Here is a 71,257-nt window from a genome sequence, read left to right as displayed (position 1 = left end):
CTTCAAAATGTCCTTGCATATGCTGAAGTCAGAGAAGAATAGCCAGAGTAATTCAAGAGAGATTTATGAAAGAAGAAGAGTGGGGTTTCTGCTGGTCTTGGGGGCTGCAGCCCCTTTGCAACCCTGTTTCAAAGAAGCCTTTTACCAAGTGTAAAGGCTTCAGCTGTTTTCCAGTGACTTGGTGGAAAAACTGCCTGGACAGATTTATCAAACCTGCCACAAGGCTTTAACTACCATCTCAAGCACGTTGTGGTTAGAAAAGTCACTTCTTTCTTCCTGCCCTGCCCCAGGGAGCTCAGTGGGGCTCCTTGTGCCCTTTCTCCCTACCCTTCTGAAGGGCTAACATGGCACAGGTCCTCCCAAAGCTTTTTCTCAAGTCTGCTGTTCCTGCAATGAAATTCCAAGTCTCCTCCATGCTGAAGTCTCTGAGTTGCTTTTCCCAGCTCACATCAAGGCTTGTTGGTTCAGCAAAAAGTGTTTCTCTGTCATGTCCTCCTTGTTAACTGAAAACAAACTAAAAAATGGCATTCCTTTTTTTAGATCAAAGTCGTATTGGTGAATAATGCTGGCATTCCTTAAAACCTAAGCCTTGTCACTGCTAGTAATGTGTACACTTCATAGCTCAGAAGTGAAAGCTTTTAACCATAATTCCTAAAAATCTGTATCTGCTATAGTATTACACAGCTCCTCATGTACACTAAGGTCAGAGTAGCAGCTCTGTAGTTACCCAGGCTTTTTCTTTGCTCCTCAACTGCTCCCAGGACTATAACAGCTACCTCTCAGATCCCTTCTGTAGTCCTTCACCTTCTGTCATTTAGATTGGTGTGGTATTCCTGAAGTTAAAGTGCCAAGCTTTATCAATTTGTGGTTCATGCATGTGTGATGATTGCCAGAGCACATCAAGGCACAAGCACTGCCTGAAGAGCTGAATATCCTCTGGCAGATCATAAAGGAAAACACTGGAGCTGTTTCTGTTGTCACCATCACTACTCCCAACAGCAGAAACCAAAAGTAAGTTTAAGAGCAATTGTGCTCAGGGAGCTACATAAATGCAGGCTTGAGGTTTTTACAGATAAGAAATAAATATGTAAAGATGGAGAACACAAGGTGCTGTAAACTGCCTGCAATAACAACATCTTCCATTAACAATAACAGAACTGCTTTAAAAGCTAAGCTAGTATTCACCATTCATGTCATTTGTTTCCTTTTTATGTCTCACTCAACTTGAACAGTGACAGCTCCATTCGTATTTCAATCAGTTCTGTTGTCAGGCAGCAAACCTATGTTGCAGCTCTTGTGTTGGAAATACTTCGAGGGAACAATTTGAAACAAACTATTTAAACAAAAATTGAAAGAAAATCTTGAAAACCCCTTATCTTGAGGAACTTACCGACTAAATAGCTAAACTTTGCCTCAAAAACTGACACAATGTAACTTCCCTTGGATATTTAACAGATCTATAATGCTTGGATGCCTTTTTGCCTTTGCATAAAATACAAGCATATGACTAAATTAACTTTTAATTTTTATGCCTATTTCACCCTATACACAACTGCCAATTATAAAAGTAAAAAACTATGAGAGGTAGTTTGTCTGGAGAACAGCTAGATTTGATTTTCTTCTCAAAACTGGAAGACTTAATGTACAGAAAGTAACACAAGCTGTTAACCCCCAAATTATTTTTGCTGTGCTGCAGCTCCACAATAAAAACAAGAGCCAGGAAATAAGCCACTCTGTTTTCCAAAATTTAGTGTAATCACAAGTTAATTCAATAATTTGCATTTTCTGCCTCTCCAAGTATTAACATCCCCAAAACCACCTTTTAAGAGAGCAAGCATTGTCATCAAATTGCAAGTAATCTTATTAATGATCAAACACATAACATAGAGATTAAATATCTCTGGACCTTTGAATGAATGACTTCTTGGAATAGCTCAAGACTCAGAATTTTAAGTGTAATAATCCAGAATTTCTGCTCTTAAAAAGACAAAAAGGAAAGAAGAAGGCTAACACACAGTTCTGTTCCTTGTCCTTTGCAAGAGCAGAGCTGGTAGATTGTTTTGGAAAGGGGGGAGGTGTTCTGGTCCCCCCAAAAAACACTCAGACAATTTCTTCAAGTGTGATAGAAGAACTGTATGAGAGCTTTTGCCTCAGCAAAAGATCTCATTTTATTTCCTTTAAATACAGATAGAAGATGTAAAGACAAGGAAGTAGTCAGAGCTCCTATACTCTTTGCTTGGGAAATGCAGCTGCAGGGGAGCTGATTCAGGATGCCTCAACAAGCAACATTATCAAAAAACTGACTGCCAGGGAAAGGCCCTCAGAACAGTTTCCTCTTGGTGACCTTTGAGACTGAGATTGTGGAAATGGTAATACAAGAACCTCCTATGCTGGTATTGTGTTCCTTGGGAATTCATCATGGTATTAATTGCATAGAGCAGAAATGAGTCCAAAACATATGATTCAGATTCAAAATTAAAGTGTCTCACAGTTTGAAGAAGTTTAAATTAATGATTCTGAACTTCCCTGTCACTGTAAAATTACAGAAATAATTGCTGCCTAATGTTGCCAAGGAAGTTAAAAAATGTAAGCGTGTCAGATCAAAATATATGTAGTTTAAATTTAATGCATGTCTTCTTTTTGCCATGCTATATAATCAGACTGTACAAATGGCAACAGAGCACATTTATCTCTGAATCTGTCCTCTCCTTCAGCCAAGTTTTCAGTATAAGCAAAAAACTATGAAAGGCTGTTTGTCTGAAGAACAGCTACATTTTATTTTCTTCTCAAACCTGGAAGACTGGAATCTTTCTCTCCCCAGAGTTGCAGCTTTGTAGAGAAGATATCTGGAGCAGCATGTTTCGTATGGCTCAAGAATTAGGTTTCTGATCCAAGCTCCTGTGATTATCAAATCCAGTCTCCATACTGTAGGGTAGTCAGTTTGTACTGTGGTCTGAACTTTTTTCTCTAAAAATTCAAGAACACCTGCCTGAGTGAATATTTCTGCTTTCAAATATGACATGTGTACTGCAATATTACAGTATTGTGCAGTATTCAAGATGAGGGAAAGTAACCCAAATTGTACAATAGAAAAAATTACAATTTTAAAAATGACAACAAATCTCCATTAAGATTAGTTGTGCTAATCCCTTTAACCTTCATTTAAATTTCAATTCTAAAAATGGCAACAAAAGTGTTGCAGTTATAAAACCATCTTCCTCCTTGCCAAAAAAAACAGGAGGTTTTTTCCAAGGTTGGCTGTGACCTACCCTAAAAAGAGATTTTCACCATCAATCCCAGAGTGGACATTTGACTCCTACGAAAAGCTTGGAAAGTATAATCAGAGCAGCTTTGCTGGGCATAGGGGCAGGATGCCACACATCAGATGTTTACTCAGTTAATCTGCAGTGTGAAACTAGAAAGAGGAGGAGGAAGAGAGAGGAGCCATGACACAGCATTGTCAGCTCTTGTTTCTGCAATCCCTTCCCTCTCTCATTCCCTCAGAAACTGAGATATCTAAGCCAACAACTTGCATGTGTGCAATCCTGTTTCAAATTAATTACTGGCTCAACCCAAAGTGATATAAGTCAGTCTTAAAACCTGCAGAAAGCTCTTCCTGTCTTAATTGACACATGATTACAGCATTATTTAAACAGCAAAAATATTTCAAGACCTCAACCCTGCTATCTCCAAAGGCAAAAAGCACAGGTGGGAGGGTTCAGAGAAGTTGGATGTACTGAGCCAGTGGACCTGGTACAGCAGATGTTTATTTATAGCACAGTAGTAGTGCACATGCATTCCCTGAAATACAAATCCAGCTTGCATGAAGCAGGCATGTTTCCAAAGGTCTTTGGGAGAATGACAGACATGCTACAGCTGGAATTTAGCTGCTATTCAGCTATTTGTCCTTTTCCATAAAATATTTCCTAGTTTCATATTCATTTTTTTCTTAATAACTACTTCCTACTTATTTGATCTTATTTGGAAAGGGAGGGGGCCTGGGGAAAAAAGGTTTTCCTGGTGGCTGAAGGTTTGTGCAGAGTACACAACCATTTTCCCTGGATGATGAAAATAACTGTACAGTGTAAACTGGTACAGAGGTACTAGCACAGAAGCTGCTTTCCTTAATTAAGAATGTAGCAAGGTAGATCAAATTTAAATTGGGGTAGGTGGCCTCAGACAGGCTGGCTTTGGGGTTGCCAGTGTCAGCTGCTGCCTCCAGGCTGGGATCAGCCTGCATATTGCCAGTGGCAGGAGGTCACAGCCCCTGCTGCAACCATTGCTGCTTTTCTGTCTGTAGCTCTTCTCTGTCTGTATCTCTCGTCTGCATATTGAGACATTTTTAGACCCAATAGCACTGGCTCTGTGAGATACTGAACCAGGACAAACAGTGTGAATGCCTTGCAAAACTGCAGCAGACTGTGGGTGGGTGCTAGCCAAGGAGTGAGGATGGCAAGGGTACAGATTCCCAATGATTAGCTGTGTCATTTGGACACACAGGGAACTGGCTGCTGGTCCCACAGACCAAAGTTTCTGTCCTAATTTGCCACCTGCCTTTTGTCTTCATCTGGGCTATTTATGCACTTGAGGCGGCAGGCGCTGTCACCCTGCACCCCCAGCTCTCCCACACTGTCCCACAAACAAAGCTCTCAGAAAGATGGGTGATCTTGCCAAAAGCCTTGAAGCAGAGAACTGTGTGGGCCAGCCCTGGAGATTTATACACATCAGCAGGTGCCTAAAGAGAGCATGGAACTGGCTGAAATCAGTGCTGGAAGGGTAGCAGGCACTTCCCTGCCACTGGGTCCTGCCAGCTCCAGACAAGGGGTCATCAGTAACTCACCTGAAATCCATTTAGCATTTCCTTCCCTTGCCTTTTAGGGGGCAGACACTGATTTCACAAGACATCATCTCAGTAAATAATTTTCTGATTAATTCGTTGGCACCCTTTAGATGCAAAATAATGAATGTAAAAGATCAATGGGTGAATTATTGATCCTGTCAAAACTCTTTATAGCTAATTATAGCACTGAATGCTAAGGGAAGTGGCTATTGGCTACCTACCAGTCAAAATAAGGTCACTAGTATGTTTACAAAAAACTCCCAAACAACTTTAAATCTGGCACTGTTATAGTATTCCACCTCATTTATTCCAAAGACAATTCACACCACCTGGATTGCTTGGGGCAAGACAATACTTAAGTACAAGGAGGTCCTGCACATGGGTAGGGAGGATCCAAGCACAGGTCCAAGCTGAGTGGAGAATGGATTGAGAGCAGCCCTGAGAAGAATGATTTGGGAGTGCTGGTTGATGAGAAGCTCAACATGACCTGACAATGTGTTCTGGCAGCCCAGAAAGCCAACCAAAAGCAGAGTGGCCAGCAGGTGAAGAGAGGTTATTCTGCCTCTCTACTCTGCCCTCATGAGATCCCACCTGGAATGCTGCATCTGAGGTCCTCAATGAAAAAAAGGATGTGGGCCTGCTGGAGGAAGTCCAGAGGAGGCCACAAAAATGATCAGAGGGCTGAGGCACTTCTTCTGTGAAGACAGACTGGGAGATTTGATGTTCATCAGCCTGGAGAGGACTCCAGGGAAATCTTACAGAAGCCTTCCACTACCAATGGGGGCTTACAAGAAAGCCAGAGAGGGGCTATGGACAAGGGCATGTAGTGACAGGAGAAGGGGGAAGGGATCCAAAATAAAAGAGAGTAGGGTTAGATTAGCAAGAAAATCTTCCTTATGAGGTGGTGGGGCACTGAAACAGGCTGTCCAGAAAAGTTGTGGATGCTCCATCCCTGGAAGTGCTCAAGGCCAGGCTGGATGAAGCTCTGAGCAAACTGGTCCTGTGTAAAGTGTCCCTGCCAATGGAAGGGGTGTTGGAACCAGATGATCTTGAAGATCTCTTCCAACCCAAACCATTCTATGATTCTATGAATTAAAAATTGTTGTCCCTATTCTCTCTTGCCACAGAAAGAATTGCCAGCATTTGTGTGCATCTCCAGCTAGGCAGGATCTCACTGCAAAGCACTGTGTGTGTTAGATACAGAACACACTCCAACCATGAAAAACAAAAAAGCTTTGAAATAATTTCAGAGTGTCTCCTTTACTTTTCCAGGGTCATTTCTCTTACATTCAGTAAGATTTTCTGAGAAATAATGGAGCAACATGTGTGTTCTGCAGCAAAAAAAAAAAAAAAATCACAGTGGAAACTGTGTTTCACTTATAACTGAACCTATCTCAACCCTATAATTTTTATTAACTATCTGGATTTTTTTTAAAGCAATTAGTTTATATAAGTCAAAGTTGAAACCCTACTACTTATCTCTCTTGCATGAAGTGCATTTAAATTTGTTAATCTCCTAACAAACCTCAGGAGGCCTCAGGAGACCTCTCCTGGACAGGAACAGTTTTCTCTTTCATATTTTTAAATGGAACAGTTGTACTCATTTCAGATACAAATTATGCTGACACCTCCCAAGGTGTCATAAGACGTTTTACATAAGATGTTTCCCTTTTCTACTCTCAATAGAGTGGATTCTTCTTGCGTGGGAGAGCTAAATTCAGCCTCCAGATCTAACTAGAGGTCTCCCAGGACATGAACCAGGGCTATTCCTAGTAGCTGACCAAGCTCACTCTATCTCTCAGTATCACAAACCAAAAGGCTCCACTGGGAAAATTTCTTTGGAACCACTATGCTCCCACTAGTCCTTTTTACTTCTGTGAACTGTCATTTTCTAATAACAAACATTAATCCAAAAATCCCAACCAGCTGCTCTGTCATGCCATTTATCAACACCCAGTATGATGAGATTTACTACAGAACTCACCTTGTGGTTGTTGGACACACACTCAGTTTAGGAGGCTGCTGTACTGCTGGGTGCTATTCAAAGGGTATTCTGCTGTCTGCACCTGCAGGTAGGATGAGAGAAAAATTAAGAAAATATGATGGTGCTTTGGGGAAAAGGAGGAATTTGAGTAGAAAACTGAGAATCTGACACAGACAATGTAAAAAGAAAAGCTGAGAATGCAGGATTTGGATGCCTTGTGGCCATCCACACTACCTGAGCTAACCTTTATAAAATGATGCATACTTTCATGCTGGGATTCATTTTCCCTAACTTTACAGTAGATGTCTAAAGGCATCTCCACTGCCAAAAGAAAGAAGATGGCACTCCTCAGGCACAAATCGCCTTTGACTACATGGATATCCAAAGCATTTCTGTTGTGTAGTTGTTTGTTTCTCTGCATTGATTATTGCAGGGTGGGCTGAGAGATAGTTCAGATGAAGACGTTGCAGAAATCTGCAGTTTCACAAGAGGAACCTCATTCTGCTTGTGGCTGAATCACACACCATGTACCCATGAAAGAGTCTTTCAAATATAGGACAATCCAGAAAGCTCTATTTCAAAGATACTTCATGAGTGAATATGATTTTGGCTTCCTTACACGTTCTCTCCACTGAATTGGTCAGCAATCCAAAAGAGGACAAAAAAGTACTTCTGAAGAATCAGAGCCTTGATATGAAAAGCGAGCATTCTGGCAGGACACAGAGTGCCTAATATTAATGAACTGCTTTATTTTTTTCCCTTTTTATTTAAAGAGATTTCCTTGTAACTTGCTCAGATGGCATGCTCAATGCCTCAGGCAAGACTGTGCAGCTGCCTCTACAGCTTGCAAAGGACTTGGCTACATTACAAGTGTCATATTTTCTCACAGATAAATTGTTCTTGAATAACATTGCCTAAGTAATAGGGTTTCCATCAGTATCAGCTTTGCATACCTCCTTCCTTCTTTTCACCCTACTTTTATCATACAGTCATGTTAACTGTGACCACTGCAAAGAAGCTCTTTTTATGCTTTAGTTCCCCCTGAGTCCCTCTTACCATCTCCAAGGGAATGGATGGTATATGGGATCATGTTCCACATGCCACCCTGGTGCCTTTTTTTTAGCACCTGCTTTAAAAATCCAGGGCCACAGTGCAATGGACAAAGTTTAGTTAGAGCCCAGAGCAGTTGTTATACAGCAGGTTAGTGACTGAAAGGAACTGTCCTCACCCAGCTTTACCACTTCCAGGAGCCATTCTTGCAGCTCCCAGGTCTTGTGAGGACTCACTGAAAGCAAGGGGGTGGATTTTGTGCATGTGTGAGTTAGAGGAGTGTGGGTTTGCAGATTCTAGGAAAGGAACTGATTTCAATGTACCAACAGAAATGCACCTGTTTTTGTTTATCTCAATAAAATCTCTTACTTCACATTAAATATTTAATTTATATCCTCTCTTTTGCAGTGTTAAGAGACAATATATAGCCATTTTTGTCCTGAAGGAAGTCTATTCTCCTAATTAAACGCTTTTCCTCTGTCCAAACAATTCCCCTGATGACACAAATTGCACAGGTCATGAATGGCAGGAGATCAGACTGTGTAACCTCTGAAGACCATGGGAGTGGCACAGATCCACAGGGTGGGTGGGTGCATGGTCTGTAAGTGCAGTAACAGGTTGTTACTACATCTACAGACCATGCACCCAGCTTCCTGTGCCTAAAACTGGCTAAACAAAAGATTTCAAACTGGCATTGTGTACAAAGACTGAAAATCCACCACATCCTTGTCCACAGGTTGGCAGCCCCTCTCTGGCTCTGCAGCTGTTCCTCACCCCATGTGCACCCAGGCTGAGCTAACCTGCTCAGAGCTGTGCCAGCAAAAGCTGCAGCTTCTATGAAACCAGAAACATGACAGTCTTCCCCACTGGCTCCCAAAACCAAGCACTGAAAATCCTAAGGAACCCTGACACTATGTTTGATCTCTTTTTAAAGTTAAATTTTGAATAAATGGAACTGTCTGCTGCTGAATGGGAGCAGAAAGGTTTGTTGTCTTACTCACCCCTACAAAAAAAAATTAACCAAAGCTTTGCCAGAAGAGCCAACAGGGAGAACAACACAAGCATAGGCTAATATTTACAATATTTGCAGCACCATGCCATCCAGCTGAAGACAGCAAGACAACAGCGTGGATAAAATGCCAACATTTTCTGCAGATTTTTCTGTGTTACTGCCCCTAACATTGCTCCCACTAATGGGGGATAAAGTGAGGGCAACAAGCAGGGGAAATTTTAGCCAATGTTTAGTAACATGGCTGCCGCCCAAGTCACCATGCAGAATGTAATTCCACTCCTCTGAAGACTCAGCAGTGCTCATTGCAGCAGATAAACAAGTCGCTCTGTTACCCTGAGGCGTGACAAGAACTGCTGTGGAGCTGCCTGGATGGAGAAGAAGGGATCCAGTGCAAGATCCAAGCCCACATTCCTACCTGGGAAAGCTGAAGAAAAAAAACTATCTCAGCTTTCTACTAGATGCTGTCTTATCACAGGCAGAGCACGTATCCCATATCTGACTCCAGGGCACCAAGGCAGGACTTGAAACTGAGTTCACTGTCACCAGTGATGTCTTTCTCTCTTCTTGCCTATGTTGAGGGTGCAAGTGGGGTGCTTTAGGGTCAGTTCTCTGCAGTGCCATGGAAATTTTAGACAAATCATTTTAGGTATGTCTGTATTAAGAGGGTTGAGAAGCACCAAGCCTTTTCACTTTCTCTGGGGCCCCTCAAGGCCAGGAAGGAAAATCAATAGAGAAGAAATGCAAATACTGCCCTGCTAAAGTCCACAAGCAGATATCCTTTGGACATACACAACAACTCTGCACAGTTCTGCATCAATACTTTTGTATTTTTTCAAGCCCCAGGCTGTTATATGTCATATCCCTGCAGTACCATTCAAATTTTACTATTTGGAAAAAAAACCCAAACCACACAAACAAACAAACAAACAAAAAAACCCACACCCAGGATAGTTAGAAGAAATAAACCTTTTGAAGTGCTTTAGGTGTTTTGGTGGGAAAGAATATCAAACCCCCAGAGAAATACCTTTTATGGCATGATAACCAGTGTACTTTGCCCAAGCATGTGACCTATGTCTCCCCTTAATGCTTTTAGAAAATAAATTAACTTGTCCTCCTTAGAATTTAAGTTTTTTATTTTTTTTCACAAAGTAGAGAAACAAAACTCCCAAATGGTATCAGCAGCGTCCTAGCACAGGAGAAATGTAATTTGTCAGACTACAGCCTTGTGAAATACTTCACAGCTGAAATTATATGGACTTGATAGAAACTGTGGCCAGTTAAGGCCTCATGTTAGAATTTTATTCAAGAATAATTAATTGGCAGGATGTCCTTAGCCCCAAAAAAGCATATTTAACATTTCCTGAACCATCATAAATTTCACCATCTGCCATCTTGCCCTAGCATTCTCCCTGCCTCTTGAGAAGGCACAAAACCATGAGTGAAGATTTGAGTGTCTCTCTGACTACCAGAGTTCAAAGCATCTGTCAGCTACACCATGTACCAGAACACAGCACACATGGACTACTTGAAATCACACACTCAGTAGTCAATGCTTCTCTCAGACTATTTATAATTCCATCTCTTGAGGAAAGAAAACACCATTTAAATTAATGCAGGGTCAGATTCCAGCACAGAAATTCTTTGTCATGCCCCTAGTTTGGTCCGAAGTTAAGGCCCTACTTGATTAAAAGTGAAAAACAAATAATAAAGAGAAAGCTGCATGTTACTTGTTAAAAGCTCATGAGCTGAAGAAGCAGCTAAATTCACAGCAAATCTCAACCTGTGTGAATCATTCGTTCAGAATCAGAAGAATTTTAATGTCCATTAAATGCTCTCCTCAAACAGTTACTTGCTGAAAAATCAAGCCTGAATATTCAGTTAAGATACAGTTAATTCGTGTTTGTGGGCTTCTGTGTAGACTTTGATCAGCAAGTTGGCCTCAGTGAGTGCTTTGTGGAGAAGATACTAAAGCTCAGACCCAAATGCTATCTCTCCTTACCAAGACCATCACATCAGCCTGTGGGTGCTGAAGTCTGATTCTGCCCAGGGTGTGCAACCCCCAGAAACACCGCACGCACATGCACAGCACGTCCATCACCTGTGGGATGAAGGGGACCTGCTGCCTCAGGACTGCTCACAGTCAGACATGTCTGGGGTGCTATAGGTGTGAAATGGGAAGTGATACTCAATGACTTGTCCAGGATTTCTGTGTGTAAAACAGCCCAGGTGTAGTTACTCTTACAGGAGCTCTGGGCACACCAATGGAAATCTGGTCTTCCTGAGCTTTGGGAATGCCTCAAAATTATACTCTCTCTCCTGAGGATAATGAATTGCACTTTTGTACTTCCCACTTGCTCACTGATGATTATTATGCAAACAATTTATGACACAAGCAACAGGACAAAATCCAAAACCCAAAAGTATTGTCACTTAAACCTGTGACAAACCACAGCCACAGTTCTGAACAGCCTCAGGTCACCCCAGCCCAGAGGGAAGGCTGTGCAGGGATGACTTGCAGCAACACAAACCACATATCAGAACACATCTCCCCCACGCTTTTTGTTCTTCCTTGTTGAGACCACAAGGAGTACTTCCCTTTTCTTCTTTGCAAGCAGCTGAGAGGTCTTGTATCCACATATTGCTTTTCCATTGTTAGGCTACTAATTGAAACTTGAAAACCTTCATTAGCCACGTCCCATGGACCTGCGTGTGGATTCATGCCATAGTACAGCAAGGACATTGACTAATGAAACCTGACAAGTGTTCACGAGAAATCCTACAGGAATTCTGAGCCCAGCAGCTCGCTTTGTCAAAGATGATCGTCCCATGGCAGAGTCAACAAAAAAGATGTGCCTCAGCTTCTGCAGGGCTGTCAGGCCTCAAACAGACAGACCTTTAAGACCTCCACACTGCAAGAATATTTCTTTGCCACCTCTCTGCAGAATTCCTTTTGCACCTCTCTTGCTTTTACTTCTTTATGTATTTGTTTGCTCTTAAAATTGCCATTTTCTCACTGGACTGTGTATTGCTGCTTCTTTTTTGTGCTCTTTACTCATGTGCAAGCAAACCAAATGTAATGGCCAACTTTCAGTTTATTGGTCTGGTTTTGCTACCAGACTCTCTGCCAAATGATTACTGAATTTCTAAAGGAACAGGCAATAAAATGTACAAGGAAAATGCAGGTGAATTCCACAATCACTTTCCCTCAACTGTGATGTTATTATGAGTGAGATAAAGGTGTCAGACACAAAAGAGGTGTGGGCTCAACATGCCTTTGAATTAAACCTGCGGTCTTGTGTAACAGGGCTGCTAATCCCTTTTGCAATTTAGGCTCCCTGAGTTCCCCCTCTCACCACACTTTAACCCATTGCTGGGGCACAGAAACCCAGGCACGTCAGGGATGGAGCACATCCCAACACACTGAATTCACAGAATTCACAGAATTCACAGGATGACCAGGCTGGAAGAGACCTTCAAGATCATTGAGTCTAACCCAGCCCTAACACCTCTACTAAACCATGGCATCGAGTGCCATACCTAGTCTTTTTCTAAACACATCCAGGGATGGTGACTCCACCACCTCCCCAGGCAGGCCATTCATTTCAGAACTTTATCACTCTTTCCATAAAAAACTTTTTCCTAATATCCAGCCCTTGGTGCAGCTTGAGACTGTGTCCTCTGGTTCTGTCAGTTGCTGCCTGGAGGAAGAGACCAACCCCCACCTGGCTACAGCCACCTTTCAGGGAACTGTAGAGAGCTGTAAGGTCACCCTGAGTCTCCTTTTCTCCAGGCTGAACACCCCCAGCTCCCTCAGTCATTCCTCACAGGGCTTGTGTTCCAGGCCCCTCACCAGCCTCCTTGCCTCCTCTGGACACACTGAAGTGTCTCAATGTCCTTCCCAAACTGAGGGCTCAGAACTGCACACAGCACTCTGAAGTACACAGTGCAGTGAAGTGAATCACTCTTCTTCTCCAGGAGTGGCACTTGGCCTCACATACAGAAGGCAAGAGGCTGTCACAGCAAGATGCAATGTTTGGGTAATTGCTGTTTTTCTCTGGTGCATCAGGTGAAGGGAAACATTTGTTTCTTCTTTGAGCAATCCCCAGCAATCAAAGGTGCTGACTGACAGCGCTCCAGGGACGGCGGCGGAGTCGCTGCTCGCCAGTGACTCCTACTAATGAGCAAGCACTGCCTGCGAGATTGCTGGGAAGCAGCTTCTCCAGAACACTTTCAGACAGTCTGCTTTCTTGTCAAACACCAAATAACTGTAGAGCTTCTTTTTAAGAAAGGAAAGGAGGTTTTCCACTGAAAGTTGCTGAGTGGCTTTAGAATTCACATATTGGCTCAGTAACTAGCTAGTGGTGTATCCTTTTCCTTTGAAAACCCAGCCCCTTCCATCTTCCCTTTTGCTCATATAAAGCAGACAAAGTCAGGCAAGGCAGCCAGGACTCATGTTGTGATTCGTAATCGTAGGACTGAGAATCTATTTTCATTGACTGGACAACAGACAGAAATGGTGACTCTGCAGCTGACTCCCAGGACAGCATGTAAGATATGCATGGCATGCTGTAAGCTTTGTAGTCTACTTTGCAGAGGAAAATTCCCTAGATAAGGACAACGGCAGGGAAGCAAAGGAGGACAGACTGACGAATTTTACAGCAGCACGAGTCCTCAGAGAACACTAAGATCTCTTTTATGGATAGAAATTATTTTCATAAGCTGAAAGCAGAAAAAGAGCAAACGTTTAAACATCTGAACTTGAATAATTTGTTTTAAGTAAACCCTCACAAAGCACAAATGCAAACAACCTTACTTCACCTCAGCCTTTCTGGATCAAGACATGTCTCAAAGTAGATCTCCTAACACCTACAGAAATAGTGACAGACAAAGAAATGGGAGAAGCTTTAACTCTTACCTAGCTTAGGTTCCTTGGCAAAGATTTTTCTTATCCTCAAAGGCCAGAACAGAGATGCCTTTCTTTAAAAAGAAATATTTTACTAAACTGTTTACAGTGATTTACAGGTAACTTATGATGCATTGATCTCATATCTAAACTGAATAATCCTTAGTAATCAGAGAGATTCATAAGTTGAAGAAAAGAAAAGGATAGTTTTCCTTTTCTAGTTTTTTACTTCTACCACATACCAAAATGTCATACACTGTTTGGATATCTCAGTTTACATGATGACATAATCAACAAGTTAAACTTTATATCAGGACCTCATTAAATATTTAAAAAAAAATAAATGGGGCTCAATGATCTTTATTCAGAAAACATGAATTCTCTAATTCGTCACTTTATTAATTCACAAATTCTCCAGGTCACAAACTCTCCAACTTGCATGTTGATCTCTCTGTGCCTCAGTGATGTCGCACCACATGTTGGGGTGTGACATCAGCTGTATGTTGGACCAAAGTCAGAGTAGAATGGACAGTCACCCTTGCTCCTTGCCAAACACCTCTGAGAAAAAACAAGCCCAGGGGAGGGGTGGAGCTGTTAGTCCTCTTGCCTTGCTCAGGGGAAGATTTGGGCCCTCACTTAAGCTCAAATCAGGTAACAATTGGTGATTCATTTTTCCAACACAGGGAGATATGTGATAAACGTAGACATAAAAATATATTACCAGCAAAACTAATAAAATGCAGCACAATAGTACAACGATCATAGGATGTAATATGAGATGCAATTCGCCATTTGCAGATGGTGCATATCTCATAAAAGCACCATACCAATGATGTTCAGAAGTTTGTTCTATTTCTGTTGCAATTCTGACAATGCAGCCAGTATCATGTTTGATAGCATTGGTCACCTGTTTTGGACAAATAATAGCCATTTCATATTTGGTGATTAAAGTTTTCAGCTCATCAGTTTGAGAGCACACTGTGTCCTGTGCTGGCCCTAAGGGACTAATGGGGCCCATGTTGTAGGCCAGTCTGACACCAGCACTGGTGGGAAGTTTGCATTATGGTCTCTGTTAAGCTGTCTGTGGGTCTTTAATGACATGAAGTGCTTCAGGCTTAAATTTTTACCTCTCATTACTCAACTCCAATTTGACTGCCAGTAAATTAAATTAATTTAGCCTGAGTTGTCTGTTTCGCCCATGTTTGTAATTCGTGATCTCTTCCTGTCCTTTTCTCAGCCCATGAGCATTTCATTATATTTTCTCTAGCTGAGCAGGGCAGTGATAGAGTGCCTTTGGTGGGCACCTGGTGTCCAGCCAGGGTCAGCCCACACAGTTGCATAGCAAGGAATTCATTTAATTCTGACACAGGATTGAACCAACCCTGGATGTGGTGTGTGTAGGGTAAGCTTTACCCAAATTGTTACTATTTCGACCCAAATCACAGGGAATTTGACATGAGTTTAACAGAGTATACTTTCTAAGTAGCTGCTGTGGTTGGAGAGCACGTGAGTTTTTTTGGGATGCTGTGGTCAAGTCAATAGGTGCTCAGATTTGAATATTGGCACCTGGTGTGGCCACTGAGGACATGGAAACGCCTCTGAGAACACAGGGGGTTAAAAGCAGAGAACTCCCAGGAAAACTTCCTCTTGGGTTCTGGTGAGTGAAGAGTTCAGACCTCTCCCCTGCCCAGCTGCTGCAGCTGGGCAGGGAAGGGGAAGAGGGGAAGCCATGAGGAGAGAGAGAGAGAGACAGACAGACAGACAGACAGACAGACCGTGTCTGTGCTTGTGCCACCTTGAAATTTGATAGCACAGCCGGCTGAGAAGGAGAAGCGGAGGTGCTGCAGCGAGAAGGTGCCCGGCAGGGCAGCGTGGGAGTTCCGGACAGGCAGAGCCTGAGATTTTTAACCCTTTTCTTGGATGATGAAACCTTACAAATGCTGATCCTCCTGGAGCTGAATGAGAAGAGAGATAGGGATGAATAGCAGGAAATGGGCAAGTGTGATGCAAGTTTGTGCAAGTGAAAGATGTTTGAGAGAAGTTGAGAAGAATTCTAGGTGTCAGGATATGATGGAGTGGCTTTTGGCTGGACTTTTCCTGTATAGCCATGGACAGAACCATTTTTCCTGTGACACAGAGACTGCATTTAGGGGGAGGCAATGGCTCGGAGCCAAGAGAGTTCAGTGTTGTTATGTGAAAGAATGCGTGAACAGAGACGACGGTTGAGGAGGGTGGTGGTGCCCTTGACCTTCAGTGAAGGAGATCTCTGTTCTTGAGACCCCTTGGCCTCAGGGGGTGAAATTTGAGAGGGACAGGTGTCCCAAAAGTGAGAGACTGTGCTCTTTTTGGAATTGGGCAAAGCATCCTTAAAAGGAAAACCCTAGAAGCAGCTCTGGTCCATGTGCAGTGGTGAGAGCACTGGGCATGGAAGGAAGATGTCAGGATGGCAAATGATCTCCAGGCGGTGCCACGAGTGACATGGAAACACACAAGGTTTCAACGGTGTTTCCTGGGGAAGCCTATGGCACAAGGGGGACTCCTCTCTTCTTGATGAACTGAAAATTGATTATCTGAAGGGTGATGGACTGAGAGTTGGTGATCTGAGGGATGGTAGCTGAATTGAGAATCCAAGGTTTTGTCTTACTGTGATGTATTGGGAATTTGGTGGGGGAAGGAAGAATGTTTGGAAGGTTTTCATCCTGAATTCTGTGTGTTTCTTTTATATATTGTAAGTTAAAAAAGTTTTTTTTTTTCATTTTATTCCTAAGCTAGAGCCTGCTTTGCTCTATTCCTGGTCACATCTCACAGTAGACACCAGGGAGAATGTATTTTCATGGGGGCACTGGCATTGAACCAGCATCAAACCACGACAGTAGCCCAAAGAATCTTTCCTTCTCTAAGATCTGCTTGAATATGAACAATACAGTCCTTTATTCTATTACAAATTCTACAGGTGACCACTCTCTATACTACTCCATGAAAAATAAAGTCCTTAGAATACCAACGATATTTCCTGCAGAGGAGGTAGCTTGGTGTCTCCTGAGTGAGCTGAAAAACTATTCTAGCAGGTAATGTCTGGGCAGGGAAATCTGGATTTGAGTTTACCCTCAGGCTGTAAATTTCACTTCCTTCTCCTTTTTACTTAAGCTTTCTTTAGTCATCAAATACCAAACTAAAGTGAAAAATCTTCTCTCATCTGTGTATAAAACTAAACAAATGGTTTTATCCATAAGTGATGACAGAATATTATTGTGCAGAACTTCATTCTTCAGGTTAGACTTAAATTCACATTTCATGGAGTAGCAAGAAAAAGGAAAAACATTTCAGTAAGACATAAAATCAGGAGTGCCATCACTGTCTGCTATAAAATAGATAGGACAATGTTATGTAAATGAAGTGCTAATCTGGTAAAACTAATAAACCGTCTCTTTGTTTTATTTTGCTGGTATCAATACCTCCATCCTTAAACACTTAAATTTTTGTCACTGAGACCACTGTACCATATATTCTGAACACAGTGTAAAAGCAGCTTTACATTTTCTAGACTGTGGATTTCCTATTTGCTGAACAGTCTACAAATTTGAAGACACATACAACCCACAAACATAGAATTCTTTATTTCTTGGGACATAAGTTAGACTAAATATTGCCTTCAGTATTTACACTGACCTGTGGAGAGGTAAAAACTCTGTTAAAGAAAGCTGCTCAGGGTTTCCTTTGGAGAAGACACACATGCAGAAGTCCGGGAGAACTGCAAGTTGCTGAAGTCTCATTTAAATAAACAGCCAGTCCTGTTTGGTTACCTTACAGTCTGCTGTCATGAGGAGACTCAACCACACATCCTTTTACCAAATTATTCAGGGGCAGAATTCACTTTTTGTGCCTGATCCAGGATGCTCTCCCAGCTTTCTGGTCTGCCAACTAACCTTGAGGTTGGTGTCTCCCCAATTCAGCCCACTGGGGAATGAAATTGGGATCTCCAGGCTCAGCATCTCTCTCTGCAATGTAGCCAGATTTCCAGTGAAACCCCTTTCATGACAACATGATTGGAGACTCAGCAGCATAATTCTGCATTAATGGACACTTCAGCTCCAGCAAGGGCATCACACTTCTGTTTTCCTGCCACCTCCTAAAGCAGGCTCACACTGGATAACCCTGCTCCCCCAGCAGTGCAGGGTGCCTTTATCTGCTAATCTCAAGAACCACTCACAGCCATGACTGACAGTAGCAGCAGAAAGTCATCACCTTTAGAAAATTGCTGTTTGAGTTTCATGGATCTTCTTTTTTCAGATTCTTTGAATGAAAGTCTAGCAATTCTTGGAATTTAGGTGAAAATATGGGAATGGTTCCTTCTCATTGCATGGGCATAACAGACACTCTACAGCTGTAAAAGGAATAGCCTTGAGGTCTCACACGTGCTCATTAGCAATTACTTAGCCTATTAGAAAGCAGGTGAGTGTCACTTTTTAAAGCTAGGAAATGAAAGGTATCAATGCCATGGAACTGCTGTTGGAATAATTTCTGCAGAAACATAAATTTAGATTAATTTTCAATACTTATAAAACCCTGTCCAAACTGTATTGTGTCACACGGTCTCACCATAACCGTTGCAAAGACTTTCTGGTTCTGAACAAAATTGATGTGTTTGTATCAACTTTCACCATGTGAAATTTTCCAGTAGTTGCAAAACAATACAAAAAGGTTTCCTTTCTTCAGTTTTGAACAGGCCACGACTGATAAAACCGGAAACAAGAGCCAATACTGAGAGCACGTAGGTTTAAATGAACTGTCTCATTATCACTGGATTTTTCAGCACTCTGAATGTTGTAATTCTGTAAGCTGTGGCTGCTTAACACCTCTTAAGGTGTTAAGAGGTAAGAGCTTGCAAGGTAGAGCTTGCAAGCAGAAACAACTTGCATATATTTTCCACAGGTAATTTTGTTGGCCATTTGGTTTGTGTGTTTTTTATTTTTTTGTTAATTTATGGAAGGGTTTAGTATCTGCTTTTTATGATATTCAAAAAATATTCAGATGACCATTTATCTTTATGGGGGAGACCTGTATTTCACAGAAAGGACATGGAAAGACCTCATGAGGGTCTTTAGCAGAGAAATGGCTTCTACCCCAATAAACTCAACGTATTCATGCTGCAACAGTACTTGCAGCCCTGACCCACATGGGGAGAGTGAAGGGAACACTCAGGCTAAGCAAGAGCTTGGACTGCATCAGCCACTGCTAGAAGCTCCAAACCCTTTGCTGTGACTGCTGCTAAAGCTTTTATATACAAATGGATGGACTCATACACACATTCATTATTTGTTTAATCCCCTATTATCTTTGTTTCTCTATTTCATAATGAAAAAACATTTTTAGCATCTGCTGATTAAAAAAAATGACTGTCATTTTGTGGCCATATGTATCATATAGAAAAGATGCATGAAGAATAAATTTACTTTAGTAGTCAAATAAATTTTTAAAACTATATTTATATACAATAGCTGGAACTTGTCTTGAAAAGAAAACTGAAAGAATGCAGAAGAGCATGGGGCTGATATGGGGGTGGTAACTGAAGATAACAACAGAAGCAAGAAGAAATGGCTTTGAATTAATACCATGCCTGTAAAAAAGAATGGCCAAGCTGCATCTAAAAATAATATTCATGAACACGTCATATCATTGCAGGATATAGTCACACTAGTATTCTGGACTTCAACAACACTACCAGCAAAAAAAACCCCACAACACAATTAAAAAAAAAAAGAAAATGCGTAAAATACTTGTTTTCTCTTTTCACCAGAACAGTAGCTTTCTGCTAAATGCAAACATAGGATTTACTTTGCACTATAAAATATCTATCTTTGTTGCAGCAACCACCATAAAACTTAATGAACTTGTTCACTTTGGCAAGACAGGTTTTGGATTGTTTTCTATTATCCCTTGCTTTCTCACAGAGTTAGCACACTAGGCTGGTTCACAACATTAATCACAGTTTTTAATTTGGATCCCTATTAGTTTCTTTAATATTCAAAGCAGCCCTGCTAGAGACAAAGGCAATAGCTCCAAGGCAACGGAAGCTGTTCACTACTCTGGTTAATAATATTTCCCAGCCTCCCTTCCAGGCTGATGCTGAATTACAGAGGTGCTTGCTGGACCCAGGGGCTTCTCCATTGCTCTTCTTTCTCCCTCAGGGCACACAGGGACATGGGGACAAGGAGGGAGCTGGAGCCCAGGCCGGAGTTGGTGGCTGCAGGAGCAGCCCAGGTGTGCCAGGGGGACCCCAGCACAGGAGATCTCTGGCCTCAGGCCAGGACACACCACTGCAGCCCAGTCCTCTTCCTGGATGTTAGCCAAAATGACCATACAAACCAGGGACTCCTCAGTGGACCAGGGATCCTTGACTGCACTCTGCTATGTGCTTCCTCAGTGGCTCAGCACTTCTTACAGCTCTACTTGAGTGATGTCAGTCACTCTCCAAGTTAATTAGTCTGCTTTCAATTGCCAGGATAATTAACACCTCATTTAAAGCAGAAAATAGTTCTCTTAATTTCAGTACTCTATGACTAAATTTGAGTTTGCCTCCAGCCCAACAGCTCCCAAAAGCCTTGACCTGATAGTGCCAATTGGGATCATTAGCCAGCTCTGTCTATTCCAAGCATTGCAGGATTTTTCAGGACTCTCAACACGTATTTTCCTCAAAGAATACTCAGGGCATTGCAGAAGATTCCCTATACAACCATACAGAGAAAAACTCTGCTGACTGCATCAGTAGCAGTACAAGTGACCACTACACGAGAAACCATCTTCATTCAGTTATTTTTTATTTTCATGGGGAGCACAGAAAGGTTCTGGTTCAGCCAGCAATCAACTCTTCAACAAAACTATCCTCAAAACTGAACCTGTACATGGAGAGGGGTGAACCTGAGCCACTTGCATAGACAAAAGCCTTCTGTTTTGGGGAGATCTTTGTGCTCCAGGTGTAAGGGAGTAGGGAAAGTAATGGAGGTGGGAAAATTTGCTGATATGTGGAGAGATCTGCAGGAAACAGAAGACCTTCAAAAGCATAGTGTCTTCAAGAAATCAAGGTAACAGAACCAGTCTTTTGGAGAGATTCTTGTTAAGTTTAAAGCTGAACAGAATCAGATTTTCCTGTGGAAAGGCTAAACGAGCATTTAGTTCTCTTGTATTTCATTTGATGAAAGCAAACACCCCAGGAGGCAAAAGCTATTTAACCTGCAACTAGCAATCACTAATATTTCTGATTATATAAGGGACCCATTTTCACATAGTTAAAACAAGTATTTCTCCTTTCTGCTTTGGTGTTTAATTCAATAGATTTTCAGGAAAGACATTTTCAATACAACTAAATTTTCATCATGACAGTGAATGTGATGTACAGTGTCATTCAAATATGTGCGTATTTTTGTGTTCTTTCACTTAGACTGGGATGAGCTTACCCAGAAGCTCAGAAACTGAATAAAGATTTCTCTTCATCAAAGCAAAGATTTCTGCAGATTTGGGGGAAATGCCTGTCCCTCACTGCTTGAAGGGTGCTATGTGATTGAGTTATTAAAGACGGAATCATCATGCTGTAGCCGAAAGGGGGATGTTAAAAATGAATGACAGTCCTGCCTGAAATGAGTATACAACTATACATGCAGCCTTAATATTCTTCTAGCATTGCTTGGAGTTTTTTGCATAAAATTTCTTGCAGCAGAACTTCTGGTTGCTTGACAGATTCAAACTGACAGTCTACAGGTGAAAATCTTTCTGCCACATTACAAGTTGTTTGAGTCATTCAGGACCATGGCGACAAGGACACATTGTGTGTAGGCACTCACCTTATCAGGGCCAAGCTGCAAAAATCCTCCTAAAAATGGCTTCATTGGCTTAAAAAAGTTTGTGCCATCCTTAAGAATGTGTAGAATTGGATTCTATGCAGAGGGCTTCCTTCCATGTTTGATTGCTCATTTTTTATTCAGCAAGAAAATAGCCTGTCAGTCGTCAGCAAGGATAAGCTCTCCAGCACTGTAATTCCGAGAGCAGTTGTTGATTTTACAAATAGAGGAGCTAACTTGCAGCCAGTCTCCTCCTTTTATTCTGGGCTTGATGCAACTTTGGAAGTGTTATTAAGAATTTAAATCCTAAACAGAGTGTATTCCATTTCTTTGCTGATCATTTAGGTATTTATCTTACCTGTTTAAAGTCAAAGATTATCTTCCCACCCCCCCAACAACAGAAAAGAATAGAGCAAAACTAATATAAAGCATGCAGGTAATATTGTGTAGTGTGCTTTTATGTGCATCAAGGAAAATCACCCAGGCCCAGCAAGAGACACCAGACAGAAAGATTTCCATCTCACTACAGTGCACACAAGGGTAATCTACCTCAAAATATATTGCTTTTTTCTTAGGTTCTCAGCCTTCAGATATGACTTAAAAGTAGAGAATATCACTGAAAGACTCAGTGATATGGTCTAAAGATTGCACCAATGTACTTCTTGTGTTAGGACCTTTTTGATAACACAGCCACATTCTTTATTGTGGTGAAAAATGAGGTAGTTGAATTTGCCTACCATCTTATATTTCCCAGAACTGTGATCATCGTGATATGCCTCGGAAACATGCTAAACCACCGCAAAAAACAGCTGAATTTTACAGCAAACACACGTGGCATCAAATTAAACATCCAAACAAGGCATATGGTCAAGACAAATAAGAGTTAGGAATCTGGCTTTGTTTCTACCTTAGTAGTCCAGCGAAATCCTTAGGTTATGGCATATGCTCTGCTGCGTCATGCTATGTGCTTTTCGGACTGTTAATTCCTTAAAATACAAATTACAATGGAAATTGCATTGGAAAACAAGAATTGTTTCAGTCTGCCTTGCTCTGCAGAAAGTTATCTTGCATGGCACAGAACCAGTCCCCCATTGTGTAGGATTTGTGGGTTGCTCTTTGGAGAGGCCAAACAATCTTCACTGCAGAATTAAGGGATTCCAGGTCACTCTCTTGGTGTTAGATCCTTAGTAGGTGCTCTGGATCTGGCTATGATTCACATTTCAAAGAACCCTTAAAATACTATTTTACTAATTTCATAAATATGTAAATGGTATGCAGCAGGGAAGCACAGTCCTGATTACAAGCTACTCACAGGAGGCACCACTGCAATCCAAGTGCTAAAAAACCAGATTGTTATAATTGTAATTGATTAGTACCTCGAGCTTATGGAGAATATTAGCACTTGTCACAGAATTATGGTGTCTTAGTCATCCTTGTATTGACAGAATATTTGAAACAAGTCACCTCCTTCAAATAAACCTAATATCAATGCTTGACTTATGGATATTGTGGTGTTTGTGGATCAATATTTCAAACACTTTGCATTTGAATGTATATTTTAGGTAACTGTTTATACCACATGTACTCTTTTCCTTATTTACTGCTGTGTTTCCAAAACTGAAATAATATTTATAATTTTATTCTGTATTTCCTCACAGAACATTGTGGGTTTTGGGTGAAGAAGTAAGACTATCACAGCAATTGATGGTACCTGTCAAAGAAGCAACAGCAAGACAGCAAGGAGCCATGATTCCACTCCCATCACAGCAGTGACAGTGGCTGTGGACTCTGCACAGCGCTGTCCCTCCAGCAAGGCCAGGAGAAGACCCTTCTGTGTTCCTCCCCATTCTGCTCACAGACATCCCAGCTTGGCATCTTGAACAAAGTAACTTTTGTATAAAATATTTGCTGTAGAACCAATACCAATCTGGAAGGAAATACCACTTTATTTTATCACAGACCTCTCGTCTACACTTAAAATAGTTTGCATTGTGACTGCACTAAGGTTGGGATATATAAAATTATATATTGCTGAATATGTCCAACTTGCAACTTCAAGGAGATTTGGAGACACTCAACACCTCTAGCAGAGTTTATCAGAGGTTGGCACATCAAGTCTAGAATGCCATTAAAATATGCTTTAGCTTTGGATCCACACTTAAGTGGTCAGATAGTTGTATGAGGTGATCACTGAGGTCCCTTCCAAATGAACTATTTTATTTTTGTCCAGATTTTGGTTACTCTATCCATATACTCCTAAAGGAGCCTATGGAGGAGGCATATCAGTCTGTCTAGTTGTTCTATTTTCTGGAGCATTTACTTTTTATAAAACCAGAAGTACTAAAAGAAAATTATAATTTACAAAGTTGAAATACATGGTTTGATCTGCTCCCCTTGACAACTTGCTTCCTGTTGTACTCTTTGCAAAATTTTAATGTTGCCATCAATTCCAGAAAGAGGCATAAAAAGTCATTTAGAAGTGGGGTGTACATCTGTGCCCAAAAGGACAAGTCAGGCTGTCAAGTAGGTACTAACATGAGTAAAACCATCACAGCTCAAGTCCTGGCTTATCAGCAAAACCACAGTGATTTTGTGGCACAATAATCTTTGCTTGAATAACTATTTGTCAAAAAACAAAAACAGAAAAATATTTCTTATTTGCTGAGGTGTCTCAGATTTAAAGGAATTGAAACATCCTTTTTTTAAAATTATTTGGTCTTTTTTTTTTAGGATCTCTTTTCCTCCTTAATTAGACTATCAAAATCACAAAAACTTTCACAGGTTAGAGAAACTGTACAATTAGCAGTCAGAATCACCGGAATGTAGCTTGGGGAATCAGAAAGGAATACTCCTGCTGACAAGTGTGTTTTCTGACAGCCATCTGTGAAACTTTCATCAGTGATGTTCATTGTTCTGTCTACATTACATCTGTGTCATAAAAGTATCTTTAATGCTTTAAAGATACTGGGGAAAGTCCACTACATGCAATATCCACTGACATGGAGCACACCACTTCAGTGTGATACATTATTAGAAAAGATAACTACCAGTCTGTTCAGCTGATATTCAGATGTGAAATGAAGTCATGTCATTCTAAACCAGGGTCAAATTAATTCACAGTTATAGTGAACAATTGTTCACTCTCATATTCATGATGTTTTTTATTATTTCCTCCTTTGGGCACCTTGTAAGTGAAGGACTGATATTTCAACTCTATTGCTTTCAGAGGACTAAAGCCATTATTTTGTCTTTTGTGTTTATTTATTGTATGACATTTCTTTTGAGTTTATGGTGGGTTTTTTTTAATTTATATTACTGAAATTGGAAAACTGCACTGGTATGCTAAAAATATAAAAAATTGTGGGTAATACAGTGAAAAGTCTAAATGGAATGTGACTGAACAAAATGTATTTAAGAACTAAACCAACCTCATAATCACCATGGAGGTACTTCAGCAGAGATGCCAAACTTCTCAGAGAACCAAACACTTAGTGGATTTGTGCAGTTGGCAGAAGTTAGAAGTTAAGAAAAAAATACAATCTACTCTGTAGTTCTCAAAGGTTTTGTGCAGCACAGGGAAATGGGCAGGCAGAAATCTTAGTACAGAAATACTTAGTACAGTGACTATTCCCTCCTGTGAGCAAAAAGCCAGTCTCACTATTAAAAGTTTTGCTTTTAGTTTGTCAGCAAAAATTATTTTAGCAAGAACTTTGAATTTAAAAACACAATACTCATAGCCAAGACAGCCATTTAAGCTAAAGCTCAAGGAAAAAATATGTTGTGGGGGTTTTTTTGTTTGTTTTTTCCCATACAGAATCTTTGGAAAGTTGTTATATCTGGCCAAATATATGCATATATATATATATATATATGCATATATATATGCATATATATTAAATCATGTATTTTATAGATATATATTTCTCTTTGCCAGTAGTAAAATGTATCTTGAAGAAAAGAGGTTATGGACATACCCATCCACTGCAGCCAAGGGATCTACAGGGTTGCCTGGGATCCACAACACAAGTACGTGTGCACAGTGCCTATTATCCAAGATTTCCAAAGTCCAGTAATTTCTATTGACAGCAAGAAGACTTTCCAAATTTCATTTCTCCTGTTCTCTCTCCCCTAAGCCCTGCAGGCAGGAACCCCCTCCCTTCCCTCCCTCCTTCCTCTCTCTGCCCATTAGAAATGTCACTACCCCATCTGCTGCCCTGAACTCACTTGTGCTGGCAGGGATTCGCGGGCAGAACGAAGGAGCTGCAGTCATTCAGCAAAATGTGCTGCACAGACCCTTCCAAGGCAATTGCTAGCACTCTCCACCAAGGAAAAATTGTTGTGCAGAAGAACCATGCTGCTATGGTTCTCCTTTGATGCCTGTAAGACAGATCAAGACACATCTCCTGCATCATTAAATCCAACTCCTTCTTGCTGCAGGGACCATGTAGTTTATTTGTTCTGAGTGTCTGTGCTTTGTGTCATCCAAGCTAAGTGGTGACCAAGGGAATTGCTTCCCTGGACACAAGAGATGCTGCTGATACCTGAATTACATGGAATTATCTTTGTGCATCTATCTCAAATGATGTTACAAATTCAGCCAGCAAACGTACATGTTATTGTGGTCAGCAGGCTTTCACTCACTTGAAATTATGAATACTTTATGGCTTTTATCAAATAAAACTGTAATAACACATCTCAAAATGTGCAGTCTTTTTGGAAACCACATTGTACAGGAACTGCTTCTTCTCATAATTACATATTTGGCAACAGAGGGTGAGGGGGTGAAGAAAAGCTCTTTTCCCATCTGCAGAAAATCCTGTCAGCCTCTTGAAAACAACAGTAATGAGGGAGAGAAAAAGAGGTATTTGTGAAGGCTCTAGATATTAATTTCACATAAATATGCCAAACACAAAACCTTCCTTGATTTACTTTTGTTTGCACAGGAGGAGGCTTTGCACATTTCACTGGAACTCCTGGCAAAATACAAGGATCTCAGGGCATGTAACTCTCACAGAATATTTTAAGAAAGAAAATCTTAGTTGGCGTTTTATTTCACACCATTCCAACTCTAGACAGAGGCAGAAAATGAAGAAGCAAAAAATGGATTGAAGTTTACTGGACCAATAAAGTGAAGAAAAGGGAAACATTCAGATTAATCTTCATAGAGCCCAAGTAGCTCACTTCATCCTAAGGAAACTGCTCTTTGCTGTGGAGCCCTGAATATGAGCTCAGGGAAGTTTGGAAAGGAAATCTGTGATAACTGTTGTCAACTCTGGACAGCAGCAGAAGGAAGGAAAACTTTTTAAGAACTCTGTCCCAGGAACCAGACATAAAGAGCAAAGTTTTGCCTTCAGCTCAGCCCTTCACCCTACAGTATCACAGCAATTTCAGGGTAAGCTGTTTGCATGATCTGACACTTTACAAAATCTGTATCCTCTTGTCGAGGGGAGAATGTGGTGTGGCACTCACCAGAACTGGAATAAGTGGACATTTCCAGTCACAGAAGGAGAAAACTTGAGGCCTTTGAAAAGTCTTTGCTTTATAAAGTGTGGCTCCTGCCCTCTGCCTTGCTGTCCTATCTGTTGGCATGTACAATTATAACCCTTCAGCTGAAGATCTATATTGAAAAAGTCTGCAAGGCAAGACACTGAGTGCATATGTTTATCTGTAAATGTCTCTATTCAGAGAAAGAAATTCTATTTATACCTTTACATGTACTGTAAATTTTCTGTAATATCCATAAAGCATTAAAACATGCTCATGTAAAATAGAGCACATGAATGTGCACATTTGATCTCCAGAAGTGTTAATCTCTCTTTTGTTACTTGCTGCTTAATAAACAAAATATTTCTTCTAACACCCCAAATAATTCAGGCCAAAAAAACCCTCAAGAAATCTTGTCACTGAAGATGATTTTGAGACCTGTGGTTGCTGGATGCCATGAAATGCATACACAGGGATATAATAAGGTAAGACTGTTCCTTAGGTCAATAATTTGAAACAGACACTATTTGAAATAAGCAAAACAGAAGAAGAAAGGTAAGTATCGCTTGTCTTGCTCTCAGGCTACTTTTTGATTGGTATTTCAGGCTAGGAATAAATTGATCACAACTGTAGTAAATCAGCTCAAACATAAACAGAACATGCTGCAATACTCCACCTTGGACTACTCCTGGAATGGTCTGTGGACCAAGTGAAAGCACAGATGCTTTGCCACCATCAATTATATGTAATCATGGCTTCTAATCTTCAGTCATTATGCAGTTCTACTTCTGGTTTTATTGACTCTTAATCATTTTTCTTTATTTAGCCAAACTACCTATGATTAAAACCAAGTTTTAAATAGAATATCTACAAACTTGGGTTTTTCCTTGAGTTTTCTGATACCAAGTTTGAAAAACATCTTTCTTTCTGTATAAAGTGAGATTAAAAGCTTCACTTCTAATTTTCATGCTTGGTATTTAACAGTCTGAAAGAGGTTGGTTTGTTCTGGCTTTTAATTTTTTCCAGGCATTTGGAAGCAATCTGCTAGACAGCATGAACTAGTAGCCAGCACAATGTGCAGCTTCAACAGTGTCCTTCAACAGGACACTGTTGGGGAAAAGTCTCTGAACTCACGAAGTTCACCAGCCCTGCTGTCTGGAAAAGGACAGCCCTTTTCCTAAGGACCAAATCTCATACTCCACTGTGGTGGTGCGTGGTGTAGCGTTGTTTCAATTTAGTTGGGCTCGTCCTGAAAGGCTCCCCCCTTCTCCCTGGAAATCCCCAAGTTCTAGTCGTTATTTGTCCATCACGTTTCCCCTCCCCTGCCCATCAAATGTACCCTGTTATCCCCACCCCTGCCCCTTTGTCCATCACTCGGCAGCCCTGCCTCTCCATCTAGAACCTTCTCCCCAGGGTGTCGAGTGATTGGGCAAGGGCGGGGACCCCTCCCCAGTTTTTTGCCGATTTGTCAGTTTCATGTGTTCATCAAACTATGTATCTGTTCTTTCGTACCCTCATTGGCTGTCCCCCTTCCCTTATAAGCTGTTGCCCGCCCTCAGTTCGAGGCTCAGTCCTTCTTCCTTCACCCTGCTTGTCTCCCCCGCTTGTCTCCCCGACCGACCTTCCTTCAATAAAACTGCCAACCCTTCCCGAAGGCTGAGTCCCTCTTTCCTTGCCTGTGCCTCCCTGCGTTTGCCGCCCTCCTTCGCTCTCGTCTCGTGGATCTCTTCAGGACCCATAGGCGCGATAGGAGCTCCGGGCTCCTCAAGCGCCCCTCCATTGCTGATCGGGGCTGAACGTGAGCCGGGCAATCTCACCATCTCAGCACCGCAGCAAGTTTGGCGCCCAACGCGTGGCGTGAAGACCTCTGCATCTGAGGCAGTCTGCGGATCCTGGAACACCGTTCGGAGGACTGTATCTCGGAGCAGGAGTCCCGCGACGCGCGGGTTGGATTGTTTTAATCCTCTGGGCGACTCACCGCTCTCCGTGTAGCACGCCCTCGTTTCGGGAGGTGCGGTGCTCCGGAGAGAAGAAGGCGACACCCTCCCAGCGCACCCTGAAGAGGCCGCCTTCGGCACAGGCAGCTCCCGCTAGCAGCAGCCTTGTTTCGTTCCCCCTGACTGGTGAGTCTCTCGGCTGTGTTGTACAGCCCACCACCTGACCCCACGGAAAACCTGGCGTAGGCATCCCGGTCCTCTCCTCGGCCAGTGGGAGGGGGAGGTCAGGGTCAGTGGGGACCCCGTTTAGTTTTATTTCAGATTCTTTTCGCTTTCCCTGTTGCTAGTGGTAGAGCGAGTGGCTGACCCCTGCGTGTTCTATCAGCAATTATGGGTGCTAAACTGTCGGCCACTCAGAAAGGGGTTTTCTACCAAGTTGTGGGTACCCTGGGGGGTGGGAATTATAAGTTTAATAAAAGGGAAGTTAAAAGTTTAGTCCGCTGGCTGACCCATACCTACCCCGATTTAAATGCCGAGTCAGTCTTGGATCCCAGATTCCTAAGGCGGGTCCAATCCCGCCTTCAGAGAGAGATCCAAGCTGGCAGCAAATCCTTTCAGAGCCATTTTTCTTTAATATCCCTTTTGATTTCTGCCCTCACTGTTAAACCCTCCTCCCGGACCCAGCCAGCGGACCCCCAGTTATACCCCAGTTCTCCCCGTCCCCATGCACCTGCCCTTCGTTCCTCGCGCCCTCCTTCCCGAACCGAGTCCCTGCGGGGAGCAGCCCGTGACAGCCCCGCGCCAGGGAGTCACCCGTCCCTGAGTTCCTCGCGGGCGACCCGGTCCCCGAGCCTCCGGAGGTCTGGCCAACCTCCGGAGGAGACTGTCCCTGTTCCCTCTTCCCGCACCCCCTCGACCCCAGTTGTTAAACCCAAAGTTCGGTTCAACTCTCCGCAGTCCCCTCGCCAAGATGGCGTCAAATCATCTCAAAATGGAGGGGACCGCGTGTTCAATCCTAAAAAACCCCCTTCCCCTTCCCAGAGTTCCCCCACTCCTTCCCGAGCCCCTCCCCAAATCCCTCCCCTTCCTCCCTCGCGGATTCCTCCCACGTCCCCTCCCCTTCCCCCTCCCCCTTCTCCTCCCCCTCCTCCTCCGCCCCCTGCTCCCGAAACTCCTCCCCCTCCCCCCCCCGCCTTCACCCCCTGCAACTCCTCCCCCTTCCCCTCCTCTCCCACCACCCCCCGCCTCCGCAACGACGTCAATGGGCCCCTCCCATAAGGGGAGGCACTTTGCTGCAGAACCCTCCCTCCAGTTCCCACGCCGGGACCCTCCCTCTCCCGCTTCCGGTTCCCACGCCCTCCCTTCCGGTTCCCACGCTTTGGGGGCTAGCGGAGAGGGGGTCCCGAGCCGGAGACCGGAGCTGTCTGCAGTCCCATCAGCAGCCCCGGTCGTTTTTCATCCCGCGGGAGATGGGACAGCCCTGGCTCAATGGGTCCCCTTCTCTCATTCGTCCATGAAGGAGCTGTGCAAAGCACAGAAAGAGTTCGGGAGGGACTCCGAATATTTTCGGGGACTCCTTCAGGCCGTCCTGGCGGAGTCGGTCATTACACCTGCCGACCTCCGCCGAGTCTTCCGCTGCCTCCTCAATTCCACCGAGCAAGTGCTCTGGGAGGCAGCGTGGAGAAAGGAAGCCTTGAAGGTGCTCCCGTCCCTATGGGATTCCCCGAACTCCCGGACGGGTGTAGACGGAGAGGTCATTTCCATTGACCATATGCTTGGGACGGGGAACTGGAGTGACGGAGCAACCCAAGCCAGAGCCATACCCGTAGAGGTCCTGCAGCAAACTGCCCGGGCGGCCGAGAAGGCCTTCTTGGGGTTGCGAGCGGCCGTACCCCAGGTCCCATATGCCAAGGTCCTGCAGGGTGCCGAGGAACCATTCCTCGAGTTTGTGGAGCGGCTCCGAAAATCCATTAACTATCATGTTGAAGGAGAACACTTGCAGGCCGAGCTGTTAAAAGAGATGGCATTCCTCAATGCCAACTCGGCCTGCAAGGATGCGATCAACAGCCTCCCTCTGGAGCCAGCTCCCACCCTGCGGGACATGCTTTTGGTGTGTGGGAAAAAGGTATTAGTCCCATCAGGTACCGGACCACCACCTGCCGCAGCCGCCCGTCTGAGAACACCTTTCCGCCCTGCCGCCGCCGCCGTCGAGGAGCCCCCATCCACCACCAACGTCTGTCCCACTACCGCGCAGCCGCTGCCAACAACGTTGACCCCGGTGCCCAAGCCTCCAGCCACACCGTGTCACCTGTGTGGGAAGCTGGGGCACTGGATGCCCGCATGTCCCCTCAAACAGCAATTTTATGAGTTTAGAAAGTCCGTGCAGGGGACCCACGGGCAAACGATTCAAAAAAACTAATGAAACAGCGCAGCGGCCCCCTGCGCCAGGACACAAATGCGGAGGCCTGTTCACACCATCCGTCCTGGCGGGAGAAGAGGGAGAACAGTGAAATAATGCCTCCAACTGGACTTGACTTTCATGCCGGACTGACACAAACACCACCCATTAATACTCATGCTCTTTCATCCTGTGTTTCCTCCCGTAGGTTGCAGCTTGCAGAACCATTACATCTCCGTTCCGCCGGTTTCCACCACGTTGCTGTCCTCCCGGAGGGTCTGACAAACTGGGAACGTCAAAGCCACAGTCTCCTCGTCCTAGGCGACACAAAGGCGACCCCACCAGAAGTGAGTGTTGTCCCGAGCCTGCTTCCCGCTGGCTCGGAACAAATCTCACTCATGCTGCATTGTGTCCACCCCCCGCTCTTCCTACCTAAGGGGCAAATAGTAGCCCAATTCTTCATCGTGTCACAATCGTCTACTGTTTCCGCTTTACCACCTCCGGAACTTCAATCAGCAACCCAGGCTCCAGACATACCTACAGTGGCCTGGGCTCAAGCTCTTGGGCACGAAAAGCCCAAACTTATTTGCAAATTAAAAAAGGGGGGAGAGCAAGTCGCTCTACGCGGCTTGCTGGACACAGGGGCAGACGTCACGGTCATTCCCTCTCGGGATTGGCCGTCGCGTTGGGAATTGCAAAGCGTCCCTGGCCACATCAGAGGTGTAGGAGGGCTTCAATTGGCAAGGCAATCGAAAAGCATCGTACAAATTACGGGGCCCGACGGACAATTGGCTTCTGTTCGTCCGTTTGTTTTAGATTATACGGAACTCCTGTGGGGGAGGGATCTCTTGGCCCAGTGGGGAGCCCGAATTGACTTACCAGTGGCTCCCCAGGTTTTTCGGGCAGCGACCACTGCTGAGCGCCCCACCTGGAAGCTGGATTGGCTTTCGGATGAACCAGTACAGGTGGCGCAGTGGCCGCTAAACAAACAAAAATTAGCGGCGCTCAACGAGCTCGTGCAGGAACAACTACAGAAAGGGCATTTAGTAGAGTCCATGTCGCCTTGGAACTCTCCCATCTTTGTCATCAAAAAGCCCAACAAAGACAAATGGCGACTCCTGCATGACCTCCGTCAAATCAATGCAGTTATCAAAGACATGGGACCCCTCCAACCAGGGATGCCGTCCCCTGCGATGCTCCCTAAAGATTGGAATTTGGCAATTGTTGATATAAAAGACTGTTTTTTCCAAATTCCCCTACACCCTGATGACGCGCCGCGCTTCGCCTTCACGGTTCCATCCATCAACCGTGAAGCCCCAGGCAAGCGCTACCATTGGACAGTATTGCCACAAGGCATGAAGTGCAGCCCGGTGATCTGCCAATGGTACGTCGCTTCCCTGCTGACCCCTGTTCGTGCAGCTGTGGAGTCAGCCGTCATCCATCATTATATGGATGACATTTTGGTTTGTGCGCCAGACGACGACCTGTTGGCCCATGCGCTTGACCTGACAACCACAGCGTTGGTTGCTGCAGGGTTTGAGCTGGCGCAGGAAAAGATTCAAAGGATGCCACCCTGGCGGTACCTCGGCCTTGAAATTACCAAGCGGACCATTGTTCCGCAAAAATTGGCAATAAAAAATAATATCCAAAGCCTAGCAGATGCCCACCAACTGTGTGGTTCTTTAAATTGGGTGAGACCTTGGCTAGGTATTCCCACGGAAGACCTAGCCCCTCTCTTCAATTTGTTGAAGGGAGGAGAGGAGCTGAGTTCTCCCAGGACCCTCACCCCGGAGGCCAAAACCACTCTGGAGAAAATTCAGAGTTTAATCTCGGCCAGGCAGGCCCACCGGTACCAACCGGGCCTGCCATTCCGTTTCATCATTTTGGGAAAACTGCCACACCTTCACGGCATGCTCTTCCAGTGGGACGGAGTCATCGGGAAGAGCAAGGACCGCGGGGCGAAGGACCCTCTCTTGATCATAGAGTGGGTATTCCTGAGCCACCATAGGTCCAAAAGAATGACATCGCCACTGGAGCTGGTGGCTGACCTGATCCGGAAAGCGAGATCACGGATCAGGGAGCTGGCAGGTGAGGACTTGACGTGCATTCATCTTCCCATTAAATTCGGCACGGGCCACCTCAAATTAGCAATGTTCGAGAACGTCCTTCAGACGAACGAACTTTTACAACTAGCTCTGGACAGCTACACGGGCCAAATTACGATAGATCGGCCGGCCCACAAATTGTTTAATCAAGAATTTGTTTTCACCATCAAGTCAGTACAGAGCAAGAGACCCCTCGATGCCCTGACCGTTTTCACTGACGCATCTGGAGCATCCCACAAGTCAGTGATGACTTGGCGGGATCCTCAAACTCAGCGGTGGGAGGCAGACATCACTGTGGTGGAAGGATCGCCACAAGTGGCTGAGTTAGATGCAGTCGTCCGAGCTTTTGAGAGGTTCTCTGAGCCCTTCAATTTAGTAACTGATTCGGCATATGTAGCCGGTGTGGTGTCCAGAGCGGAGGGAGCAATCCTCCAGGACGTTTCGAACGTTCGCCTCTTCGAGCTACTCTCCAAACTTGTAAATTTAGTCTCCCACCGAGAGCAGCCCTTTTACGTAATGCACGTTAGGTCACACACCGATTTGCCGGGGTTCATTGCGGAGGGCAACAGGCGCGCTGATGCCCTTGCCGCTCCTGTTCAGGTGGCCCCGCTCCCTGATCGCTTCGGTCAGGCCAAACTAAGCCACCAGCTGTTCCACCAAAACGCGCCTGGCCTTGTTCGCCAGTTCAATCTAACGCGTGAACAAGCCAAAGCTATCGTGGCGACATGTCCCCAGTGCCAGTCCCACCAGCTTCCATCATTGGGCCTGGGGACAAATCCTAGAGGACTTTCAAGCTGTGAAGTGTGGCAAACAGACGTCACTCATGTTCCCTCCTTTGGCCGGTTGAACTTTGTTCATGTCTCGATAGACACTTTCTCCGGCGCGGTATTCGCCTCCGCCCACACGGGGGAAAGGGCAGCGGATGTCGAAAAACACCTACTTCAGGCATTTGCTGTCCTGGGCATCCCTAGGCTGCTCAAAACTGATAATGGGCCTGCGTACAAGTCCAGGGAACTGCGCCAGTTCCTACAGCAATGGGGAATAGAACATCGAACAGGCATCCCCTATTCCCCGACAGGCCAAGCCATGGTGGAGAGGGCTCACCAAAGCCTTAAGAAGATTTTAGAACGTCAGAAATCCACCACAAAGGTAGAGCCCCCTCACATCAGACTCTCAAAGGCGATGTTCACTTTGAATTTTTTAAACTGTTCCTTTGAGAGTCTGAACCCGCCCATGGTTAGACACTTCGGGAGCCACAACGCGCTGCAACCTACAGCCAAGCCTCCGGTCCTCATTAAGGACCCGGAGACTTGGCAGACCCAGGGGCCCTTTGACTTGGTGACCTGGGGGAGAGGGTACGCTTGCGTCCTCACTCCTTCTGGTCCCAAGTGGGTGCCCTCAAAGTGGGTTCGGCCTTTTGTGCCCAGGGAAGCGAAACACCGGACGAAAGAGCAACAAGTCCGTGTCGCCAGTTGGAGGCGCCGAAGAAAGCCCCCTGACCCCCTTCTTCCGCCTATCTGTTTTTTATTCAGTGACGAGCCAGAACCATTCGAATATTTAGTTCACGTTTCTTAAAGTCCAGTTCTCCTTCCCTGATACTGTCCCTTTTTAGTTTTTCAGGTATGGCACAGCCCCAGACACGCCCAGTTGCCACCTACCTCCTTTGGGCCACGCTCACCACCTGCTGCTCCGCATGGACTCTCCCCCAGCCGAAACCTAATGTTTGGCGGACCCTCGCGAAGGCCCTGGGGCAAGATCACCTTTGCCTGAACACTGCGGCAGCAGAAGACCCGATGGCGTCTTGCCTCGTGGGGATCCCGCTCCCCCCTTCCCAACTTCCCTCCCCTTTCAATTATGTTTACTCCTTCAAAACCACCCCGAAATCCCCCACTGCTTTTTGGAGCGCCTGGAGGGACCACCTCCGCTTACAACCTACTCTTGACGTGAACCCTCCAGAGCTCCATCTGCTCGGCTCCGCACTTGCCCCAGTTTGTCTCATTTTCCGATACATCCCCAGCCCCGGCAATCCTTTATATTTTAGAGAAGCCCCAGGTTCCCAACACCCCCCCTCTGCCTCGCTCCGATATCCACGTACTCTGACCCTGTTGAACCCCTCCAATGCCTCCTATCTTCCAAACCAATGGTGCAAACGTGTTGAAAAAATCCCTCTAGCCACCACCCCGAATGACCAAGCAGTGACCCTTCCCCATGGTCTGTTCTTAATTTGCGGAGACCGAGCTTGGGCGGGAATCCCATCTAATCCTATCGGGGGACCATGTGCATTAGGCCGGCTGTCCCTGTTTACACCCAACCTGACCCATATTGTCGATTGGCAGAATAAAAGCGCAAGCCTCAATTCGACCTTCGATTCGGAACGTACCAAAAGAGATCTAAAGAATTTAGATGAAGGCTGCGACTCTGTGATTGAACATTGGGACCGTACAAAAGCGACTGCCCTCACAGTTTTACTTCCTTGGGTAGCGATCGCGAAGTCGCTAGGCGAATTGGGCCGCCTAGAGTGTTGGGTTGTAAAACAGGCCAATCTTACGTCAGCCGCCCTAACGGACCTCCTTTATGATGAGAAAGTCACGAGGCAAGCCACACTCCAAAACAGAGCCGCCATCGATTTCCTCCTCCTGTTACACCAGCACAAGTGCGAGGAGTTTGAAGGTCTCTGCTGCCTCAACCTCTCATCCAGGGCTGAAGACGCGAGGGTCTCCATTGAGCGCATGCAAGATCATCTAGAAAACATCAAAGCGCAAACTACCGACTGGCTGGGGGACATGTTCCGCGGGTGGGGGCTTTCAAACTGGGCAGTAGCCATCCTGAAACCAACCGTTTATTTATGTTTCTCACTTATACTTGTGTTACTCGCTGCCTCAATACTGTGGAAAGTACTGAAAAACTTTATTAACCGAGCCCTCTCCTCTCCGGAAGTCCTCCGACTCCGAGCACCCCCCAACTTACCGGAGGAAAACTCTTGGGAGGACCCTGACGAAGAAGACAGTATGGGGCCCGTGGACCAAGAACTGTCCTATGAAGAAAGCCCTGAGGACAGCAAATTTGGACCTTGAAAGCATTAATTCAGATAGTTATTATTGTTGTTTTAAACAAAATAATAAGTTAGTCCCCCCGCCCCCCCCTTTCCTTTTTTGTTTGTTTGCGAAAGGGGGAGATGTGGTGGTGCGTGGTGTAGCGTTGTTTCAATTTAGTTGGGCTCGTCCTGAAAGGCTCCCCCCTTCTCCCTGGAAATCCCCAAGTTCTAGTCGTTATTTGTCCATCACGTTTCCCCTCCCCTGCCCATCAAATGTACCCTGTTATCCCCACCCCTGCCCCTTTGTCCATCACTCGGCAGCCCTGCCTCTCCATCTAGAACCTTCTCCCCAGGGTGTCGAGTGATTGGGCAAGGGCGGGGACCCCTCCCCAGTTTTTTGCCGATTTGTCAGTTTCATGTGTTCATCAAACTATGTATCTGTTCTTTCGTACCCTCATTGGCTGTCCCCCTTCCCTTATAAGCTGTTGCCCGCCCTCAGTTCGAGGCTCAGTCCTTCTTCCTTCACCCTGCTTGTCTCCCCCGCTTGTCTCCCCGACCGACCTTCCTTCAATAAAACTGCCAACCCTTCCCGAAGGCTGAGTCCCTCTTTCCTTGCCTGTGCCTCCCTGCGTTGCCGCCCTCCTTCGCTCTCGTCTCGTGGATCTCTTCAGGACCCATAGGCGCGATAGGAGCTCCGGGCTCCTCAAGCGCCCCTCCATTGCTGATCGGGGCTGAACGTGAGCCGGGCAATCTCACCATCTCAGCACCGCAGCACTCCACCAAAGTCTGACTGAAGGTCTCGGGCACAGAGGAGCAACAGAGGGCAGGTGGGTACTTAGTGTCGGCTGCCCAAGGGGTAAAAGCTACAGGAAAACTTTAGAAATACCTTAGAGGAATAACTGAGGAATAGATCAACCTGCTGTGTGACACCACCCTCCCACTTCTGAAGGACACAGTTTGTGTAGCGTCTGCCCCTTGGACTCTGAGCAAGAGCTGAAAACATTCTAAGGGATTGCAGCTGCAGCTCTGGATGGCTAAATTCAGCTGTGCTGTATCAGTGTAACTGGAAAAAAAAGTGTTCCACTTTGGATTTTATCTACATCAGCTACTACCACATAACAAATTATTACTCCTCTGTTTCAGCTTGGTGTAAACAGAGCAGAACAATATGAAACATCTGAAGAAACATCACAAAATAACAGGAGAATAACAACCATCTCTTAAATTGATTGTACTAACAAGTTTTATTGTTACAAGAAAAGAAAAAAACTCAAACAAACCAAAAAAACACCCCCCACCACCTCACAACAGGGTTCCCAAATTCAATTGCTGTGTTATTTTAAATTGAACACTGATGAACTTCTGATTCTGGCACTTCAAAACTTCAAAACTTCTTGATTACTTTAGCTCAGCCTGAAGCACTCAACTTTATTGTAACTCAAGGCACAGCACCTAAATGCAGGACCAGCCTGACGTCCAGTCAGGGTAATTCCGTGGACTAATCAGGATGCCTGATTCCCAGAAATTTTGGGCACATTGGCTGAGCAACTGACTATGGCTATGCTACAAATGAGAAAGACTATATCTTATAGCTTCCCAGACAGCACAGGATGTATTCTGCCTCAGGAAGTTCAGTGTGCATTTACTTCACAGCTTGGATTCCAGTTGCTCACAGAAGTGACCTCCATATTCTGGAATTATTTGAGAAGTTTGTTGCACTCAGAAAGCATCTTATTTTACTATCATGGTGAAATTCAAGCATATGAGCATATTATTCTCAGAATCATCAGAGAATCCTTGCATAACAATACTATAATTGCCCTAAAACAAGGAAGAAAAAAAAAAAAAAGAAAATTAGTCCACAATACTGCCTGCTCTTGTCTAAGTGGCTTCTTGGAATGGTTCTGGTGATTTCTGTTAGAACTGAAAAAGACACATTCCCTTCAGGGACTGTTCTCATAGGTATAGTCAGGTAGATGAGTGCATAAAAATAAAAGTGTTCACCTTCCTTCTCATGGCCAGCCTACTCAGGAACAGCATTTCCTGGTCTAGCAGAGTCCCACCAGGAGGTGCCAGGTCTACCATGAGTTCCTCATGGAGAGGAGGACAGCTCATGGCAGAGGATGTTCCTGTCTGTTACAAGCTCTGGGGCTACAAGAGCTGTTAGTTTGTGGAGGCCCATGAGCTAAGGGGGATGGTGGAGATTTTGGACCAGTAGGAGCTCCTTAGTGACATTTTTAGGAATTAATAGTCTTGATAAGGGTCTTGGAAAAGCTCAGACAACTGATGAGGCAGTTGTTGGATGAGAATGGCTTAACCTGAGGACTGGTGCTGCCCCTAGTTTAACAGTAGAGCATTGCTTTTACTTTTTGGATACTGTTATCCCATTTCAAATCTTTGAAAATGGTTTCATGGAGTAAAAGAGCAGCATGTGAAGAGAATGTAAAATAAAGAATGAAATGGGCAGAAGGAATATGAATGGATTTACTCGAACAGGTAAAAGGAAAGAGAATAATTTACCAAACAAAATGGAATAATTAAGGTGACATTAATCGATTCCTTTGGTCTTTTCTTTTATAAAATAAAGGAAGAAAGGTAGAGGAATAATAACCCTAGAACATCTAGCATTTCAGAGATGCTATAATTTTATTGTCATCAGTTCTATTATAAGAAAGTTTTCTGACATTTCCTCTTCTGTTTTCTACAGTTTGGGTGAACACCTCTCTTCAGAAAAAAATATACCTGTAAGTATGTGATTTTACTATTATATAAAGCATTGAAAAGTACCTTTGGAAATTCAAATCTTGAGCCTTTAATGTCAAATGCTGAGTCAAGTGTTTCTGAAAAACAGAGATAATTATAATACAAAGAGTTACTTAACCATAAAGCCATCAATCAGACTGCCTAAATAATTTCAAAGCAATATGGAATATCTCTCAGCAGCAGTTGCCAATGTCACTTACTTTTTCACTGATAAAGCCCTCATCTGTTTCTTCTCTCAGAGCTCTGACTTTTGGTTGAAACCACATCAGAAAACAGAAATTAACCACAGTGCTCCTGCAACATCTCCTCCAGACAAATCCTACTGTGATAACTCCAGTAATTTAACTTGTAATAGTAGTTCACTTGAATGGTAACTGAAGAGAGCCAATACTGAGTTTTAAAGAAAGGAAAACAGACTGCATTTTGACCTCCTTACAGATCTTTTTGGCCTTTAGTCTGACATCCTGCCTGGATTCTCTGAATCTGAGCATGTATTGTGTCAATATTTGTTAGCCCCCACCAAAGGATTCACTCTTCTCTATTGGAAAAAAAAAAAAATCATCCTACTTAGGTGTATAAAATCTCTTAAAAAACCCATCCAGACACATATCTAAATAAACTTTGTTCTGGATATTAGTAGTGCCCACAGTGCCTCTCAAATTTCCTGTTCAGTCCAGTCAAATGCAAGCTTTCCATGTCATTTTAGAGATGTTCATAATATGTCATCATCAGATGAAGGATATTAGTAATCCTCATTTATGGAGATGGAAACTGCAGAACAAGGATGTTAAAATAAAGAATTTGGATATTTTCTACTTCACTGGAATTCTGGCTCTGGAGAATTGCCTGCTCTGAGGTCTGCTGCCTGCCAAGCAAGGTCTAGATTGTGGAGATAAAACTCTGTTTGCATGGGTTGCTTGCACCATGTATTTTCACACCAACCTCCTTTCAGCGTTGCGCACAGTGAGTATTCATCGTCAGCTCCGCTGCAGAGGAGTTCTTTCCAGAGGAGTGCTTTGGCACCATCATACCAGACATTGAAGACAATCTTCAAAAAGTGGATGTCACTTCCTAATTAAAACATTGCAAGTAAGAAAATGGTAACTGGTGGGGAGGAAAAGCAAATATGGAGACATGCTGTTTAGATAAAAACTAGATTTAGCCAAAATACTGTATTTTTGTAAGACTCCCCCAAAATTAAAAAGGTATATATCTTGAAAACTGCTACTTCCAGAAAAAAGGGGAAAAAAGCTATTGTTGTTTTTAACAAAAACAAAATATTAGTCTTAAAAAATATTTGGGAGAAAAATTTCAAAATGTGTTTTAATTTCTTTAGTAAAGGAAACAGAGTTCATTCAGCTTCACAGCTACCCTAAACATGTGCTCAAATGAAGACCTTAGTTTTAAGCAGGTGTTGCAAAGGAACTATCATGAGTGCATCATAAAAATGTCTTTCAAGGGAAGTAAACCTAAAGCAGAAGGGGAAGTTTATGATACAGCCAGGTCCTAAACATTTCATTAGCTGAGCATGCTGGCTTAAAGCTGGGTTTAAAGACCACAGTTAGGTTTGCACACAAAATGCAGTACCATTTCCAGCTTCTGGAACATGCATATTCTTCATAGAAGCCCTGCCATAGTTGGAGGGCCTGATGATACTCTCTCTCCTTTAAAAGACTTGGATCTTGTCCAGGCCAGAAGACCAAAATGCACATACACCTAAACTGTCACAGATTTGCATTTACAGTGACAGTCCTGCGTGCAGGGCTCTGGTAACTGCTCCAAGTAAAACTCAAACACATTTCACAAATCATCATTTCTGTCCATCGCTATAGTTTATCTGTTCCATTTTTAACCCTAGAAACCAATTTCCTAAGTCACATGGCATTTAGGATGAGGTGTCAATTTTTCAGTTGTATTTCATTTTCAGCATTTCCAGCATATAATTGTCTAGTTAAGAGACACTCACTTGGAATCCAGGTAAGATTAGCCTTCCAGACAGGTTTGTTCTTTGTGCTGCAAGGTGTCAGATTAAACATGAAAGAATGAGCTGTAGAATCTACAGGAAAAAAAAAATCATTTCACATTGATAGTGTGAATAGGTTTCTCCATAAAAATAATTAGAATATATACAGTTATACACACAAAAACCACAAATATATTTTTAAATGTATTTGAGTTATATGCTATAAAATTGCTCAATAGAATATATGTGGTAAATATTAAATGTTTTTTAAATTATATTATTAATTATTTTTACATTTAAAGGGCAAAACCAGTATCATATTTCTTTAAGTAAAGAGAAGTAAATTTTTGGTTGATGATATTTTGCACACAAAAAACAGAGACAAAAGTACCTTTATTTCTCTTTTGAAGATATAAAAACTTTTTATTAGCACTAAACCAGCATGGTCTTCTGCTGAAAATATCCCTACTTATGCTAATCATGCTGACAAGAGCTAAAAATATTTTTAATGCATCAGCATATTTTCCAGGTAATGTAAATGAACCTTTGAGTAGATTTGCTCTGTGACTGACCCACCTTGCATTTTTAAAATACACAAAATATCAGCCCATGACACAGACAGGGCAAGGAGGGACACATCATGCTGTCCCAGAACCTGATTGGTACTGCAGCCTGACAGAATACGACATTCCCTCTTTTTTTCACATACTTCAAGCTTTTCATTGTAACATACTGGTTAACTCAATAGGTATAATTTATACAACAGAGTACTTGAAAAACTAGTTTAAATCCATTATCTTCTAATATTTCCTGAACAAAAATATGCCTACTTTACTTGAGAATAAAATTCTCTCTCTCCTAGCTGCTGGAACTAGCCTTGTGGTAAGATTTATGCCTATGAAGTAAAATTCTTATAACAGAGTGATTAATAACAGAAATATACTTCTTTTTCTGTATTTCTCAAAGAAACATAGAAAGAAAAGAAACAAATTCAAAAGAAAATCCACACTCAGACTACAGTAATTATTCCAGAAATTTAACAAAAGGATTACCTATTTTTTTACTTACCACAAAAAGTATACGACATTTCAAGATCTGATGATGTACAAATTAATTCACTGACTCCAGGGGTAAATAAAATGAAAAAAAGGAGTCCAAACATAGTTACTTTTTTTGCTCAGTATCCGATGGTACAAAACTTCATTTGGGAGAAAGAGGAAGAAAATTCAGCACAGTCATCGTCAGTCACATGTCTTCAGGGAAAGAAAGTTCTGCTATTTACCAAATTCTCTGCAATCTTTGTTAATTCTACTGCAGCACTGTCACTTATCTTCACACTAAATTTTGTTAAGAAAAAGAATTCCTGCTTTTGTTGTTACATTTTCCTCAGACAATGCAGCTGAAACCAAGAGTGGAAAATTAAAGAGAAAATGGTGTGAAATGGGGAAGTGAAATGACATTATGACTACCAGAAGCACGTAATGAGCAAGTTTAGTTGAGTCATCAGGGGTAAGATTTTTAAAGGCATAATTTCAAACACAGAGTTTCCTGCACACATTAGAGAAGAGAAAAATCCACAACTGATGAAAACCAAGTCCATTCTTTTATTTTTATGGTAGCCAGTATCTCTCACTGGTTTTCATGTGAGCCTCTTACAAAGCTCACCATGCTTTAAGAATACACCAGACATCTGAAGGAATGCAATTAGATGATGTATTTCAAATGGAGCTGAATGCAACCATCTGATGTTATGATGTGCACAAAAACCATGACTGATTGTGCCCAGAGATGGGGGTAATTCCTAAATTAATTAAGGAAAGGGAAAAATTAATTAAAGGTGCCTGAAAGTACCAAATAATTAACTACTACCTGAAATAATTTACAAAATAAGACAAAAATTTGAAAATTTAATGCAGCTAGAGAACTCCCTTCAGTATTTCCAAATCTTTCTATAGACCACAAGAAGAGTCCCACTGGCCTGACAGAGTTCAAAATTTTATGAAATTTTCAGTATTTTAAGTAGGAATTCAAAATTATGTAACTTTCCTGACAGATCTCCAGAGTACATACATCACACACAGATTTTTGCTGTTGTTTAGCAGGATGCTATAAAACATCTTTGTGATCATAGCAATAACACAGTTATGTTTCAAGATGGACAAATTTTGCTTAAAAATAGTAAGACACACAGTTAAATTGAAATAAATCAGGAAGGCTGTAATAGTTGAAAAAAAGAAATGCAGTAGTGAGACAGTCACAAAGGAGCTGTGAAACAGCTATGAAAGAAGAGCTATCTTTTGCACATACAGCCAAAAAAATATTCCTTTCAGCCACAAAGCCATGACCAGTGGTGTGAAGGAGTTTAACCTCTGAGAAGCCAAGCCAGGCTCTCTGCTGAGTCTTCTGTCAGTCCAACAGGTTTAGCACAAGTCCCAGGTCAGTCTGAGGTGGGCAGGGGGTGGCATTGACTGTATCCCAGTGATATACAAGATTTCCCAGCTGAACATGGGTCCCTCTGTGGCCAGACTTGGTCTGGCATTGCTGCTCAATGCGTTGGGTGGCTGATGCACTCATGGGCAGAGTGGAAAGAGCGCTGCAGATTGACAAGATTTTACATAAAGCTCTCTTAATATGAAAGAAGACAAACTCTCTGCTGAATTGACTTTCTAGACCTGGTTCAGGCATGGGTGTTTTTTTCAGATACTTGCTGCAGAAAAGTTATAGATGAGGAATGAGTCCCCCCTGGTGGCTCAGACAGTCAGACACATGCAGAAACCTCTGATCCTTCCTTACTGCATTTTTATTGCACAAGACTATTCAAATGCTTTAAAAAGTCAGTGGAAGAAAGCTCAATTTAAAAGTATCTGGCTGGATAAATGGGAAAATAAGAACAATAAGTACTACTGGTATCATAGCTAAAATATCCTTTATGACCATGATTATAAAGCCTACAACCTTGACCGCTGTGTTTGGTCAAACTGTCATTAAATCAAAATAACTTTAATTATTTTTAAATACTTTCAGCAAATTCTGTTTTAGATGCTTGTGGCACTTCCTGCCAACATCAATGCTGTTCATAGAAGTGATGTCTTGTGATGACCACCAAAGTCCCAAATCAGTGCACTAATAGTGTGAAGAGTCTGTTCTGTTCCTTTCAAGTCAGTATGAGGATCACTGCAGAAGATTATGAAGTTCTATACACTTTAATTTTAGAAAATCTTTTTTCTTTACTATAATCTTTTTCTTATGTATTCCAATCCAGAAGGAAGGCAAAAAGGAAGGAGAAGTGGAAAGAGCTACACAATAATGTTACTTCACTGAGGTTTTGTCAGTGCAATATTTCATTTATTTTGAAATCCTTTGCAAGTAAATTCTGTAGGAACCAGCTCTCATGTCCAATTAACAGTACACAAATTTAAGTTTAAAGAATCTAGAACTTCATACCTATGACTTTTAATTTTGCTACATCTGAGATGTTGAGAAAAGAAGTTTATTCCAAGGTTCCTCACTGATTTGTGGTTAAAATCCTTAAAATAATTAATGATATTTTTATCTTCTTTCTCAATGCATCCAAGAAGTTCTTAACTTATTTTTGATTGTTTTTGAAAATAATCACTTTGTATTTGGATTGTTGCCTGCAGGTGAGTACATTGACCAGATAAGCACTTGTAAGTCATTAACATCGCCCTCTGGAAAGATTTATAATATGCATGATCTAATATCCCATCACAGAAAAATAAATAACAGTACACCAGTATAACAGTACTCAATTTCAAAGTGTTAGACAGAATTAAAGATTATATCCTAGTTTTTGGCATGTAACAAAAATTTCACTTTAATGGAAAACTCTTTTAAGATATTAACAACATTTATTAAATAAAGAAAGAGGCAATAATAGTTTTCCTTGAAGGACCATTTGTGAGTTTTTGAAGTAGATAGTTTTGCACCTGGAAGCAGACATTTATTCTTTCTGATTGTGGGTTTAGGTTTGATGCTGAAGGCACTAGAATGTAAAGGGGCCCTATATAAGGCATAAGACTGCATTCACAAAATAAAAATAAACTCAACTATCAGCATGAAGAATAGAAAACTGTGGACTCTTCTCAAATCCCCTCACCTTATCTTTGACAATGTTTATAGTGGAAGAAGAAAGTCATGCCCAGGGGTACAATAAAGAGGTAGAGGATTTATTTCCTCTACAAGCAACTGATTAAATGCTTGAGAGTGCCATAAGAGTCCAAACCAAGAGCAGGGCATTGGCACATATCCAGTGGTGCATTGGCACATATCCAGTGGTGCATTGGTAGCATTTGAGTTAAGAACGAAAGAGTTTTTGAAATATAGAAAAAGTGCTGTGCATTATGCTGAATATGTTTTGTTAAATGCTGTATGAACTTTGGCTTAGTGGTTTGATTTGAATATATCCCATTAAACCACTGGAGACTATTAAAATGCAGCAAACACATACCAGGTGGTATGGTTTTCCTGTGCAAACTATTATGTTGGAAATAACTCCCCGCCTCTTGCCAGTAGCCATATGGTTTATCCTCTGCAAGCCAAGTTTAGGACTAAAACTTACAGTTGTACCCTGAAGTATTCATTAAACTATTAAAATTGCCAAAAAGAAGAGAAAGAAGAGCATGAAGGGATAAGAAAGGGAGATGTCCTACCTGAGGCTCACAGTATGCACACCACAGCAACACTTTCCACCCTGGAATTCTAGAAAGGGCGACAGCTGGACATATTTTGTGGCTGTTTGCTCTTGTTCTCTGCTATTCCCTGCTTAAAATAGCTGCTTGCTGAGGTCTGTGTAGCTCTGGGATAATCTTATTATAGTGGATCCAACTCACAGCTAAGCACACTTGTCCCATTTCTCATGCAGTCTGCAGCAGGCTATGCTATACACTGGGGAATGAAGAAATCCATGGTATGAGACATGAAGAAATCTGTGGTATGGACACAGAACTCCAGAGCAACCAAATTACAGCAGTTTAGCAAGTTTCCACCCTATTAAGTTATGTTGAGCGGTTGTAATAACTCACGTCTGCTCTTAATTTTTACAGCACAAAGAGACTTTCATGAAATTTCCATCACCTAAATCAACCCCTCATGGTTCCATGAAAAAATTTACAGATTTTCTTCATCTTTCCCAATATGATGACTTTGGTATGTAATAAAGCAAGGTCCAGTCAAATTAGTTAACTTTTAATTCTATGGTGTGGTTAAGAGCGTGAAGTACCTCACAGCTTTAAACATTTCCCTTTGAAGTACCAAAAAGGGATAATTTCCTCATCAAAAACTTTTACATTTGCACAAAAAAAAAAAAAAAGAAAGAGGGTTGTAGGATAATTTAATTCAAAAAATAACTTTAAAAAATGACAAGGAACTTTGTACCTTATAATTAAGAACAGATAGGGACTAATGAATAATAATGTGGACAAGGCTAAAAACTTAAGAAAGGGAGAGGGTCACCAGCAAGAAAATAGCATGTAGTAAAAGTCTGAAAAGAAAAATTTGCATATATCCTGACTATTATTCAAAGGGAAAAGATTAAAAAACAGTCATCTATGACCTTTTTTGGAAGCTTTAAAGGCTGGAAAGGGATAGGAAGAATGTGTCTTGAAAGGAGTCTTCAGTAATTTCATACAGAATAACAAAATTAAAGACCAGTGAAATCACAGAGTCCAACATACAGAGGGTGTTTCCTTGAACAACTCCTTTAGGCAAAGAAATCTTGCAATTTCAATGGGGATCAATTTTGGCAAGCTTTGGTCCAAGCCCCTGCACTTCATGGCATCCCATGCCTTTTGATGGCTTTCACTTTGGCGAAATTTTTTTTTTCAGTATCCATGCCATGTCTCTCATATCTTCCCCTCAAAGTTCTGTCTTCCTCCTTGATTTTTTCCTTGCTTTTGCAGCATCTGTGGAGTTAGTTTTGGCATGTTTTGGTCCTTTGCACTGCACCTCATTAATCCCAGTCCATTTGCTTGTAGTCACAAAATGTCCCAATTTTCTGATTTTTTTGTTTTTGCTTCGATTGCATTTCATTTGATCCTATCTCCTTTCCAGAGTGTTTGCAAGTCTTTCTTTTCTGTTTTGCAAGATTTCATTTCCCTTCCCAAAAGGAAATGGAACAGAAGAAAAAAAAAGAAAGAAAATTGTGAAATTTAGTGACTACAAGAAAATTGTCTGAGATGAAGTGAGGTGCAGTGGAAAGGACCAAAATATGCCAAAACTAACCTCACAGATGGAGGTGTTCAAGGCAAGACTGGATGTAGCACTCAATCCCCTCTTGTAGTTGGCACAGTGCTGTTTGGCCATAGGTCAAACCTATAGCAGCCTTTTCCAAAGTCTTATCACCGTTTCTACGAAGAAATTTCACCTGATGTCCAACCTGAACCTCCCCTGGCACAGCTTGAGGACATTTCCTCTCATCCTGTTGCTGGTTGCCTGGGAGATCAGTGACCCCCATCTGGCTACAACCTCCTCTAATAAAAGGTCCCCTGAGCCTCCTTTTCTCCAGGCTAAACAATTGCAGCTCTTTCAGCTGCTCCTCTCAGTGAGGACTTACCCTCTAGACCCTTCACCATCTTCATTGCTCTTCTCTAGACTCACTCCAGCACCTTAATGCCCTCCCTGAATTAGGGGCCTCAAAACTGGACACAGTACATGAGGTGTGGCCACACCAGTGCCGAGTAAAAGGGGGCAATCACTGCCCTGGTCCTGCTGGCCACACTATTGCTGATACACATAGATACATTCCTGCTCTTCACACCAGATTGAGTGAAACTGGGCCCAAGGTAAGATGTGTCCAGCTGCTATGCACAACTGATTGGTTGGTCCTGAAAAGGCTGCTGGAGCTGTCAGCCTTCACGGTAGGCATTGCCTTTCAAATAAACAGTTTGAAAATCATTTATTTCAGAAAACTGGGCTCCTACATCAGTATTTCCTTCAGAACCTCCACATGTACAAGCATATTTAGATCTCATAAATAGTTTCTTCCATGTCCTGGTTTAGGGCAAATGTGGGAGAAAACCTCCAAAGGGGGCCCCTCCAGAAAGCAAATCCACACAGCCCCTTCCCCCAATTGGTTCAGGAAGGATTCTTCAGAGAGAAGTGGAAAGAACCTGTTTATTTAACAGGCCCAGCACCCGCTGGCACACAAAATGAGCAATACCAGACAACACTCTTTCACTACTCTGAAAAAGATAACAAATTCAGAAAGTCTGTCTTGGGGGTGGTTGCTCTGTTATCAACCCCTCTGGTGCTGGGGATAGCTGCTGCAGGCCACAGGGTACAAACTCTCAGTGTTTCCCAGGTCCCAGTCTGGAGCAGGTTCAAGTGGTTCCAAGAAAGAGAAAGAAAAACCAGTCCAGGGAAAAAATCAGACTAGTTAGCTAAACTAACTAATGAGCAGAAGCAATAGCAAGAGCAAAGCAGGAGCAAAGCAGAAGCAAGAGCAAGAGCAAAGCAAAAAGCAAAAGCAGTGCTATGTACTGCCCCGACTCTGTGTCCCACCAGCTGTGGGGGAGCAGGCTGATAACAAAACAAAACATTCGCTCTTCAGAGCCAGTCTTGAAGGCACAGAACATCATATCCAGCATAAACAAAACAGATGACTGGGGATACAAGCATCATAACGTCACCCTGGGACATTCCATATCATGTACAAGTTACTTACACCCAAAGAAATATCAACAGCTTTCAGGGATGAAAATTAGCAGTAATAAGTAAGTAATAATGTAAGTTAGCAGGCAGTAATACTTCTGCACTTAGTACTGGTTTTCACCAAGGGTATGAAACTGAAAAAAAATGCACTAGAAAAAATAGTCATTCACATAATTCATAGGGTTGTTAAACAGACATGGAGCTAACAGACTTTGGGAATTACCTGGTAGTAATTTGTTTATTGAAACACCTACACCACAGTTGATTCCCTTGCATGATTTGTTAGTAGCAAAGGGGCCTGCTCTGATTTATGCACATTTTCTACCGTAGAAAGACACAAAGCATTTCAGAGCTTCCCACCTGGAAATGGAGACAATGCACTAAAAAATATCTTAAGACAGACTGCTCAGAACCCAGAGCGGAGAAGAAATACATCTTGGATTACAATTCCCTTGCTTTATTTTGATTCTAATGTGAATAACTGCTCTCAACAATATAAACCAGTCACATATGTGGAAGTATACTCATGTTCTGTGTTCATTTTTGGGCCCCTCACAACACAAAGGACATTGAGGTGTTGAGTGTGTCCAGAGAAGGGCAGTGAAGCTGGTGAAGGGTCTGGAGCACAAGTCTTATGAGGAACAAACAGCTGGGGGAACTGGAGTTGCTCAGTCTGGAGAAAAGGAGGCTCAGGAGTGATCTTATCAGTCTCTACAACCTGAAAGCAGGTTGTACCAAGGTCGGGATCTGTCTCTTCTCCCAAGTAACAAGCCATAGGACAAGAGGAAACAGCCTCAAGTTGCACCAGGGGATGTTTAGCCAGGATATTAGGAAAGATTTCTTCACTGAAAGGGCTGTCAAGCACTGGCATGGCTCCCTGGGGAAGTGGTTGAGTCACCAACACCAGAAGGTATCTAAAAGATACATAAATGTGGTACTTAAGGACATGGTTTAGTGGTGGACTTGGCAGTGCTGACTTAATGGTTGGAATTAATGATCTTGGAGGTCCTTTCCAACCTAAATGGTCCTACAATTCCAATCTAAGTGTAGCAGCAAACAAAGCAAAAGCAAGTAGAATATTGAGTATCTTCAGTAAGTCTGGTCTTCTTTTTCCTAATATAAAAGTACTCCTCTATTATTTCCAAGTTGCACATTGGAAGTATTTTTTCTGAGACTATATCCCAGCCAGAATGATCACCTATCTTCTGGTAGAATTCTGGATTCTTTAATATTATTTTTAATCATCTGTGTGTCAGAAAGCCACCTACTAGCTTCACTAGCTTTTCACTATCAGAACATGAGCAGAATAACATTTATCTTCCATAGATAGAAATTTAGTCACTAGCATGGAGATATCTTACTCTTGCTGCTTAATTCTGAATTGGCCAAATCTCAAAATTAGAAATGAAAACTTTTTGCAGTCAGAAGGAAAAGATGAGGATTTTGATATTGCTTATGGAGTACATCAATATAATTCTGGGGCTTTCCTTTACCTTCTCCAGCAAACTCTATTTCCTGTTCTCCCCATATTTGTCATTGGAAGATCAAGCCAATCTCATCTTTCAATGCAAGCACCAAAAGAAGTGAGTGAATGCATCAGACAAAGACTACTTTTAACTAAGTGTAAAACATCATTTCAATGAGGACAAATAGTACCAGGTGATCAGAATTGCTTGTTCAAAATAACTTGAACCTTACATGTTCAGTATAATTTTATGAAAATTTTATTTATATATTATTGCTACCCATGAAATGATACTGGCTTAACAAGACATTATCACCCTTGTAAAATTATAGTTGTGCCAACCCAAAAAAACTGCCTCAAAAATATTGGGATGGGACAATTTGCTTTTCAATTACTAAGCAAAGTACATTGAGGACAGTCAGAAAAGCAACGTTCAAAACCCTTGTTAATTATCATGTGTGGTGTCATCCTACAAAAGGAAATTGAAATAATAGTATTGGAAGACATTTAGACTTTTAAATACAGTTTTTCAACTACAACTTAGGAAACAGCTTGAAAGTTAGCTATAATTTTTTTATTTGCAGGATCAGGATGACTAGTAGCAAGTATCAGATTTTCTTATTACAAAGGGCACTGTTAACACAGAAGAATTCTAATTTTGGGCTTTTTTCAATTCAGTAATTTTTATGTCTCAAAATATTAAGGCCCTTCATTCTTTGAAAACAAGTATCTGTCAGTTTATGTGCCTTCAGCTAAAAAATTTAAATCCAACTTCTACACACTCAAGGGAGAACCAGTCTAAGACCAGATTCCCCTTTTTAAGTTGAGTAAAAGGTGGCTTTCTTCACCTGAAAATCAAGAGATGTGTTCTTCAAAGGCACAATTGCTTCCCCACCTTACATAAATGCTGACAGAATGCATTTTAACCACTAGCTGCTAGAATTTTCTTTGTTGATTCAAATACAGCACCTCTTGTCAGGGGGATGCTCACAGAGCCAATCTTATGTCACGGTGCTTTCCCATGCCCAAGAAGAGAAGCTTCTTGCTCTCCACCTTTGGGGACAGGGTTGCTTGGAGTGGGACTTTAGCTTACCTGAGAGTACCCTTGAGTGGCTAGAACTTACTGCTCTATTATATATACACAGCCATTCTCCCATGTCCTTCTCTCCTCTGGGAGGGAGTTGTAGCAGGAATTCACAAGAATACCTGGCTGCTTTCCAGAGACTCCTCCTGGCTACCCATTGTCTCACAAAGGGAAGGGAAAGCCTCGATCACTCCCTTTATACCATCACCAGCAGCAACAAAAAGCCTGGTATTTTCAGATTAAGTACAATTAATATTTAAAGCTTAACATCTTAACTACATACTTAATAGGAAATTAGTGTCTTCTGACACAGAGATGGTGGGACTGCCACACAGCTCAGGCATTTTGCAGTTCTCTGGAGAGCTAAAACCAACCATCAAACCAAGAATAAACAAGCAAAAGACAGGGCTAGGCATCTCCTTTTTTACTGTATTTTATGTCATTAACTCTAAAGAAATCCTCACATTGTTTGCAATATTTTTTTAATAAGTGTCTCTCTTTATACACTCCAAAATGCATATGGAAAACTCCAGCTACCTGATACTTAAGCAAGTGCAATAGATTTTTACATTCTTTCACATATATAGTACTGCATTATGAACAATGATACTGACATTATCTTCAAATTATTTCCTTTCATCAGCTTCCTTTACCGCCTCTAAATCCTCAAATTTAAAAATTGAGGATTTGTCATAGCCCATGAGATGGTTATAATCCTGAGGATTTGGGAAAAGCGTAGGATTAACAAGCATTGACTTCGTTTTAGCGTAAAATGTTGTAAACATCTTGGAGATGTCTGGAATCTTTACATCTTTCTGATGGAAAACAGTTGCCTTTTCTGCCAAGATGGCATTGTAGGTAATGGCTGTATAGGTGTCCACTTCATCTTTATAATAGAGCCGGATCACATAACCTTTCGTAAGGAGATGCAAAGTAACCGGAGTTACAAACGTAAAAATCCCAATCAACCCATAAAAGGCACCTTGGACAAGCAAACTTTCCACTCCAATACCACTTTTGAGCATGATGTAGGGCATCATGAACAGGTTGAATATGCTGGTGGAGTAAGAGAAAAACTTCACACCTATATAAAAGAAATCAAAGAAAATAAAGGTTAAAACTTATGAGCAACATTTTCTCTACAATTACCTGTATTTTTCTACCACATAACAATGCTGTTACTTGAACTGATGAAGTTACTGAAAACCCCTTTCCCTATTTTTTTAAGCTTATGGAGAAACCATTGAAAGCCCAATCTGCCTTATTGCCACTGTTGTGATTTGTTTGCACCTTCATGCTGGGTTTATCAAAGGTGGCTCTATTTCTGTGATGCAGCCAGCTATTAGCTGTTACACTCACATATGAAGTTTTTTTCTGCCTTCACAGGCAGAAGAACTGATTTCTAATGAGACTTAACTCCATTCATGGACACATGTAATGGTGCTCATTGAAGAGATGGCAGACAGGGAATTTCTCCCCTCATCAACAACTAATGTTGACATTCAGTGTGTATTACAAAGAAGCCAGCTTGGCTGCTATGCATAAACCCTGGGTTACTAAATATTAACAAGTACTCCCCACCCATTTTCCATGTGGCTTGAAAGACAGTAGCCAGGGCTGTGGACCACCCACAGTCCTTAAATCACCCTGAAAACCAGGAGCCCAAGATGCTGTGACAAATAAGTATGTTAGGGCACATTTCAAAGATGTGTATCAGAAAACATCCAATGGCTTTCCCTTTCACTAGGTCTTTGTAACATTCACTGGCCAAAGAAAGATTTGCAAAGTCTCATTAGAGATGGAGCTCTTCATCATAATACCTGCCTGCCTGGGAAGAGTTTCAGGAACACTTCCAAGCACACAGAATATAAAGAGCAGTTATAGCTCATCTTTGTTGCTTACTGGGCTGGATAAGCCAACCCCAAGGGCCTCAAGAGAAGCCAAAGCAGGCTAAGGGGTTACAGAGATGAACAGAGCTCTCTGCACACCCAAGCAGAGAAGCAGAAACCAAGCACCACCACTGCCCTTTTTTGTACATATGATCCAGATTCTGGCAAACTTTAAAAGGAGAACACTCACTTTTAGTGTTTCATTTTAAAGTTACTAAATACTGTTAAAACTACAACAACAAAAAAGGCAATATAAACCACTTTGAATCACATACCTAACACTGTCTTTGCCAAATTTCCTTTATAAACTAATCTTCCATGTTCAGGGTGATCATGAGGGGAGGATGTGCTGAGGCTTCGAACAGCCACTCCTTGAAAAGATGCAGCCTGAAAGATGAAACCAGTACAGGGCTAAGGAACATCAGTATTACACCTTATATCTACCTATCCATGCATATACACACATATATGTACATGTATACACTCAGACAAAGCTTCTCCTTGCCCTGAACCCAGCATTTCAGCCTAACGATTTCAAACTAAGGATTAAAGTTAGGTTACACTCCAAAGCATGCCCAAAAACTCCAATTAATACGCTGCCTGACTGTTTTAGTAACTTACCATGTAAATATCCCAAATTAGCATGAAATATTTGCAACTCCATTACTGATAATTGAGGCAGCAATCGATTTACACATAGCTTTGCAGAGAGATGTTCATGGCATCTGTGCTCATCACATCTCTGATCATAAAATAATAGAAAGGCCTGGGTTGAACTGGGTCTCAAAGATCATCCATTCCAACAGCCCTGTTGGGGGTAGGGACACCTTCCACTACGCCAGTTTGCTCCAAGCTCCATCCAGGCCGTCCTTAAGCACCTTGAGGGTTGGGGCATCCACAGCTTCTGCAGGCAACCTACTCCAGTGCCTCACCACCCTCACAGAAAAGGATTTTTTTTCCTAATATCTTAGATTAGCTAAATAGCTTCCTTTAGATTAGCTAAACTTACTCTCAGTTTTAATCCGTTCCCCCTTGTCCTGGCACTTCATGCTCTTGTAAAAAGACCCTTTTCCCTACAGGTCTTTCTTGTAGGCTCCCTTCAGATACTGGAAGGCCACAATTAGGTCATCCCAAAGCCGGCTCTTCCCCAGGCTGAACAAACTCAATTACCCCAATCATTCACCGCTGGAGAGGTGCTACCTGCCTCCTCCAGTCATTTTGGCGGCCTCCTCCTGACTCGCCCCCGCAGGTCGATGGGGGCTCCAGAGCTGGACAAAGCACTGCAGGTGGGGTTTCACCTGAGCGTACGCCCCGAGGAGCACCTCGCTTTCCTCCTCAAAATCCCCTAAGGGCAAAACTGCCAATCCCAGTCCCTTCCCCGGGGGGCGGGAACGCTCCCTCCGCTCCCACAGTCCCCACATAGTCCCCACATAGTCCCCACACAGAACCTGCTGGGGCCTCGCAGCGGCAGCGGCCACGGCGCCCCGGTGGCGGCAGGCGGGGTGCGCGGCGCCCCGCAGCCATGCGGAGGCGGAGGCTCGGCGGCAGGCGGCGGCGGGGACGGCCCGGAGCAGCAGCAGCGGGAGCATGGCGGGGCCGCGGCCGCACCGGGGACACGGCGGGCGGTGCCACTCCGACAGCCCCCGGCGCGCCGCCGCCGCGCCGCGCTTTGGTTCCGGCAGTAGGAGGCTCCGCGGCGCCCCCGTCAGCATCTCCCGCTCAGCCGCAGAATGCCAGAATCAGTTGCGCCGGAAAACACCTCTGAGGGCATCGAGTCCAACCCGTGGCCGACACCACCACGTCAATTAGACCATGGCATTAACCGCCACACCAAATCATCCCTTAAACACCCCCCAGAGATGGTGACTCCACCAACCTCTCTGGGCAGTCCATTCCAATATCTAACATTCTTTCTGTGAAGAAATTCCTCCTGATGCCCAACCTAAACCTCCCCTGACACAGCTTGAGGCCATTACTTTGTGACCCCACCTATGAAACTCCTTTCAGAGAGTTGTAGATAGCCATAAGGTTTTCACTGAGTCTTCTCTTCTCCAGGCTAAATTACCCCAGCTCCCTCAGGTGCTCCTCATAAGGCTCGTGTGCCAGAACCTTCATCCAGCTTCGTTACCCTGCTCTGGACAGCGTCCAGCACCTCGATGCTGTGCATTGAGAGGCCCAGAACCGAACACAGAACTCGAGGTGCGGCCTCATCAGCGTTGAGTACATCACTGCCCTGTTCCTGCTGGCCACACCATTCTGCACACAAGCCAAGACGCCACTGGCCTTCCTGGCCAGCCGGGCACGCGTTCGCTCATCTTCAGCTACTGTCGGCCGACACCCCCGAACCCTGACATGGCGGGCCTGCAGATGCCCCCCGAGAACTACGCGCCCCAGCATGCACCGCTCGGCGCGCACAGCATGCCGGGAGCACGGGCGCCGCACGGGCTGGGCGCGGGAGACCGGAAGTGGCCCGTGACCCGGGCGGAAGCGCTCGGAGGCAGCTGGGCCGACACCGCGGCCCTGCGAGCGGGGCGGAGGGAGCGGCGCCCACGGGTGAGGGGCGGCCGCGGGAGTGAGACCCCGCCGGGGCCGCCAGGAACACCGCGGGGGCGGGGCGCCCCGTCGGGCGGGGAGCGGGTAGCCCTGGCAGGCGGCCCCGCGGCGGGCAGCGGGCCTCGCCCCGCGCCCGGCGGAGGGGGGGTGGGGGGGGCGAGAACGGGGGCCGGGCGGAGGGGCCGGAGCGGCGCCGGGGCCGTCGGGGTGCGCAGGGCGCGGTGTCAGGCCGGGGTTCTCCCACCGAGGCGGTGGCGAAAGGCGCGTTCCTCCCCCAGAATGCTCTGTTTGGAATCCCGGCGCCGCCGGAAAAGGGGCTCTGGAGCAGTGCTGGGTTTGAGCATCGCTCCCAAATTCCTGCCATAAGTGACGTTCGCCCTTTCTCTACGCCAGGCCGTAGGGAGAGGGGAAAAGTTCAGGCCGAAAGAATTTAGGATGCGCCTCCAGGGGTTGTTTTGCCAAGGTGAGACGTGCTGGTTAAAGTGATTCGGCTGTATGGTCGGCGAATGTAAGCAAAGAAAAGGGTGATACCCCTACTTGTAGCGACAGAAATGAGCTTTTGAGTGCTATGTGTTCCTCAGAGGGAGGTTCTGCTTTAGTACAAGGTAACCTGAGCATCGGTAAGTTATTGAGGGCTTCACATTTGTGTTTGAAAAGGTGCTAGTGCTGCTGGCAGTTCGCTTTGACTGCCAATTTGGTCTTCCACCTGTTAACTTTTATTAAATATTTCTAAATGCGTTTGGTAGGTTAAGCTTTGCGTTCTGAGGAGACCTAGATAGTCACAGGCCGTTTGTTTACTTGGCTTCGATGGTTTTTGGAAGCAAACCAGAAAAACATAGATAAACAGGCACGTCAGAGATCTTTAGGGTAAGAACCGCTTCGTGCACTTATTTCTGAGTAATCCCCTACACGCTCCCACTTTTCTCCTTTTGCTATAATAAGGGCCAAAATAATTGTTGGGGGAGGGATCATGTTCAATTAACTGAAGAGTTACTTTGAACGGCAATAAGTGCTTATTAGTTTTCCTGTAGTACATTGGCCTCATCTTTGCACAGGTGGCACACACCTTATGCCTTGAGATCAGCCTTTTAATGAGCTTAAGTTATATCAGTAAAATGTTTACGTCAGTAAAGTTTTTGCTAATGTTTTCACTTGGAGCATTGGGATAATTTTTAGACACTTTTAGCACTACAGCATTTATTTTTTCCTTGTTGTGTCAGAGAAAAGTCATTTGAGATTTTCTCCTTTTTTTTCCCTATACCAGAATGGGTAATGAATAGATTTAGATAGTTTCACATAGTCTTAATGTGAAGAATTTTAGTATTGTTATTTGTTTTAATATTGTCGTAGAGAGACAAATTAGTGTCACACTCAAGGATTCTCAGCCTCAGGTGTTTTAATAATTCTCATGTATGTTACAAGAAATCCTCAAGTTATGCCATGAAGGTGTGGGGTTTGTCAGATTATTTTAAGGAACTTCAATGTATTTTGATAAAGTCTCTCAGCACCTAGAAAGGCTCAGGATTTAGTCAGCTCTATTGTGGGGTAGTTTGCATAACAGCAGTTTTTGGTGAATGCCTATAACAAGAGGGCAGAAATCCATGCCCTGTAAAATTTTTCCTCTTTTCCCCCAGTGGCAAGAGCTGTACAGTACAGCTTGGAAGTTTCTTTGGAAGAAAATAGTGACACTCCCTTGCCCATGTTTTTGAGGGTTTTTTTGCTTGAAGCTTTCTGGGGAATTACTGAAAAGGAAAGTTTCTTTAAACAGGAAATCTTAAGATCTTTTGTACTCTGTACATGCAGTCCTACCTCATCTCCTGTTTATCTCAACTAGCATTCAGGTGCAGTATGCCTTCCTCTCACATTCCTGTGTGTCCCAGGAAATTTGAATTTTAGAGTCTGAGAGTATTGGAGTAGTGAATCAGCTGATTTGGAAATCCTGCTCTCCCAGTTTCTCCTCATGTTTATTCTAAATATGCTTCAATCCTTTAATTATTATTATCTGAATCATTTTTTGATGTATGCTGAGCAGTGAATGCTAAACTGAAGAGCAGTGTTTTTAAACAAGTTATTATATAGGATAGGGTAGAATTTAGGATTGAACAGTAGGAGGCTGCAGTTGTAACATGCAGCAGCCTTTGGTAATTGATAAACTCTTACTGATATATAAATGACACAAAAAATTGTCACATTTGGCTTTTAAACAAACATAGGAGTTGGTGAAGGCCAATTTGCCATGTTTTCCAGAAATGGATAGTGTAGGATACAAATGTCAGCAGATGAAGTGTACAAAAGTCGTGTATCTGTCATGCAGCTAATGAGTTGGAAGCTATTTGAATTTCCTTAAACCAGAAGCTGAGTTTTTAAAGGATTTTCCTGTGGGATCAAAGAATCTGAATGCTTGAAATGTTTGCATAGATTCAGTGTTCTTGTGCAAATGAGAACAGAGCAATGAAGGTCTGGAAGCTGTGCAGTGGTCCAGTGTGCACAGCTATGTTCCAGCGTGTTCAGCCTATGTCCTTCAAGTCTATTCCACCCAATGGCATACAAGGCATACAAAGAAATGATATTCTGGAAGTTCTGGCAAACTTGGGAGATCAGCATGCAGCTTTGGGAGTGAGCTGGGATGGTTGTGAACATCCCACTTTCAGTTTTGTTCTTGCATTTGATGGTCAAGAGAAGCAGGAAGAAGATTAGACTAAACAGCCTAAACTTCCGATTTCTTCTTAGAGGTGTAAGAAGATGTTGAAGTAGGGAAATAAGAGCACTTGCCTTGTGTGGCTTAATTGCCGTGGTTTAGAGCTTTGTGATATTTCACACTATTTTACCTTGTAGGTGTAAATATTCTGGCAGCTTGTGGCAATTTTCAATTCTCTAATATCCAGACAATTCTATGTTTTCTGCAGCAGGAAGTCATTTTTAGACTGGTTGGAAAGTTTCTGTGCCAAATACACTGGGTTTAGTTGTATTGTATGCTCCTTCTGATTAAAAAGTGGCATATCCATTTTATGTAAACTTTCTCTTAATAAATGCAGGTTTTTGCCTTTTTTTTTTTAAGGAGGCAAAGCAGGAGAACAGTAATATCTAATATATGTGTTTTTTTGACATTTAAGTCAGGGAGCTGAGCTACATTGTGGTAATGCCACATAAGCTTCTTGAAGGGCAATTGGAATTGTGAATGTACTTCAACATAAATTAGTGGTTCTTTGCAGGAGTCTGAAAAAGTCAAGTCAATATATATAAAAAGTACACAAACAACACTACAAAACTTGTATTGTTCTTATCCTGACTGCTGCATTGGTGTAGTCTTGTTGAAGTCAAACAGGGCAACTATAAAATGTGGAAAAGTAATTAAAATGTAGGTAGTTACCAAGCATGTTCAGAAATCTGTCTCTTTATTCCTATTGTCTTGTCATTTATGCTGTTTTCATTATACAGAAGAAAAATATAGTGATATGTTTTGTAATAAACAGTACACTGGAAATACACTGAGAGAAAATAATTTCTTGGAAGACAACATACAAGGTTGCTTGACTTTCATTGACCTATTATTTAAAACTTAAGGCCATGCCATTGTCAATTTAAAAAAAGGTAAAGAAAATTTCCTTCCATGTTCTTTTTGTACTCCCTGTATGCAGAAGTGAGAATTTGTGGGAGGTATTTCTATATTCTTTTGGTTTATTTTCTGTGTGCACTTTTTTCTGCCTTTGAAAGTGTTCTGATCTTCCTACAATATCCTGACAGACTGAGCACTTCTTGATCCAGAAGAGGAACCATTACTGATTTTTTTAGGTTTTTCAGAGTTCCTGAGTTTCTTGTTTTTCTTTTCTCCTCATTTGTTGCATTGGCTCTCTGATTTTTCTGGGCTCTCTGCTGTTGGCTATTTTATCAGGAATAAATCTATACTGCTAATGGTGGTTTTTTTTTGGTTTTTTTTTTTAAATGACACATCATTGCATCAGAATGGAAATTGAGTGAAACTCAGTGTGTCCCTTGCTAACATGTCAGATGCATCATATATTGGAAATATGTCTTTTTCTTAAAAGCAGGTTGGCTTTTCTTCATCTTTTACTTTTGGCAGTCGAATGTTTGGAGTTTTCCGTATCCAGAACCAAACTTGGATTCTGGAATAGTGCTATAAATTGTACTCTTATTTTTGCTTATTTTCATTAGTTGAACTTGAACTGAGATATTGTGTTGGCATTTTTCCACCGATGTTTATCCTTTTAATGAATTTTTATATTCATCTTCATCCCAGTTTTGCTAAGCTGAATAAGGAGGATTAATTTTTCTTTTATAAACAGTCTTTTTAGTCATATCAGTAGGTTCCCTCTGTAGTTCTTCTAATTCAAACTTCTTTTTCTTGAAAAAAGGAATTCAGAATTACGTGTGGTATTCCAGACGAGCTGTTGCTCATGCGCAACATTGCTCATATTCCCTATCTTTATGGAAAAGGAATCCTCAATGTGCATTTGCCTCATTGTGTGTCACCCTTTTATTTTTCTTTTGCTCCCGCAGACCTCCATCAGTTTATAGTTTACTACAGAAAGACTATAGTCCCAAAAAACATGCCCTGACTATATCAAAGAAGACTGTATTGGTCCCTTCATGCAGGAGTCTTGATTTCATATGACTTATTTTCATGTGGCTTCTAGTACACTGTTTTTCAGGACTGGTCACTTGTCTGTGTTACATTTTGTCCCACTTTTGTTGCAATGCTTTCCACTTCTGTCTCATCCAAATCTACCTATTCTTTTCTGGCAGCATTGTTTTAAAAAAATCAGCATATTTCTTTGGAGGAACTAGTAGTTCTTTCCTATGTTTGCAACACCATACTGTACTCTTGTAGTCTTGTAGAAAGATTCTTTCTCATTTTAAGATTACCTCTCATCACATTTATTTAACCCCAGATGATATATGAAGATTGCATCTTGTTTGAGTTTCCTTTTTCACGAAGAAAATGATTGATTAATTTTCTAAAAACTAGATTAGTTCAGCATGCCCTAAAACTATGAAGGCTTACTGCATTTTTATCCTGCTTTACTGTTTAGTACCACTGAATTCAGACCACTGAGCCTGATAATTTTCTTCTTTGTTAATTACTGCGTTTTTTCCTCTCTAATCATATGATAGCACATTTGATTTATTGAAATGCTCTTTGTGTATTTTTGCAACATCTACTTTTTTTTGTGTAAACTTTTTCAGTTCTCCATTTTCAATCTTTCAATGTATTACTTTCCTCAACTTAGGCTTTTACCTTGCAAGGTGCTAATATATCTGCATTCCCATTAACTAGCCTTTACTCCTGTGTTTAGTGGAATTATTTGTATTGTAAACCAAGGCATATTTTATCATCACCGACACTTCCAAAGAGTGGTTTCACTTCCGTGTTTTCCTTTTTTTTTTTCCAAGTATTATTATTTATAAATCATAGATGGTTTCACTACTCCTTTGCAATGTAGGAAATGGTTTTGTGGCTAGAAAAAGAGGTAGTACAAGTGACCGTCTTTTGCAAAGTAGAAGTAGTAATGTGAGGTATTTCTTCAGTTCGTGAGCAACAGATACTCTCCAATAAGATGACTGATTTCCATTTCCAAAAAACTGTTGAAATAGGGTGCAAGATCCCATCAATTTTGGGCCCTAACTGTCCCAGCACCCAAATATAATTTCCTTAGATGAGTTCCTAGAATTAGGGAAAGTGATGAAGGCATTTAACACACCATGTTAGGGAATTTCTATTATAGCATACGCAAATTAACTCTCAAAGAACATTCTTAAGTGTGCCTTATATTCAGGAACTTTTCCCCTGCAAGAGTACAGGTTTAAATGTTGCTTATATCAGTGGTAAAGAAAATATTTTTTAGAGATAGTTCTGTAAAGTCAGGATAACTTTCAAAGAAAGCAGCAGTGTAAGTGGAGGATTATTTTTGCTCATTTCTCTTCAGACAACTAAAAACTATTGGTTATGTGTGTGTAGTTTCATTAGGTGAGCATAACAAAGTGCTTTCTTATGAAAGCCTGAGGAGACATTTGCACTACTTCATATTTGTAAAAAGACAGATGGAATAAACCAGCATCAAAGTACTGGGCAGAAGTGAAGCGTTCAACAATAGCAAAGAGGTGTCTGTAGTACTTCTTCCAAATTGTGCAGCTTCCTCAGCTTGCTTACATTTTTTTAATAAATGTTTACCAGAAACAGGGGAGGGAGCAAATGTGGGATGTGGTCTCTATTCTGATTTCTTTACTGCCCTCAACCCTGCATATCAGCTGGGAGACCATCTGGAATCACTTGTGCTATTTTCCTAGATCTGTGGACACACAGCAGTGTCATTGATTTGTACTGGGTTAATGTTTGCAGAGTGGCTGTTGTTATGAAAGGAATTTTAGGACAGCAGGTGGGTGGGTAGAATTTCTCTTCCAAAGTTTTCTTTTAGACAGAAGAGATGAAGCTTGGGGTAAAGAAATAGAAGTTGTATCTGAACATACCAGATTTGTTTTGCAAATAAGTACTTCAATTTCTCTAACTCTTTAATTTCCTTTCCATAGAGAAAAACACATGCAGCAAGCTGGATATCAGTATACCAGCTATGGGAGCTCCTGGTTAACTATACCTACAATATATGTCTGAAGTAGATTATCTGGGTGATATTGGTGGTGATATTGGGAACTGTCAATCTTCTGTGAAGGACAGGTTGAAGGCCAGGTATTTAGTGCATACTGATTAGACTGATCCCTGAGCCTTCTCTCCTCTGGCCTAAACAACCCCAGTTCTCTCAGCCTGTCCTTGTATGACAAGTGCTTCAATCCCTCAGTCATCTCTGTGACCCTTTGCAGGACTCACTTCAGTCTGTCCTACTGAACCCAGCACTCCAGATGTGTCCCAGCAGTGCCAAGTGGAGGGGCAGGATCACCTGCCTCAGCCTTCTGGGAATGCTTTTAAATTAAGTCCATGGTGCTGTTGGCCATCTTTGCTGCAAGGGCATGCTGCTGGCTCATGTCCAACTTGTCCACCAGCACCCTCAGGGCTATTTGTGCAAAGCTGCTTTCCAGCAGGTCGGCCTCCACATAGTACTGGAGGTGCTAAGGTGCAGGGTTTGCATTTCCCATGGGTGAACTTCTTAGGTTTCCTGTTTTCAAAACATACTGCTCATCAACACCGCATGTTGTCTGTCATCATGTTCTCTTTGGAAGAGTGTTTATGGTAACATAAAGACTAAAAAGTAAAGGGGAATTTAAAAATTGTGCTGCTGACTCAAAATATCGCCACTTGTGTTTTTTCAGACGCTCCTATTGCAAAATCTGCAGTTGAAAAGAAACATTTTTTATAAGAAGAGAATGGGTAAGTTCACAACTTCAAGAGTGTTTCTTGTTTTTGTATTATTTGAAGCATTTTCTCAGTAGAGAGGTGGATTATAAGGCTTTAAATGTTGATCTTGTCACTTCTTGTAGCCTCAAACTTCCTATAGATGTTTTGTACAAGAATTTTCTCAAGTGACTGTTTACTGGAAGATTTGTTCAGAGTGCATCTATTCTAACAAAAAATTTCACTTGCCTAATATGCATAGTCCTGAAAATGTACATACTAAAATAGGAATGCCTCTAGGCTTTTATAGCACTAAATGTTTATATAGTGGCCAAGAAAATTTCACTGTGTACTTATTTTTAAATAATTCTTTTTTTGTTAACTAAAGTCAGCCTGTTGAATTCTGGCTCAGAGATCATAATACAGACTGATTTCTGATAAATTAATGTAGTCATATCACATTGTGTGTGATATGACTACATTTCTGAAACTGTTGTTTCTGCCTCAACAAATGACTGGTTAATGAAACAGGATTGGATGTCTATACTTTCTCTGACTGTATTATAGCATGTTTGGCACTGGTAGAACTTTATTAAAATTTGTAATAGCTACATAATACAATTTTAACTTCAAGTTCACAAAGCAGCTTGACTGGGGGAATGTTTTATTTGCTACACAGGCAACAGTAATTCAGCTTTTAAAAGTAACACTGTCAGGATACAATAAAAGAAGGCGCAAAAAGGGAAGGGGGATAAAGCCTTCAGAAGAAACAAAGTAGAGAGCAGGTATTCAGCAAAACAGAAGGGAAACAGGAAGCACAGTCCAACTGCTGTGGGGAGAATTTTTAAAATCTCCCTAGGTTTAGTGCTTTGGCACTTTTCATGCTTTCTGCCAAAGGCCACAGCACAGGTATGCACTGATGCTACATGGTTCTGGGTCTGGTTAGGCAGTCAGGGAGAATGAGTCTTTCTTCATGTCATTTCTTCAGTGCAGGAATATTGACTGCTTTTGTTCTTACCAGTGCTTCAGAAGGCATTTTTTCCTTGCTGTCTGTATTTTTCAGTATCAGATATGTGTTTGGTTAATTTTTAGCAAGTATTAGTATGATAAACATGACTGTAGATTTAAGGGAAGGAAGCAGTAGCATGTTCAATTGACTTGAGAATGTCTAAAGGAAAATTTAATTCCTATGTAGATTTTTAAAATCATGTCAGAATTTGATGATGGAGGGATGTTAATTAAAAAATTCCAAGTTTTGCAAAATTACTTTAAAACAGATTGCTGGTTACTTCAGAAAAATAATCTTCAAATATGCAAAATGCTTCTTTCTCATTTCTGGTTGTATTGGGCTCTTCAATCTGCAAACATAGTCATAGAAAAAAACTGCAACTTGCATTTTTAGTAATGTGAATCAGTATATTGTGTTCTGAAACCATTGTCTTTTTTTCCATTACAGATGGAGAAGAGAAGACATACGGTGGGTGTGAGGGCCCAGATGCTATGTATGTGAAGTTAATATCCTCTGATGGCCATGAGTTCATTGTAAAAAGAGAGCATGCATTAACATCAGGAACAATAAAAGCTATGTTGAGTGGACCAGGTAGGTACAGAAGTCTTAGTACCTTTACCTTCTTTGTTTTCACTTTTGGACAGTTTGAATTTTTATCATGCAGTAGGTGAAAGTTAGAAAAAATGTTAACTTTTCCACATCCTGCCTAGTTTCCCGCAGAACAGCCCATTTCTGTTGGGGTATTGTGGTACCAGACTTAAAATTGGACTCTGCTATTTGGACGGTTAGGGGTCTTACTCTGTCCTACATTGCTACTAGTTTCCCATGGTATGAGAACTTGAGGGTATTATATGAAACATGGAGCTGCCAAGTTCAAAATGAATGAGAGTTGGTAGTTCTTTATTTCCACATCCATGGCAGAACTTCTGGTATTCTATGTGGAGTTAATTTTCTTCATAGCAGGTCACATGGTTCTGTGCTTTATATTTGTGACTAAAACAGAGCCAATAACACACCTGTTTTAGCTATTACTGAAAGATACACACTGTTCAAGCCTCCTCTGTTTCTCACTCTTTCCCCACTCAGTAACCAGACAGGAGGGTGTGCAAGAGGCTGGGAGGGAACACGACCAACATGACCTGAACAAACTACTGAAGGAGATATTACATTCCATATGTCCTGCTCCAAAGTAAAAAAGGGAGAGGTGTAAAAAAGAGAAGTGAGCAATCTTTTGCTAGAGAACTGTCTGGTCATCAGTCTGCCCATGGGAGGTGGTGATTACCATTGCATCACTTGTTTTATTTCCTTTCTCTTCTCTCAGCCTACAAGTTTTCTTGCTTTTACTGTTCCTTTCCTCTTCCCTTGTCCACCCACAGCAGGGGTAAATGAGCAAGAGGCTGTGTGGTGCTTTGCTGCCTGCTGGGGTTAAGGCCCCATGTTAACAGCATCCTATGGCAAGGAGTTCCTGAGCTTAATGATGAAAGTTGGCTTGAGGTGAGGGTAGATAAACTTACAGGAAGGAAGGACCTCACGTGGTGCTGAATATATGAGACTATATCTGGTTTAAGAAGTGTCTGAACTAATTTTTGAAGACCAAAAGGGTGGGGGAGAGAAGAGGGAGAAGTTAACACAAGTGCCTTCTCTCTTCTATACTTTCATCCTGTGTGTTTTCCTTTGGCCACTTTGGTGGTGGGGCAGTAGGCTACATGGAGCTTGGAGCTGAATATGGTCTTTCTTATGTTCTCATTTAGATTCTGGTGAGACTGGAGAGATCTATTGGTTTAATATATTTTTTAATTACTTAGTAATACTTGGGCAAACTGAGCAATTAAAATTCTTGGTGTCAATTAATTGTTGCATTTGAAAATATGTAATAAATGTTTGTGTCCATGTCAGCCTCCCAGACATCTAAGAGGAAGAATAGTTACAAGACTTGCTCTGAATTCATTCAGTGTGAAGGAATAAAAGACAAAGTTGCCTACTTAGAGGGCTAGAAACTGACTCTCTATAGGACTCAGCAGTCCAGAATATTTTATATAAGTACTAACAAGACAAATGGGTCACAAGGAAAAGTACTGTTGCTGTCTAGTTCAGTAGGTCATAGTTTCACTGATGTGTAAGTCTTTTGTTTCAGTGCTGTAGCTTGGCCAATATGCTAACATTTCATCTTTTGCTTCCAATTGTTCCTGTACTAAAATTCAAGCCATATTGGCTTCAGTGCATGCAGATATTTCTACAGAAATCTGTGTAGACATTAGTAAATAGCTCTGCTTTGTAGCTAGAAGGAGATGCCCACAGAAATAGTGGGAACTAAACATTGCTAGTCTCCCATAAACATGGAGTTAATGTTAGTATTTTTTTATTGCCTTTCAGTTTAATGAGTTGAAAGTCCAAGGATGTGAGAGGAAGAGAGACAAAAATAATAGAAATCCTGTGGGATTAACCACAGGATCCTAACTTTTGTATCATCCAGGTTTCATTGTTATAGGCACTATAGAAAGCAAATTTCAAATGTACTTGTGTTTTGAGATTTGAATTCTGAATATATTCTTTTGTATCTAATAGGGATAAACTTGCACTGCATGTAAACTTCCCTCCAGTGCAACTAGAATTTCCCTGTCCCTGCTATCTGTTTTCACTGTTTATCAAGTTAACGTGTCTTTGAGGTCTCAACTCTCTTGTCAAATCTACCTGAAACTGAGGAATTCAAAGCTTCTGGGTCATAGAAGGGACTACTGATATACACATATATGTGTGCAGATATGAAACATCTAGAAACCTATTTTTTTTCCCCTTTGATAAGACAGCCAGAAATTTGGATTGATGCCTCTTAGAGCTTAGCACACAGCTAAGTACTTATCCGCTGTATTGGAGTACATCTAAATTTCTGGTGTAGTTGTTCAGAATAATGTTGATAGGCTGCAGCCTAAATAAACATTTCATAATGCTGGGTGTCTTAATATTCTTGAGGGCTCTGAATGTGGCACATCCTGCTTTACAATGGAGAATCTAATACCTGGGAAGATGAGACTTAGGCAGATCTATTTAGAATGCATTGTATTAATATGGTAAGTTGTTTCATTTTGCAGTGAATTGAGATTTTGACTTCTGGTTTGGTGTTCTTGTGTGTTGTTTTTTTCTTTCTACAGGTCAGTTTGCAGAAAATGAAACAAATGAGGTCAATTTTAGAGAGATCCCATCCCATGTCCTATCCAAAGTATGCATGTATTTCACCTACAAGGTCCGCTATACTAACAGCTCTACGGAGATTCCTGAATTCCCAATTGCACCTGAAATTGCACTGGAACTTCTGATGGCTGCAAACTTCTTAGATTGTTAAATAAAATAAATTATAATAAAAAATGTAAAACTTTTTTCAGTATTTAATACATGTAGTTCAGTTAGTAACTTTTTTCAGATAGCATGTTGCGTGTGTGCTGTTGAGAACTGTAAAGTTCACTGCAGAGGCAATTGCCTTCAGTTCTTTTGCATATAGCAATCATTCAGTTGGAGTTTGTTTTGCTGCTTACACAAATAAGGACCTTTTCACAAACTGAGACAAATAAACAAATATGCCAATTAGTAGATGGCTATGCCTTATCCTTTAGGTGTGGTAGACCTTTCTTTTAATACAATGGCTGTAGCAAATACTGGAGTTTAGTCTAATACTCTCTAAAAGATAATTATAGTTACATTTGAGTAGCTGTTAAGGGTTTCTAGCTTTCTCTTATTTTTAAAGTTTCTAAACATCTGAACTTAATCTCCTTTGTAAGATAGCTGTCCTCTAGCATAGTTACACTAACTAGATTAGAAGTGCCCTCTTTGTATACTGTCAGTGATATTCCATTTAGGTTGAAAGTGGAGTATGTAGGAGAATGCTTAAGGCTTTTAATTTAAGTCATAGTTTAGACATGTGCAAAGGTGTACTTGATAACATTTTGCTTCTATAACCTCAATTTACCCCATTAGTAATTTCAAATATCCCAGTTACTTGTCTGTACAGTAAGACCGTGATCCTACTGACAGTGACTTTTAAGGGGCAAAATAACTCTTAAAATCTGTGTATATTATCTTCTATATAACATATATGTTTTATCTTAATATAGTGTCACTTGACCTGATAAGGATTTTATATGGCTTCAGTTATGGTTTATTTCCATTGTTCTGATTGTTCATGTAAAGTCTGTATTTAATCTTTAGAGTAGTAGAGTAATTTAGTAGTCATTTAAATTTTGTAACATAACAACTGAAAAGATAGAAGTTGTCCTACCTTTTACCTCTTCCTCAACCTCTCCCTTGTACCCATAGCAAAAGACTCTGAAATGTGGAGGTCTTTTATATTTGAAGGAAAGGACATTAAGCAGATGTTTTAGGAGCTGTTTTATAAATTTCATAGGTATTTCCAGTGTTTTTAAAAATGTTTTAGGGGAAAAGGATTGGCAAGCCACTGACATAATACTAGAGTGGAATATGTTATCTCTTGGTAGATCCTGCTGGCAGTTGCCTGTAGTATCAGTTCTTTGTTCAAAACAAGTTTCCATAAAGAAAACAAACAACTTAAGACAAAAACTTGCTTTTTGTTCAGCTGCAGCCTGAAGAACCCTTCTGCTAAAATCATCTGTAAATGAGAATACAACTAATGCATCATGAGAAATGATGCAAGAACAATGTAATTAGCATTTCCATCAGCTGCCACTGCTTCAGCTTTGTTTTGATCAAGAAGTGATTGTGGTCTATCATGGAAAAATCCCATCAACTGATGGTGGAACCTCTTTCTAGATGTTTTAACTCACAATTAATTTAGAGGGCTGAAACTCTCCTCTAAACCTGTTTGTCAACATAAATACAACTTGGAAGAGATTTTCCTGGGTGAAAACTAGTAGCTTAGATAGACTATGCAGTCTGCTCGTGGAGGAGGTCAGTTCTGACAAATGAAATTTTATTCTGGGCTTAAACAATGCTGACGTTTGTCAGTGTGTTGGTAGATTAGCTGACATTGATTCACGTCACATACTTTGGCACAATTTAATGTGTTTAATGTGGGGATGTTTGTGACTAGATTGGCTTTGCACGGTAAAGCTGAAGTGCATTGTAGGGTGATTGTCTGAAATTCCATGTGTAAGCACTCTGGTCAGTGCTGTTAGTAACTCATTTTCAAGAGCACTAGAATGATAAACCAGAGATACCCTGTTATGCTGCTTTTGTTAGAGCCGCTATGAATACCCTAAAAGGTCAAGGAATACCAACATGGATATTTTAGTCACAACTACATATCAGTCTGAGTGAGTCTTAAGTTCACTAGCCATTTTTAACAGTCTTGAGGCTAATGACTTGAGGCTAAAAATTATTTAGTTTTAAACTAAGGCAAAAAGGATGCCATTTTTTAAAACAGTGGGCTTTTTCTTTTTTTTTTTTTCTCTTCCCCTTTTTAAGCATTCTAGAACAATTTCCTTGATTTTGTTAAAATACATTTGCATTTGAAGATTCTGTACTTTAGCAGTAAGGTAAAATAGCTGGTTTAGCTCTGAATAATAATTTTGTTGGTTTTCTTTAAGCTTAATGTATTATACAGTAGCTTTGAACACTCAGGAATTGCAGTAGTGTCCTAGAGTGCACTATTTGCAAAACCACCGTCTGTTAAAATGAACCAGATTTCTAAGGGGGAGGGGGGCAGGGAGAATTAGTGCAATTTCCATGGTAGTTAAATGGGTATGCTATTATCAGACAATTGGAAACTTACCACGCTTAACCCCTGAGTTCTAAATAAATTTCAAAGTTGAAAATTTTTAAACCTGTGTTTCTGTTGATTTATGACATCTTAGAGGAAGTGTTCATATGCAGAATCATCATTTTCCTGGCTCTACTATATGGTGAGCAAAATGCTAATGTAATTAGTATTCGGATAATAGGTTGTGAAGCTGCATGTAAAAAATAAAAGGTGATGGGTTTTTTCATAGCTCTGAAGAGTTTCACAGACTTGAAGTGTTAAGATATCTTTGTGCTGCTCTGAATTACAAGCATCCAGAATTCTCAGCACCAAGTACTAAAAAGGCATGGTATTCCTGAACAGGCTTAAAGAGGATACTTTCAAGGATACTTCAAGGATATCCTGCTGGGGATATTTTGAAAACTTCAACTGCCCTGGGTTTCCACATTGTGGTACTTCTTTTGCTTAGAAAGGTAGCCCTGTATTTGAGGTTCAAATTTTAAGCTGAACTGCTGATTTAGTCATAATAACTCCCAGATTGTTTATAAACAATGAGAAGAGTCATGCTGAGTTATGGTTTGTCATCATTTGAGGGTGTATAAGCTGCTGAAGAAGTCTCTGATGGTCTCCAACGTGAAATAGTCTGTGCATCTAGAATGATCAGAACTCGCTCCCACAAGATACGAAATTCCTTTTTGGTTTTGAACTCAAAGAAAGGATGCGTCACCATCAGGATTCTCTGTGCCATTATATTCAACAGATGTTGAACATGGTATCCAAAAGGCATTTCTCAACTAATGGTAGGAAGTTTGGAAAATCAGTTTCTTCTGTCTGTGTTTTATTACTATCTATTTTATTTCACAGGCCTAAATTGCAGTAGTGACTGTTTGGTTTTTTACCCCTTTCTTCTTATTACTTTGCCCATTGGAAGGGTGCTCCCAAAATTGCCTAAATCTGTTGGTTTATGTGATGAAGTGGACAAGGAATGTCATAAGGCAGGAAAGTTAACTTCTCAGTCCATGTTTTGTATTCCTAGTTTAATTTTGCCTGGTCTCAAATATTGCAATGTAATTTAAGGGAGTAACAGTTACTGCAGAGTAAACAAAAGCACAAGGAGAAGTAGCACTGTTCCTACCTAAAAACTAAGGGTGGAAGCTGTGGTATAAACTTAATTTCAATACCTGAGTAAGACAAAAAGAGCAGGGCTAAGAGAAAAAATGGCAAAAACTTATTAAAGATTGAGTGGATTTGGAAAATAAACTATGATGCTT

The 71,257-nt window shown here is 42.1% G+C and overlaps 3 protein-coding genes across 5 annotated transcripts; 1 reads left to right on the top strand and 2 right to left on the bottom strand.

Annotated features, from left to right (window-relative positions):
• Positions 1-37,802: 37,802 nt before the first annotated feature.
• On the bottom strand, positions 37,803-42,811 carry LY96 (lymphocyte antigen 96). Its single transcript, XM_036406863.1, has 5 exons — positions 42,377-42,811; positions 41,312-41,401; positions 40,288-40,416; positions 39,370-39,422; positions 37,803-38,403 (listed from the first exon to the last, which is right to left on the bottom strand). Exons 1-5 carry the CDS (start codon positions 42,468-42,470, stop codon positions 38,314-38,316), a joined length of 456 nt encoding a protein of 151 aa, XP_036262756.1. The 5' UTR covers positions 42,471-42,811; the 3' UTR covers positions 37,803-38,313.
• Positions 42,812-50,682: 7,871 nt separating this feature from the next.
• TMEM70 (transmembrane protein 70) lies at positions 50,683-55,056 on the bottom strand. 2 transcript variants are annotated; one of them, XM_036407000.2, is made up of 3 exons: positions 54,863-55,056; positions 53,690-53,801; positions 50,683-52,609 (listed from the first exon to the last, which is right to left on the bottom strand). In XM_036407000.2, the coding sequence occupies exons 1-3, from the start codon at positions 55,001-55,003 to the stop codon at positions 52,152-52,154; spliced, it is 711 nt and encodes a 236-aa protein (XP_036262893.1). In that variant the 5' UTR covers positions 55,004-55,056; the 3' UTR covers positions 50,683-52,151. The 2 variants fall into 2 exon arrangements, with proteins under 2 accessions (XP_036262893.1, XP_036262894.1); XM_036407001.2 differs by lacking the exon at positions 54,863-55,056 and adding an exon at positions 54,036-54,848.
• Positions 55,057-55,880: 824 nt separating this feature from the next.
• ELOC (elongin C) lies at positions 55,881-70,070 on the top strand. Of its 2 annotated transcripts, none has more exons than XM_036404780.1 (4): positions 55,881-55,967; positions 63,249-63,306; positions 64,727-64,870; positions 67,429-70,070. In XM_036404780.1, exons 2-4 carry the CDS (start codon positions 63,303-63,305, stop codon positions 67,617-67,619), a joined length of 339 nt encoding a protein of 112 aa, XP_036260673.1. In that variant the 5' UTR covers positions 55,881-55,967; positions 63,249-63,302; the 3' UTR covers positions 67,620-70,070. The 2 variants fall into 2 exon arrangements, with proteins under 2 accessions (XP_036260673.1, XP_036260682.1); XM_036404789.2 differs by lacking the exon at positions 55,881-55,967 and adding an exon at positions 56,235-56,430.
• The last annotated feature ends 1,187 nt before the right edge of the window (positions 70,071-71,257 follow it).

Source organism: Molothrus ater, chromosome 1 (genome assembly GCF_012460135.2).
Source record: "Molothrus ater isolate BHLD 08-10-18 breed brown headed cowbird chromosome 1, BPBGC_Mater_1.1, whole genome shotgun sequence".
NCBI classification, from domain to species: Eukaryota; Metazoa; Chordata; class Aves; order Passeriformes; family Icteridae; genus Molothrus; species Molothrus ater.
This window is presented reverse-complemented; position numbering and strand designations above follow the sequence as displayed.

Excerpts from the sequence above, each read along its gene's own strand:
- TMEM70 (XM_036407000.2), bottom strand. The coding sequence starts at position 55,003 with ATGCTCCCGCTGCTGCTGCTCCGGGCCGTCCCCGCCGCCGCCTGCCGC. Across the intron at positions 53,802-54,862 it reads CCGCTGCGAGGCCCCAGCAG|GCTGCATCTTTTCAAGGAGT; the intron begins GTTCTGTGTGGG and ends TTCATCTTTCAG. Across the intron at positions 52,610-53,689 it reads TTTGGCAAAGACAGTGTTAG|GTGTGAAGTTTTTCTCTTAC; the intron begins GTATGTGATTCA and ends TCTTTTATATAG.
- LY96 (XM_036406863.1), bottom strand. The coding sequence starts at position 42,470 with ATGTTTGGACTCCTTTTTTTCATTTTATTTACCCCTGGAGTCAGTGAA. Across the intron at positions 39,423-40,287 it reads GTGCGCAACGCTGAAAGGAG|AAACACTTGACTCAGCATTT; the intron begins GTTGGTGTGAAA and ends TCTGTTTTTCAG. Across the intron at positions 38,404-39,369 it reads CAAGATTTGAATTTCCAAAG|GGCAATTATAGTATTGTTAT; the intron begins GTACTTTTCAAT and ends TCCTTGTTTTAG.
- ELOC (XM_036404780.1), top strand. Across the intron at positions 64,871-67,428 it reads AGCTATGTTGAGTGGACCAG|GTCAGTTTGCAGAAAATGAA; the intron begins GTAGGTACAGAA and ends TTCTTTCTACAG.